This window comes from Suncus etruscus, chromosome X (genome assembly GCF_024139225.1).
Source record: "Suncus etruscus isolate mSunEtr1 chromosome X, mSunEtr1.pri.cur, whole genome shotgun sequence".
In the NCBI taxonomy this organism is placed as follows: Eukaryota; Metazoa; Chordata; class Mammalia; order Eulipotyphla; family Soricidae; genus Suncus; species Suncus etruscus.
In genome coordinates, this window is record NC_064868.1 from 73,142,128 (window position 1) to 73,214,216 (window position 72,089).

At 39.2% G+C, this 72,089-nt stretch overlaps 2 non-coding genes and 3 pseudogenes across 2 annotated transcripts; all 5 read left to right on the forward strand.

Moving 5' to 3' along the window:
* Window positions 1-1,655: 1,655 nt before the first annotated feature.
* LOC125999679 (small nucleolar RNA SNORA70) lies at window positions 1,656-1,788 on the forward strand. The gene has a single exon (XR_007492162.1). It is a non-coding gene; the product is annotated as a small nucleolar RNA SNORA70 (small nucleolar RNA).
* A 5,572-nt stretch (window positions 1,789-7,360) lies between these two features.
* LOC125999660 (uncharacterized) lies at window positions 7,361-7,490 on the forward strand (annotated as a pseudogene).
* A 6,100-nt stretch (window positions 7,491-13,590) lies between these two features.
* On the forward strand, window positions 13,591-13,723 carry LOC125999665 (small nucleolar RNA SNORA70). Its single transcript, XR_007492159.1, has one exon. It is a non-coding gene; the product is annotated as a small nucleolar RNA SNORA70 (small nucleolar RNA).
* A 27,868-nt stretch (window positions 13,724-41,591) lies between these two features.
* Window positions 41,592-41,721, forward strand: LOC125999678 (uncharacterized; annotated as a pseudogene).
* Window positions 41,722-47,169: 5,448 nt separating this feature from the next.
* LOC125999682 (uncharacterized) lies at window positions 47,170-47,299 on the forward strand (annotated as a pseudogene).
* The last annotated feature ends 24,790 nt before the right edge of the window (window positions 47,300-72,089 follow it).

A 72,089-nucleotide genomic window follows, 5' to 3' on the forward strand; every position in this document is an offset into this window, starting at 1 on the left:
TGTTGAAAACTATAGAACTATGCATACAGAGTAATTCCAAGTTCACAGATTGGAATTATTAATGTTATTTAGATGTCAGTTCATCCCAATGTAATCTATAGACTTGACTCAGTCCCAACTGAAATTTAAAAAATGCCTACCTGAAAAAATTTGCACTCCAAAATATTGCCCAGGACATTACTCAGTAGTTTTCTAAGCAACCCTCCTGTACTGAGCCACAAGTAGTTCCTAAGCACTGGTGACTGTGTCCCCCTCCTACCAAAATTACCTATAGTTCCAGAATGTTACTTTATACAGATCACCAAACTGATTCTTTTATTATAAGGGAGGGAATGTCAGAACATAATCTCAAGCATCACATTTGTCAAGCAACACAATTGCCAAGCATCCACTCTACCACTTTTCTATTGGGGAAAGATGGAAAACTATATTATGATGCATTAGTCATGGTGTCTCAAATACACATTTTTATTATTATTTTTTTTAGTTTTTATTGTTTTGTCAAATAAACTTTTAAACTTTTTTTAAAATTGCAAATGGTAGCCAGATATATAAACACACACAGAGGAGAGGAACAGGAAGATGCTTCAAAGGGCTAAAACTTTTGCTTTTTAATTGTTATAATTCTTTGTTCTTTTTTATACATTTAAATACAATAATTTATATACTATTAATGATGGAATTTCATGAATACAATTTTAGGATATCACATGTCCTAAAATTGGGGCCAGAGAGATAGCATGGAGGTAAGGCATTTACCTTGCATTCAAAAGGTAGGTGGTTCAAATCCCGGAATCCCATGTTTTTGTGTTTCTAGGTTATTTCCTAGGAGTGAGCTTTGAGCTAGATATATACCCTGAACAGGGCTGAGTATGCTACCCAAAGACTTTACTTAATGAGGTGAGTGAACATGATTATCAATGGCAAAATGAGTCACTATTGCCAAAGGGGTATGTGCGAAAGGTATCTGTTTTATATATATATATATATATATATATATATATATACATACATATATATATACATACATATATATAGTATTCAAGGTTTTATAACTGGATCAATACTGTTGGTATATCAAATGATAGCTTAATTTTTGCATCAAGAAACCTGGAGTACAATGAGTGTCTGGTTGCAATAATAACTAATGCAAGACATAGAAAACTGAAACAATAGGCTAGAGTCATACTACACTAGGGAAGCCATTTACCTGGCAAAATGCTGACCCAGTTTTTTCCTTAGCATCCCATATAGCTCCCTGAGAACGACCGTAGAAATTCTTGAGCTAAATGCCAGGAGTAATTTCTAAGAATTGCTGGGTGTGACCAAAATCCAAACCAAAAATAAAATAAAATAAAACCTGGAGAATGTAATATACTTGAGGGCCAGGATGGGGGTTAAATCACTTTTGTTTGGAACTCGCACCATTCATCTCACAAACCACAAGTGGTGCCAAAGTACCATCCTAGCCATTATGCTGTCACTTTGACCTGGGGGCACCTTTTTCTTGTTTGGCGTCTATGATCAGGGGGTACTCATGGCTCAGCATTCAGGAATAGCTCCTGCTGGACTTGGGAGAACATATGGGCTGTCAGGGATCAAACCCACTTTTCTATATCTACAGATCTTCACGGACATATATTAGTGATAGAGAAGTGCAGCCTTAAGGCAAGGCATATCTCTGTTCATGAGTTACTGTGTACAGAGGCTGCAAACAGCAAATGGACTCCAAGTAGTACCAGAAGCCCATTTCTGGTATGGGTCATTTCAAATAACTTGGAGACAGTCCTCAGCAATCGACGTTCATAACTGCCTAATGTTCTTCCTGTGTGAGGTTTTAAACTGGCATTAAAGTGCCTTTGGAAACAGGTTTGCATTGGCCAAGTCATCATGACCAAGGAAAGGACAGTTCAAGACCATATTATTAAGGCTCTGAGCTATCCGGACCATGTTCAATTTTCCTGGCCCCCAGAAATTATAGGTATCTAAGAAATGTGGTTATTATAGATGCATTTAAATACCTTATGACTGAAATGCTTCTCATGACAGATGACTGTGAGTTTAAATACAAAAATAATCCTGGATTCTGGGTAAGATTTAGGTACCACACTCAGGAGAGCCTTAAGGTGCTTCTCTCCAGCAATATTCTCCACCAACATAAGGCTGAGTCAACCTTCACACCATGTTTCCTTCTTGTCCACAGTGATAAATCTGCTAACTATTTTATTCTAGTGGTTCATATTTAGACAGGGGCTGTGATTCAATCATACTCCAATAGGAGTCCAGGAAGATAGCACAGAGGCGTTTGCCTTGCAAGCAGCCAATCCAGGATCTAAGGTGGTTGGTTTGAATCCCGGTGTTTCATATGGTCCCCTGTGTCTGCCAAGAGCTATATCTGAGCAAATAGCCAGGAGTAACCCCTGAGCACTGCTGGGTGTGGCCCAAAAACAAAAACAAAGAAAGGGGCCGGTGAGGTGGCGCTAGAGGTAAGGTGTCTGCCTTGCAAGCGCTAGCCAAGGAAGGACAGCAGTTTGATCTCCTGGTGTCCCATATGGTCTTCCCAAGCCAGGGGCAATTTCTGAGCGCTTAGCCAGGAGTAACCCTTGAGCATCAAACGGTGTAGCCAAAAAAAAAAAAAGTAACATTCTTAGAAGCTGATGAAATGAGTGTCAGTACTATGATTCTACCTTCTTTCAAATTGGCGTAGTAATCTATGTTAACTCCTCAAACTACATACTCCAATAGATAGTTTTTGTGTAGCTGTTTAGAAAAAACTATAACTGAACATTTGAAAAAATATCTCATCTCTCCTCATAGTATACCAAGCAGAATCACTTCTCAAAAGCATTGGAGATGTTTTAGAATGAACTCATTCTATTATGACCCCCTCATTTTGAAATCCAATGACTGAAAACTCACTTATGTTTCCAGCAAGATTTCAGTAACCTGAATACTACCCCTAGATAGTAAGACATCCTATTCATAGATAATTGGTTCTGTTTCCCCTCTAAAATTATACTTCATGATTCACACTTAGAAAAACTATTTTTCTCTAGGTCTAAATTAATAACACTAATGGAATAAGAAGTTGAAACTTCCAGCTGATCACTTTAGTTTCACCATCATTCTCAAACAGCTGGCAAAGAAAGTCTGTATAAAAGGGCACTGAGTGGGCACTTGGCTTGTTGTGACTGACTTATGTCTCTGGTACCATATACTCACCCAAGCCTCCCAGAAGTGATCTTTATTTGAGGGAGGGGGAGGATTATGGCATGCTGGAGATAGCATCTGGATCAGCTGCATTCAAAGCAAACACACACTTTTCTGTGTTATCACTCCAGCCCTGACTCTTAAGTTGATTTTTACAAATTTTATGAGTCAGAAATGTGGCTCAGTGTTAAAAGCACATGTCCAGCATCTGAAATACCCTGGATTCCATCCCCAGAACAGTAGGGGGAAATATAAACATAAAAATGTTTGTACTTGGGTTTTGGTCATGGAATGTGACTCCACCCTGGATTTAGGTGTATCTACCTGAGACCTGCCCATTCCTGGGAGGGGTCTTGGGAAGTGGATATTGCCTGTATCTTTACCTGCAAGACCCCGCCCATTCCTGGGAGTGGTCTTGGGAAGGTTAGATAAGGCCTTTGGGCCAAGGGATTAGGGTCTTTTTGGTCTTTGGTCAGGATGGAGAGGAATTGGCATTTACCTGGATGGAGAGCTATGGCTGAGGGAGAAGGGAGAATGCAGGGTTGAATGCTTAAATGGTTAGCAGCCACATCTGTTGGCTAGGGTTAAATAAACATGTTATCTCTATGGAAGCCTGCCTGTGAGTGAGTTCAATACTCGTTGCTTTCCTAGACCCAGACCCGCTGGTTAATGGGGGATGGAGCCACGTGGCCGTAGCCTAAGGACAAAGTCCTCCATCCACCATCCAAGCCCATCCTAAGGGCTGTAAGACTACAATCGAATATACAGCCCCATTCATCAGAGTAACTTTTTCCTTCCACAGTGTTCTCTGTTTTTCTCCTCCCACAGGCCCAGCCTGTCTTCCAGACAGACATTCTGTTTCTTACTAACATTGTCATGGTAGTTATCAGTGCAGTTATTTTGCTAACTCTTCTCACCAATTTTTGCTTCAAGCTTCATGTCATGGAATGGTCCTTCCAACCTTCATCTCTATTGTCCTTTTGTTACCATACTGTAAGTATTGTCCTTACCGTACTGTCTTTTATTTTCTTAAATCTCACAAATTAGTGAGATTATTCTGTGTATAACTAACTCTATTCCTCTGCTAATTTCACTCAGCATGATAATCTTCATATCCATCCACAAAAGTAAATTTAATGACTTCTTTTTTCCTAATTGCTGCATATTATTCCATTGTGTATATGTAGCACCATTTCATTATCCACCCCTCTGTTGTGCGCCTCTGGGTTGCTTCCAGATTCTGGCTACTGAAATAGTGCTACAATGAAAATAAGATTGCAGAGGTCACTTTTGTCTTGTGTTTTTGTATTTCTAGGTCATTTTCCTAAGAGTGAGTTTGAGCTAGCTATAAATCCTGAACACTGCTGAGTATGCTCGCCAAAGACTTTACTGAGTGAAATGAGTGAACATGATCATCAGTGGCAGAATGAGTCACTACTGGCAAATGAGTCTGGGGAAAGATATCTCTTATATCTCTAGTACTCCAGGTTTATATTTGGGTCAATAGTGTTGGTATATCAAATGAGTATGTGGTGCATTTTAAGTAGCTTAATTTATGTATCAAGAAAGCTGCAGTAAGGAAAGAATAGTTGCAATAATAAACTAATACAAGACATAGAAAACTGAAGCATTGTTCTGGAGTCATATTACAGTGGTGAAGGCATTTGCCTGGCAAAAATGCTGGCCCAGTTGCTTCCTAAGCTTCCCATATGGTTCCCTGAGAACAGCAATAACAATTCTTGAGCCAACCACCAGGAGTAATTTCTAAGAATTACTTGGTGTGTTCCATAATCCAAACCAAAAAAATTTTTTTTAAAAACTGGAGATTGAAAGATATTTAAGGCCGTATGGGAGTTAAGACACATTTGCATGGAACTAGTTTCATTCCATCTCGCAAACCACAAGTGGTACCCAAGTACTATCCTACCAACTATGCTATCACTTTGACCTGGAGGTACTGTTTTGTTGTTTGGCGTCTATGCTAGGGGGTACTCGTGGCTCTGCATTCAGGAATTAGCTTCTGCTGGGTTTAGGAAAACATATGGGCTTTCTGAGATAAAACCCACTCTTCTATATCAACAGCCCTTCAGGGACATATATAAGTGATAGATAAGTGAATCCTTAAGGAGGGCCTAACTCTGTCTATGAGTTATGGTGTACAGAGGCTGCAAATAGCAAACGGACTCCAAGTATAACCAGTTGTCCATTTCTGGAATGGGTTATTTCAGATAAGTTGGAGACATTCATATCTGCCTAATGCTCTTCCTGTCTGAAGTTTCAAAATGGCATTAAGCTGCCTTTGGAAACAGGTTTGCATTGATATTTCAACCAAAGGACCGAATCAAGAGCATGTGATTAAGACTCTGGGCAAGCCAGGACCAAGTTCAAGTTCCCTGACCCCCAGAAATATAGATCTCTTAGAGGTGGGGTTAATATATGCATTTGAAAACTTGAGGACTTCCAAGATGTTCATGCCAGAGGACTGGGGAGAAATACAACCTCAATCTTGGGTCTCTGGGCAAGTTGTGATTAGCACACTAGAGATGCCTCAGAGCTGCTACTCTACATCCCTATTCTCCACCCAGGTTAGGCTCTGAGTCAACCTTCCACCACGTTTCCTTCTTGTCTTTTTATCCAGCATGTGGCACCTGGTAGCATCCTAAGAAAGAATTCCCTTCATTATAAGTACCAGGAAATGAGGCCAGGGCAGGGATTAAGTCACCTTTCTAGCTTGAAACTTGCTCCATCCCATCCCTGATATCAAAAGTGGTACTACCAGTACCAAAAGGAGTTATTCATGAGCACAGAGCTAGGAATAATCCCTGAGCACTCCTAGGTATGGACCCAAAACAAAAGGAATAAAAATTTTAGTCCTCCCTCTCATCCAAGAATCATGAACAGCTGAGTTGATGGATGAGGACAAAAGTAGCAAAGGAAAGAAGTTATTATCGGGATTACAGGAATATTTATTCAGAAATCATAGTAAATGCTATTTTTATTTCCTTTTATAGGTATAGAAGTTGACAATAAATGTCTATTAAAATTATGAAACGAATGTAATGGAGATGAACAAGATATGGCAAAATACCTATGTAATAACTGCTCTAGTCGATCAATTTCTTTCTCATGAAAGTAGAGCAACACTAACCTTACTTTCTGGGATGCAATGATTTGTGGATATGGGCAGCAGATGAGGGAACCAGGATTCTACGTGTAAAAGTAGGAGTTTACATATAAGTAGAGAAGTTCATTATGTGCATGTAGACTGAGCATCAGCATGCGTTTTAGTCAGTGGAGCTGTGACATATGTAAAGAAGAGGGTGAGGGGCCAGGAGATCGTGTAGTGGTTAGGACGAATACCCAGCATATACTGTGGTCAGGCTTCTTCAATGACACCACCTCGTCTCCTGACCACATACATGTGTGGCCCTGGAGCCCCCTGAGCACAATAAGTGGATCCTTGGAGCTCCTTGATTTTCACAAAGGTGATTCTGGGTAGTTCCCAGAAATTCTGGGAGGATCACATGAACAGAGTGTGCACAGCCTGCAACACTGTCAGCCCCAAAACACAAAAATGGAAAAGGAAATTAAAAATTATCTATGTGTAAATACACAGCTTACCACACAAATATATATCCTGCACTGTCAGCTGAAAGGGCCCTGAGGCAAAAAAAGCAAACCTACTGCCCAGAGTGCGATATTGAGGACTCTTCTTCAGTAAACTAACAAGCAAACAAAAAAGTTATGGGCCAGAAAGGCTGTAAGGTTAAAATGAAGGCAATGGAAATATGAACTGGAGTTACACCCACATCTATAATTACATAGTACATAATAAATTACATAGATCATAATAAATAAAATTAGAGCATGAATGGTATTTGAGGGTGGGGCTAATCACTTATCTGGTGTGGAATTAGCGCCAGTTCATCCCTAACACTACAATTGGTACCCTAGTACCATCCTACCCACTGTGTTATCACTTTGGCCTGGGACATATTTTTCATGTTTGGGAGCTATGCTGAGGGCTTATTCCTGACTCTACAGTCAGGAATTGCACGCGGCAGGTTTGGGAGAACATATGGACTGTTAGGGATCAAACCCACTATTCTATATCTACAGCCCCACAGGGACATATATTAGATATAGAGAAGTGCAGGCTTAAGGCCTACCTCTGTCCCTTGAGGTACTGTATGCAGAGGCTGCCAACAGCAAACATACTCCAAGTAGTATGAGAAGCCCATTGCTGGTGTGGGTCATTCTAAGTAACTTTGCAGACAGTCCTTAGCAATAGACATTCATATCTGCCTAATGCTCTTGTTTAGTTCTCTCTCTCATCCAAGAATCATGAAGAGCTTAGGTGCTGGATGAGGTCGTTCAATGTAGTAAAGAAAGAAGTTATTGTCAGGATCATAAGCATATTTAGCTGGAAATCATAGTAACTGTTACTTATTTTTTATTTTGTTTTATAGGCCTATCCATTGGTACTCAGAGATTATTCCTGTCTCTGCACTCAGGAATTATGAGGGACTTGGGGAACCATATGTACTGCCAAGGATTCAACCTGGATCAGCTGCATGCAAGGTAAATGCCTTACACACTGTTCTCAGACCCCTCTGAGCTGTTAAACTTCCACTTTTATTTATTTACTTATTTATTTATTGGTTTGGGGGGCAACACCCGAAGATGCTCAGGGGTTAGTCCTGGCTATGCACTCAGAAATCTCTCCTGGCTTGGGAGACTATACAAGATGTCGGGCGATAGAACCATGGTCTGTCCTAGGTTAGCAAGTGCAAGGCAAACGTCCTACCACTTGTGCCACCACTCTACCCCTAAGCTGTTGATTTTAATAAAGACATGCCTATTCTGATGAATTCCAAAATAAGTCAGTGTTTGGAACAATTCATTTTCGTCATTAATCAGTTTAATAGCCAAAAGAAATGAGCACATAATTTTTTCAGTAGATTCAAAAACTATTTTTGACAAAATTTCAGATCCATTCCAGAGTTTGAAAAAAATAATAACATGGAGAAGGATACAAGGTTACTATATTAAAGTTGATTACTTTCTTAAGTATTATTAAGTATTACTCAATGGAATTTGATATGTAATTAACAATGCCAATTTACAATAGTACACAAATATTAAACACACATAATTTTAATAATATTCTTATTTAAACACTGTGGTTACAAATATTATTGTAGTAGTTGGGTTTCAGTCATAAAAGGAACACCCCTTCTTCACCAGTGCAACCTTCCCATCATTGCAGCACTATTTACAATAGCCAGACTCTGGAAATAAGCATGACGGCTTTCAACAGATGAATGGCATTTAAATGTTTTTTCATCTTTTAGACATCTATTTTTATTTTGTTGTTGTTGTTGTTTTGTTTTTTTATATTAACATAATTTTTATTTTTATCATAGTGGGTTACATATTGTTGACAATAATATTTTAGGTACATATTTACATAAAATCAGGGGGGATTCCCATCACCGGTTTGTCCTCGGGCATTTAAATTTTTTAAAGAATTTATTTGTATAAGCAGGTGGGTACAAAAGTGTTTGGACTTGGGTTTCAGTCATTGAATGTACACCACCCTTCACCAGAGTAGCTTTTTCCCTCCACCAATGTTCTCTCATTCTCTCCTCCCACACGCCCAGCCTATCTTTTGGACATTGTTTCTCTCTTAGTAACATTGTCATGGTAGTTCTCAGAGCAGTTATTTCTGCTCTCACCAATATAGCTGTGCTCATCAATTTTTGCATCAAGCTTCATGTCATGGAATGATCCTTCTAGCCCTCATCTCTATTTTCCTGTCCTTACCATACTGTAAGTATTGTCCTTACCATAGTATCTTTTATTTTTCTTAAATCGCACAGATGAGCGAGATTATTCTGTGCCTATCACTCTCCTTCTGACTTATTTCACTCAGCATGATAGTCTTAAGGTCAATCCACCAATAGACAAATTTCATGACTACATTTTTCTTAATAGCTGGATAATATTTCATTGGGTAGATGTAGTACCATTTTTTTATCCACTCCTCTGTTGTCATGACTCTGGGTTGTTTCCAGATTCTGGCTAAAGTAAATAGTGCTACATTGAAAATAAGAATGCAGAGGTCAGTTTTGTCTTGTGTTTTTGTGTTTCTAGGTGATATTTCTAGGAGTGAGCTATGAGCTAGATATAAACCCTGAACAATGCTGAGTATGCTCCCCGAAGACTTTATTTAGTGAGGTGAGTGAACGTGATTATCAATGGCAGAATGTGTCACTATTGCCAAATGTGTCTGGGGGAATCGTAATTGTTATATCTATAGAACTCCCGGGTTTTATATTTCCATCAATAGTGTTGGTATATCAAATGAATATGTGGTACATTTTAAGTAGCTTAATTTTTGCATCAAGAAAGCTGGAGTACAAGGAATGACTAGCTGCAATAATATATTAATGCAATACATAGAAAACTGAAGCTATTTTCTGGAGTCATGTTACAGAGGTAAAGGCTTTTGCCTGTCAAAATGTGACTCAGTTTGCTCCTTACCATTCCATATGGTTTCCTGAGAACTACAGGAATAATTCCTGAGCTCAGAGCCAGGAGTAATTTCTAAGAATTGCTGGGTGTGGCCCAAAGTACAAACTAAAATTAAAGTTTAAAAAACCCTTGTAGAGTGAAAGATATTTGAGGACCAGGATGGGGTTTAAGTCACATGGTGGAACTCATTCCATTTCATCTCACAAACCACAAGTGTTACCCAAGTACCATCCTAGCCACTATGCTATCACTTTGACCTCGGGACACCTTTTTGTTCTTTGGGGTCTATGCTCAGAGGGTACTCATGGCTTTGCATTCAGAAATAGCTCCTGCTGAGCTTGGAATAACTTATGGGCTCTCAGGAATCAAACCCACTATTCTATGTCTACAGCCCTTCAAGGACATATATAGTGATAGAGAAGTGCAGCCTTAAGGCAAGGCCTAGTTCTGTCCATGAGTTAGGGTGTATAGAGGCTGCAAAGAGCAAAGGGACTCCAAGTAGAACCAGAAGCACATTGCTGGTATGGGTAATTTTAAATAACTTGAAGACAGTCCTTAGCAATCGACTTTCATATCTGCCTAATGTTCTTCCTGTCTGAAGTTTGAAACTGGCATTAAGGTGCCTTTGGAAACAGGTTCGCATTGGTCAAGTAATCATGTCCAAAAAAAGTATAGAATCAAGACCATGTGATTGGGGCCAGAGAGATATCATGGAGGTAGAATGTTTACCTTGCATGCAGAAGGATGGTGGTTCAAATCCTGGCATCCCATATGGTCCCCCGTGCCTGCCAGGGGCAATTTCTGAGCTTAGAGCCAGGAATAACCCCTAAGCACTGCCGGGTGTGACCCTCCCCCCCCAAAAAAAAGCCTATATGATTAAGAATCTGAGATAGCCAAGGCCATGTTCAAGTTTTCTGGTACACAGAAATTGTGGGTGTCCAAGGAGTGTGGTTATTATAGATGCATTTAAAAATGTGATGACTGAAATGTTTCTCATGCAAGAAGAATATGGGTTGAAATACAAACATAATCCTAGATTCTGGGCAAATTGTAGGTAGCACACTCAGGAGAGCCTTAGAGGTGTTTCTCTCCAGCAAAGTTCTCCATTCAGGTAAGTGTGTGAATCAACCTTCACACCAAGTTTCCTTCTTTTCTAGAGTGATAAATCTTCTAATTAGGTGATTCCATTGGTTCACATTTAGACAGGGGCTGTGCTTCAATCATACACTTATAAATAGGTTTTGTGTAGCTGTTTAGAAAACAACTATTACTGCACTTTTGAAAAAATACCTCATCTCTCCTCTTGGTATACTAAGCAAAATCACTTCTCAACAGCATTGGAGATGTTCCTAGAATGAACTGATTCTGTTATCATCCCCTCATTTTGAAAGCCAATGACTTTGAAAACTCACTTATGTTTCCAGGTAGATGCCATTTACTTGAAGACTACCCCCAGATACTAAGAGATTTTATTCATAAAAATTGGTGCTTCCCTCCTAATAATATACTTCATTAATCAGACCTAGAAAAATTATTTTTCACTAAGGGTACATTAATGACACTAATGAAATATGAAGTTGAAACTTCCAATTGATCACTTTGTTTTCCACATCATTCTCAATCAGCTGGCAAAAAAGTCTGTATAAAAGGGCACTGAAGTGGGCACTTGGCTTGCCTGTGACTGACATGTTTCTGGTACCATATAGTAACCAATATCTCCCAGGAGTGATCTTTTTTAAGGGGTGGTGTTGCAAGTCAGCCCCTGAAGAGGTTGACTGATGGAGGGATGAGGATGAGGTCTTTCTCCTCCAGCGTGGAGCACACGTCTGCCACCCTGTTCAGCAGGTGGTTCTGAGGTGAAGTAAACAGCTCGCAGACAGTCAGGCTTGTGGAAATATTAGCTTTATTCAGTGGACAAGACTAAAGTCCAAAGTCTCAGCATCAGTTCCAGCCAAAAGCCCCTCGCCTTCCACAGACCCTTGTTTTTATCCCCCAGAATCAGGTACCACCCAATGGTGGGATCAGATACCACCCAATGGTGGAAGCAGAATCAGGTACCACCCTAGGGTGGGGGGCAGAATGCCAGGTCACACCCTAGGGTAGGGCACAATCACCGATCAGGAAAGGGTCAGTAACATAATAATCCCATAAAACGTTTACATACACAACAGGGTGGGTTATGGGATACTGGAGATAGAAACTGGATCAGCTGCATTCAAGAAAAACATCCTCCCTTCTGTGTTATCACTCCAGCCCCGTCTCAAAAGTTGATTTTTACAAACTTTAGATAAGAGTCAGGAATGTGGCTCAGTATTAAAACACATGTCCTGCATGTGAGATACCCTGGATTCCATCCCCAGAACAGTGGGGGGAAATATGTATCTCGAGTAGATAGCCTTTGAATTTTTAAAGACTTTATTTATGTAAGCAAGTGGGTATAAAAGTGTTTGTACTTGGGTTACAGTCATCAAATGTAAATAACCTTCACCAGAGTAACTTTTTCCCTCCACCAATGTTCTTTGATTCTCTCCTCCCACAGGCCCCGCATATCATTTGGACAGACATTGTTTCTCTCTTAGTAACATTGTCATGGTAGTTCTCACTGCAGTTATTTCTCTAACCGCGCTCACCAATTTTTCATCAAGCTTCATTTCATGGAATGATCCTTCTAGCCCTCATCTCTATTGTCGTCTCCTTACAATATTGTAAGTATTGTCCTTACCATACTGTTTTTTTATTTTTCTTAAATCTCACAGATGAGGGAGATTATTGTGTGTATCTCTCTCCCTCTAACTCATTTCATTCAGCATGATAGTCTTTATGTCCTGCCACGAAAAGCAAATATCATGACTTCATTTTTCCTAATTGCTGCATATTGTTTCCTTGTGTATATGTACTACTGTTTCTTTATCCAGTCCTCTGTTGTCATGCCTCTGGATTTTTTCTAGATTTTGCCTATTGTATATAGTGCCACAATGAAAATAGGAATGCAGATTCAGTTTTGTCTTGTGTTTTTTTTTTTTTGTGTGTGTTTCTAGGTTATATTCCAAGGAGTGAGCTATAAACCCTGAGCAATGCTGAGTATACTCTCCAAAGACTTTATTGAGTGACGTGAGTGAACGTGATTATCATGGTAGAATGTGTCACTACTGTGAAAGTGGTCTGGGGGAAAGATATCTGTTATATCTGTAGTACTCTCAGGTTTATATGTGGATCAAAAGTGTTGCTATGTCAAATAAATATGTGGTGCATTTTAAGAAGCTTAATTTATCCATCAAGAAAGCTGGAGTACAATGACTGACTAGTTGCAATAATATACTAATGCCGGACATAGAAAACTGAAGCATTGGGCTGGAGTCATATTACAGTGGGGAAGGCATTTGCCTGGCAAAACACTGACTCAGTTTCTTCCTTAGCATTCCATATGGTTCCTGAGAACGAAAGGAATAAATCCTGAGCTCAGAGCCAGGAGTAATTTCTAAGATTTGCTGTGTGTGACCCAAAATCCAAACAAAAATAAAATAAAATAAAATAAAGCAAAACAAAATATTGGAGAAGGAAAGATTTTTTTCAGGGCCAGAATGGGGGTTAAAGTCACTTTTGCATGGAACTAGCTCCATTCCATCTCACAAACCACAAGGGGTTCCCAAGTACCATCCTAGCCACTATGACTTTGACCTGGCGACACCTTTTTGTTCTTTGGGGTCTATGCTCAGAGGGGACTCATGGCTCTGCATTCAGGAATAGCTTATCCTGGGCTTGGGAGAATATATGGGCTCTCAGAGATCAAACCCACTATATTATATCTATAGCACTTCAGGGACATATATTAGTTTTAGGGAAGTGCAGCCTTAAGGAAAGACCTATCTCTGTCCATGAGTTATGGTGTACAGAGGCTGCAAACAGCAAATGCACTCCAAGTAGAACCAGAAGCCCATTGCTGGTATGGGTTATTTTAAGAAACTTGGAGACAGTTCTTAGCAATTGATGTTCATATCTGCCTAATGTTGTTCCTGTCTGGGTTTCAAACTGGCATTAGGTGCCTTTAGTAACTGGTTCTCATTGAAATTTCAACCAAAGGACCAAATCAATAGAATGTGATTAAGGCTCTGAGCTAGTCAGGGCCAATTTCAACATCCCTGGCACTTAGAATTTCTAGGTGTCCAAGAAGTGGGGTTCATATAGATGTATTTAAAAACCTGGCGACTGAAAAGCGACTCATGCCAAATGAATGTAGGGTGAAATACAAACTTAATCCTGGATCTTTGGGCATGCTGTGGGTCTGACTCACGGGAAAGCGTCAGAGGTGCTTCTCTACATATCTGTTCTCCCCCCAGGTAAGGAAGTGAGTCAAGCTTCACACTATGTTTCCGGACTGTCTTTGTAGCCAGCTTCTGGCCCCTGGTAGCATCATACATATATGAATTCACTCATTTCTATTAAGAGGAACTTTGTGGGCCCAGAGAGATAGCACAGCGGCGTTTGCCTTGCAAGCAGCCGAGCCAGGACCAAAGGTGGTTGGTTCAAATCCCGGTGTCCCATATGGTCCCCCGTGCCTGCCAGGAGCTATTTCTGAGCAGACAGCCAGGAGTAATCCCTGAGCACTGCCGGATGTGGCCCAAAAACCAAAAAAAAAAAAAAAAAAAAGAGGAACTTTGTTTATGGTACATAGTCTCCACCATTGGATGTAAGGAGTTCCTCTTGACTCTGCACTCTTGAATCAATCCTGGTAGTGCAAAGGGGACAAATAGGAGAAGGAAGGTGTCAAATGCATTTTGGAAAGGTGCATGTATGTGCTCTGCCCACTGTACCATACTTATTTTACCTAATAAGGATTTCATTTATTCCAAGTGACATGAAATGCGGTGCAGGGTGGGGTTATGTCACTTGCCTTGCTTTGGAAGTATCTCCATTCCTCTCTGACACCACAAGTGGTACCACAAGTACCAAACAGAGTTACTCATGAGCACAGAGCTAGCAGTAAGCCCTGAACACCCTAGGTATGGACCCAAAACTAAAGGAAATAAAAAAGTTCAGTCCTCCCTCTTATCAAAGTATCATGAAGAGCTGAGGTGCTGGGTGAGGTCTTTGTAGTATAGAAAGAAGTTTTTGTCAGGATCTTAAGAATATTTAACCAGAAATTGTAATAGTTGTCATTTTTTAATTTTGTTTTATAGGGCGATACATTGGGACTCAGGAATTATCCCTGCTTCTGCATACAGGAATCATTCCTATAAGGGACTTGGAGGATCATATGTACTGCCAAAGGATTGAACCTGGATCAGCTGCATGCAAGGTAATGCTCTCAGATCCCTCATTTAGTCTAAACTGTTAATTGTCTTGTTTTGGTTTGGCTTTTTTTTTTTGGCCACACAGGGATGGTTAAGGGTTACACCTGGCTATGTGTTCAGAAATCGCTCCTGTCTTGGGAGACCATATGGGACACCAGAGGATCCAGCTGCGGTCTATAATCTGTTAGCACTTGCAAGGCAAATGCCCTACTGTTTGCTCATCTGCTGCAGCTCCTAAGCTATTGTTCTTAATGAAGATTGCCTAATCTGATGAATTTCAAAACAAATCAGTGTTTGAAACCTTTCATTTTCATCATTCATCACTTTAATAGGCAAAAGAAAAGGGCATATATTTTTCAGTAGATACAAAAATATATTTGACAAAATTTCAGATCTATTCCAGAGTTTGAAAAAAAATAATGGAGTAGGACACAAGATTACTATATTAAAGTTGATTACGTTCTTAAATATGAGTATTCAATGGAATTTGAAATGTAATTGACAATGCCAATTTAAATAATACTCATATATTAAAAAATTAGCATAATTTTAATAATATTTTTATTTAAACACTGTGATTACAACCATGATTGTAGTAGTTGGGCTTCAGTCATAAAAAGAACACCCCCTTCACCAGTGCAACCTTCCCATCACCAATGCCCCCATCTCCATGCTCCTTCAGTCACAATCACTGACATTGTTGAGATAGTTCTCAGCTTAGTTGTTTCTTTAACTGCACTCACCACACTTTGTGGTGAGCTTCATATCTTGAGCCGGTCCTTCTGGCCCTCATCTCTGGGAATTATTTCAATGTGGTTACAAAAGTGTTTGTAGTTGGGTTTCAGTTATCACCTTTCACCAGAGGAGCTTTTTCTCTCCACCATTGTTCTCTGTTTTCCCCCTTCGACATGCCCAGCCTGTCTTCAGGACAAACATTCTATTTCTCTCTCACTAACTTTTAATAGTAGTTTTTAATAGTATTTCTATAACTGCATCATTCAAATTTTGGGGAAAGTTTCATGTCGTGGAATGGTCGTTCCAGCCCTCATTTATATTTTCCTGTGTGTTATTATCATACTGTCTTTTATTTTTCTTAGATATCACAGATGAGTGAGATTATTCTGTGTATATCTCTCTCCCTCTGAGTCATTTCACTCATCATGTTAGTCTCCATATCTATCCATGAATCAGCAAAATTCATGACTTCATTTTTCCTTATAACTGCACAATATTCCATTTGTAGATGTACCACCATTCCTTTTTAATTAATATTTTTATTTAAGCACTTGATTACAAACGATATTGTGGTTGAGATTCAGTCATATAAAAACAACCCCCTTCACCAGTGCAACATTTTCATCACCGATGTTCCAAATCGCCTTCCTCCCCACCCCTCCCCCGCCTGTACTCTAGGCAGGATTTCTACTTCCCTCATTCATTCACATTGTTATGATAGTTCTCAATGTAGTTATTTCTCTAACTGCAATCACCACTCTTCGTGGTGAGCTTCATGTAGTGAGCTGGAATTCAAGTCCTCCTCTCTTTTGTCTCTGAAAATTATTGCAAGAATGTCTTTTATTTTTCTTAAAACCCATAGATGAGTGACACTATTCTGTGTCTGTTTCTCTTGCTTTGACTTATTTCACTCACCATAGTAGATTCCAAGTATATCCATGTATTGGAAAATTTCATGACTTCATCTCTCCTGATGAAGTCTCTTTATCTTTGTATAAAGACCTTAGTGTATTAAAGACAGGTGGACAGCCTTTGCTGAAGTTCATCCTGAGGAACTTGTCCAAACACTCTTTAAACTTCTCACCGGACAGAAAGTTTAAGGGGAGCCTCCTGAGCACCAGTCCCCTGGGATACTTCTTCCAAGCCTCTTCGTAAATTTTTAGTCGTTCTAACATGTTGGCTGGTTTCATTGCTTTTTCCAAGCCTTTATAATAGGCCCAGTTTTCAGTATTTCTCTCTTGTAATCCTCTATAAACATAATATTCCATTGTGTATATGTACCACAGTTTCTTTAGCCATTCATCTGTTGAAGGGCATCTTGGTTGTTTCCAGAGTCTGGATATTGTAAATAGTGCTGCAATTAATATAGGTGTGAGGAAGGAATTTTTGTATTGTATTTTTGTATTCCTAGGGTATATTCCTAGGAGTGATAAAACTGGATCATATGGGAGCTTAATTTCCAGTTTTTGGAGGAATCTCCATATCGCTTTCCATAAAGGTTGGACAATACAGCATTCCCACCAGCAGAGGATAAGAGTTTCTTTCTCTCCACATCCCAACCAGAACTGCTTGTTCTTATTCTTTGTGGTGTGTGCCAATCTCTGAGGTGTGAGATGGTACCTCATAGTTGTTTTGATTTGCATCTCCCTGATGACTAGTGATAGGGAGCATTTTTATATGTGCCTTTTGGGCATTTGTATTTCTTCTTTATCAAAGTGTCTTCCATTACTTCTATTTTTTGATGGGATTAGATTTTTTTCTTTTAAAGTTCTGTCAGTGTCTTGTATATTTTGAATATTAGCCCCTTATCTGATGGGTATTGGGTGAATAGTTTCTCCCACTCAGTGGGTGGCTCTTGTATTCTGGGCACTATTTCCTTAGAGGTGCAAAAGCTTCTCAGTTTAATATTCCCATCTATTTATTTCTGCTTCCACTTGTTTGGAGAGTGCTGTTTTCCCATTAAAGATGCCTTTAGTCTCAATGTCATGGAATTCTATATACATTATTGTATCAGATCTGATATCAAAGTCTTTAATACATTTGGATTTTACCTTCATACATGATGTTAGCTGGGGGTTTAAGTTCACTTATTCGCAAGTGGCTAACCAGTTGTGCCAACACCACTTGTTGAAGAGGCTTTCCCTGCTCCATTTAGGATTTCTTGCTCCTTTATAAAAAATCAGGTGGTTGTATATCTGGGGAACATTATCTGAGAAATCAAGCCTATTCCACTGATGTGAAGGTCTGTCTTTATTCCAATATCGTACAGTTTTGATAAATATTGCTTCGTAATACAGCTTAAAATTGGGGAAAGTAATGCCTCCCATATTCCTTTTCACGAGGAGTGATTTAGCTATTCGAGGGTGTTTATTGTTCCAAATAAATTTCAGAAGTGTTTGATCCACTTCTTCGAAGAATGTCATGGGTAACTTTAGAGGAATCGTGTTAAATTTGTACAATGCTTTTGGGAGTATTGCCATTTTAATTATGTTGATCCTGCCAATCCATGAGCAGGGTACGTGTTTCCATTTCCAAATGGTTTCTCTTATTTCTTGGAGCAGGGTTTTATAGTTTTCTTTGTATAGGTCCTTCACGTCTTTGGTCAAGTTGACTCCAAGATATTTGAGTTTGTGTGGCACTAACATGAATGGTGTTTTTTCCTTTATTTCAACATCTTGATTACATATATGATTGTGATTAGGTTTCAGTCATGTAAAGAACACCCCCTTGACCAGTGCAACATTCCTACCACCAATGTCCCAAATCTCCCTCCATCCCACCCCACACCCACCTGTACTCCATGTTGTGTATGTAAACATTTTAGGGAATTATTATGTTACTGACCCTAACCTGATTGGTGATTGTGCCCTACCCTAGGGTGTGACCTGGCATTCTGCCCCCACTCTAGGGCAGTACCTGATTCTGCTTCCACCATTGGTTGGTATCTGATCCCACCATTGGTTGGTGCCTGATTCTGGGGGATAAAAACTAGGATCTGTGGAAAGTGAGGAGGTTTTTTGCTGGAACTGAGGCTGAGTCTTTGGACTTCAGTCTTGTCCACCGAATAAAGCTAATATTTCCACAAGCCTGACTATCTGTGAGCTGTTTACCCACCGTTTCACCTCTGAACCGTCGACTAGACAGGGTGGCAGACGCGTGCTCCGAGCTGGAAGAGAAAGGCCTCATCCTCCATCCCTCCATCAGTCAACCTCTTCAGGGGCTGACTTGCAACATAATGGTGCCCGAACAGGGACCTGAGCCCTGGACCCTCAGATTCAGGGGCTGACTTGCAACACTCCAGACAGGCTTTACAGTTCCCTCATTCATTCACATTATTATGGTATTTCTCTGTGTAGTTATTTGTATAAATGCACTCACCACTCTTTGTGGTGAGCTTCATGAAGTGAGCTAAAGTTCCAGCCCTCCTCTCATTGTCTCTGAGGATTGTTGCAAAAATGACTTTTATTTTTCTTAAAACCCATAGATGAGTGAGACTAATCTGCGTCTCTCTCTCTCTCTCCCTCTGACTTATTTCCCTCAGCATGATAGATTCCATGTACATCCATGTATAGGAAAATTTCATGACTTCATCTCTCCTGACGGCTGCATAATATTCCATTGTGTATATGTACCACAGTTTCTTTAGCCATTCGTCTATTGAAGGGCATCTTGGTTGTTTCCAGAGCCTGGCTATTGTGAGTAGTGCTGCAATAAATATAGGTGAGGAAGGGGTTTTTGTATTGTATTCTTGTGTTCTTAGTGTATATCCCTAGGAGTGGAATAGCTGGGTCGAATGGGAGCTCAATTTCCAGATTTTGGAGGAATCTCCATATCGCTTTCATAGAGTTTGGACTAGACGGCATTCCCACCAGTAGTGGATAAGAGTTCCTTTCTCTCCACATCCCCACCAACACTGTTTATTCTCATTCTTTGTGATGTGTGTCAATCTCTGTGGTGTGAGATGGTATCTCATCATTGTTTTGATTTGCATCTCTCTGATGATTAGTGACGAGGAGCATTTTTTCATGTGCCTTTTGGCCATTTGTATTTCTTTTTCATCAAAGCGTCTATTAATTTCTTCTCCCAATTTTTGATGGGATTAGATTTTTTTCTTGTAAATTCTGTAACTGCCCTGTATATTTTGTATATTAGCCCCTTATCTGATGAGTGTTGGGTGAATAGTTTCTCCCACATAGTAAATGGCTCTTGTATTCTGGTTACTATTTCTCTTGAGGTGCAGAAGCTTCTCAGCTTAATGTATTCCCATCTGTTGATCTCTGCTTTATCTTGTTTGGAAAGTGCAGTTTCCTCCTTTAAGATGCTTTTAGTCTCAATGTCATGGAGTGTTTTATCAACGTGTTGTTCTATATACCTTATGGTATCAGGTCTGATATTAAGGTCTTTAATCCATTTGGATTTTACCTTCCTACATGATGTTAACTGGGGGTCTATGTTCACTTTTTTGCAAGTGGCTAACCAGTTCTGCCAGCACCACTTGTTGAAGAGGTTTTCCCTGCTTCACTTAGGATTTCTTGCTCCTTTGTCAAAAATTAGGTAATTGTATGTCTCGGGAACATTGTCTGAGAACTCAAGTCTATTCCAGTGATCTGAGGGTCTGTCTTTATTCCAATACTATGCTGTTTTGATAACTATTGCTTTATAGTACGGTTTAAAATTGGGAAAGTAATGCCTCCCATTTTCCTTTTCCCTGGGAGTTCTGTAGCTATTTGAGGGTGTTTATTGTTCCAGATGAACTTCATAGTGTTTGATCCACTTCTTTGAAGAATGTCATGGGTATTTTTAAGGGGATCACATTAAATCTGTATAATGCTTTGGGGAGTATTGCCATTTTAATGATGTTAATCCTGCCAATCCATGAGCAGGGTATGTGTTTCCATTTCCGTGTGCCCTCTCTTACTTCTTGGAGCAGGGCTTTATAGTTTTCTTTGTATAGGTCCTTCACGTCTTCGGTCAAGTTGACCCCAAGATATTTGAGTTTATGTGGCACTAATGTGAATGGGATTGCCTTCTTGACTTCCTTCTCTTCCCTATCATTATTGATGTATAAAAAGGACATTGATTTCTGTGTGTTAATTTTGTAGCCTGCCACATTGCTATATAAATTTTTTGCTTCTAGAAGCTTTTTGGTAGAGTCTTTAGGGTTTTCTAAGTAGAGTATCATGTCATCTGCAAACAGTGAGAGCTTGACTTCTTCCTTTTCTATCTGGATTCCCTTGATATCTTTTACTTGTCTAATCGCTATAGCAAGTACTTAGAGTACTATGTTGAATAGGAGTGGTAAGAGAGGACAACCTTGTCTTGTGCCACAATTTAGAGGGAAGGCTTTTAGTTTTTCTCCATTAAGGATAATATTTGCCATTGGCTTGTGGTAGATGGCCTTAACTATATTGATAAAGGTTCCTTTCATTCCCATCTTGCTGAGAGTTTTGATCAAGAATGGGTGTTAAACCTTATCAAATGCTTTTTCTGTGTCTATTGATATGATCATGTGATTTTTATTTTTCTTGCTGTTGATGTTGAATATTATGTTGATATATTTATGGATGTTAAACCATCCTTACATTCCTGGGATGAAACCTACTTGATCATAGTGAATGATCTTCTTGATGAGGTATTGGACCCTATTTGCTAGGATTTTGTTGAGGATCTTTGCATCTGAGTTTATCAGGGATATTGGTCTGTAATTTTCTATCTTGGCAGCACCTTTGTCTGGTTTTGGTATCAAGGTGATGTTGCCTTCATCAAAGCTCTTTGGAAGTGTTCCCGTTTTTTTAATTTCATGAAAGAGCCTGGCTAGGATTAGAAGTAGTTCCTCTTGAAAGGTTTTAAATAATTCATTAGTAAATCCATCTGTGCCTGGGCTTTTGTTTTAGGGCACACATTTGATTATCATTGTGATTTCCTCAATACAATAGTCATGGGGATGATTATATATGCAACATCCTCCTTACTCAACTGTGGAAGGTTATAAGAGTTTAAGAATTTATTCATTTCTACTACGTTCTCATGTTTAATGGCATAGAACTTCTCAAAGTAGTCTCTGATTACCCTTTGGATCTCTGCAATATCTGTAGTGATCTCCCCCGTTTTCATTTCTAATACAAGTTATCAAGTTTCTCTCTCTCTTTGTGAGTTTTGTCAATGGTCTATCGATCTTGTATATTTTTTTTTAAAAAAATCAACTTCTACTTTCGTTGATCTTTTGGATTTTTTTTTTTGATTTCCACTTCATTGATTTCTTTTTTTTTTTTTTTTTTTTTTTTTTTTTTTGTTTTTGGGCCACACCCGGTAACGCTCAGGGGTTACTCCTGGCTATGCGCTCAGAAGTCGCTCCTGGCTTGGGGGACCATATGGGACGCCGGGGGATCGAACCGCGGTCCGTCTCCTAGGCTAGCGCAGGTAAGGCAGGCACCTTACCTCCAGCGCCACCGCCCGGCCCCTCACTTCATTGATTTCTGCTCTTAACTTGTTATTTCTTCTCTCTTCCTATTTTTGGTTTCTTTTGTTGATCATTTTCTAATTTTATAAGCTGCATCATTAAGCTGTTCAGGTATGCCCCTTCTTCCTTCCTGATGTGTGTTTGCAAAGCTATAAATTTTTCTCTCAGGACCACTTTTGCTGTGTCCCATAGATTCTGATAGTTTGTGTCTTCGTTGTCATTTGTTTCTGGGAAAGTTTTGATTTCTTTTTTTATTTCATCTCAGACCCACTGATTGTTCAGTAGCAGGCTGTTTAATTTCCAGTTGTTGAAGTATTTCTTCTGTGTTTCTTTTGTAGTTCACATCTAATTTCAGAGCCTTGTGGTCAGTGAAGGTAGCCTGAAAAATTTCTATCCTTTTGATTTTATGGAGGTATATTTTATGTGACAGCATGTGGTCTATTCTGGAGAATGACCCATGTACATTGGAGAAGAATGCATATCCAGGTTTTGGGGGATGGAGTGTCCTATATATATCTACTAGGCCTCTTTCTTCCATTTATCTTTTAGGGCTAGTATATTTTTGTTGGGTTTCAGTCTGGTTGACCTATCAAGTGTTGACAGGGCAGTGTTGAGGTCTCCCACGATTATTGTGTTATTATTGGTGTTTTCTTTCAAATTTGTCAACAATTGTATTAGATAATTTGCTGGTCTCTCATTGGGTGCTTATATGTTTAGTAGTGTGATTTCTACTTGTTGCACATATCCCTTGATTAGTACGAAGTGTCCATCTTTGTCCATTACAACTTTTCTGAGTCTAAAGTTTGTGTTGTCTGATAATAATATGGCCACCCCAGCTTTTTAAATAAATTTTATTGTGGCCAAAGTGCATTACAAATCTTTCACATAATTATTTATGGTACATAGTGACAATGAATGAGGGGCATTCCCACCACCTGTGTTGTCCTCCCTCCATCCCTGTTCCCAGCATGTATCCCATATCTCCCTCCTTTACCCCTCAGAATACTAGTGTATCTGGTCTCCACTTTACAGCTTGTAGTAGATTGGATATCTATTCTGTTGTCGTTGGAGATAAAAAAGGATAAGAAAAAGGGAAGAAAAAATTGGTAGCAACTACCAAAATATAAAGAGAAAAAAAAGAAAAGAGTAAGAAAAAGTAAGAAAAAATGCACCTGGCAAAGAAAAAAAATCTCCAAATAGGAAACATAAGAGTGAAAAAGAAAGAAAAAAGTGGAAGTAAAATAAAGTAAAAAACTAACAAATCAAAACAAAACAAGAAAAAGAAGGGGTGCTGGAGTGGCAGGGTTTGGCTTTCCCCCCACTTTTTTGCATAGACACAGTAAGCATTGGGGAATCTGTGGTCTTTGGGAAAGTGTTCATCTTCTTCTTTCCCCTTTATGGTTTTGTGTTACTAAGTTTTGTGTTTTATATATCTTGAATTGTGTGAAAACATTTTCTTCCATTCAACAGAATGTATTCTATTAAAGCCTGAGTTCTTTCACTGAAAAGAAGAAACATTTTAATTTATTATGCTCCATTTTGTTTGTTGTTGTTGGCTTTGCCACTGTAGTCATCTCATTAAAGACAACTCAGCATTAAATTTCCTGGAGTGCGGATATCTTCTTCAATATAGTATATGGTATATGGTCTAATCTCAAGATCTTCAATCCACTTTTAGTTATATTTCTTTGAATGATCTGAAATATCGTTCTCATTTCATTTTTAACATGTACTTATCCAGTTTTTCCAACATTTGTTGACTTCATTTGCTTCACTTCATATATTTAGCTCCTTTATCATAAATTAGCTTGCCATACATCTGGGTCTTAACTCAGGGCTCTCATTTCTGTTTCATTGATCTAACAGTCTTCTTTAATTTATTTTTATATAATTACTTTACTTTAAGCACTGTGGTTATAAAACCTAGTTTGTGAAACTAGGGAAACCCTAGTTTCCCTCCCACCCACCCTTCCCCTTTTGCCTCCTGCAAGGCATTTTACTTTTCTCTCTTCTCTTTTTTGATATTGATATCACTATTGCTAATGAACAGGTACAATCATTTTATCCCATTTCAGGACCCAGTTCTCATCAACAATCCTTTTTATAGTGGACATTTCACTACCCTAGCTTCATTGACCACTATTTGTGACAAACTTCTGAAACCAGAATTGTGGCTAAAGAAGCTGTGGTACATCTGACACAATGGAACACTACACAGCCTTTAGGAAAGTTGAAGTTATGTAATCCGCTTATACCTGGATGGATATGGAGATTATAATGCTGAGTGAAATGAGTCAGACAGAGAGGAATTGACATAGAATAATATCACTTATTTGTGGGAAATAAGAAAAATAAAGTTAGTATGGTAATAATATCCATAGTTAATAGAAATGAGGATAAAGTGATGTAATGGTCTATTTTTATTCCAGTGTCATACAGCTTTGATTATTACAGCTCTGTAGAATAGTTCAGAGTTGGAAATTGAAAAGCCTCCTATCTTATTTTCTTTTCTTAGATTTTCATTGTCTATTCTGAGAGCATGCTGATTCCATACAAATTATAGTAGAGTTTTCCCCATGACTTTGAAAAAGGCCATTGGAATTTTAGTGGGTAGTGAATCTGTATAGTACTTTAGGTAGAAGTTTATTTTAACTACGTTCATTCTTCAAGTACATGAACAGAAAATGACCTTTCATGTACTGGTATCTCTTTTATTTCTTTTAGTAGTGATTTATATTTTAACTGTTTAAATATTTTACTTCCACAGCTAATTCATAGGTATTTGATGTTTAATGGCATGGTTTAGCAGGGGGCAATTTTTATATTTTTCTTCGGAATAATAATTTTAACTGTATAAATATTTTACCTCACTTGTTAATTCCTCTATATTTGATGTTTTAGGATACTTTTTGCAGTGGATAATCTTTTATATTTTTCTTTTTCTTTACTGGTTTGTATAATAATGCCACTGTTTGGGGTTATTAATGTTATAACCTGCTACATTACCGTATTTGTTTATTATTTATGTGAGTTTTGGTGTCTTTAAAATATGGATCCTTATCACATCTTATTTTCAATCTGATTGCTGTGGTGAGGACTTACAAAAACTATGTTGAATAGGGGCCGGTGAGATAGCATGGAGGTAAGGTGTTTGCCTTTCGTGAAGAGGGTCATTGATTTGAATCCCTGCATCCCATATGGTCCCCCAAGCCTGAGAGGAGCCAGGAGTAAGCCCTGAGCACTGCTGGGTGTGACCCAAAAAAAAAAACAAAAAATATGTTGAATAAAGATGATAGTGTAGAAACCCTTGTCTTGTGCCTTATCTCAGGAGAAAGGCTTTCAGATATTTAGCGTTGAGTATTATATTGGCTGTGGATTTGTTCTAGATGGTCATTATTCTATTGAAGTATGCTCCTTTTAGTCCTATTTGGAGAGATTTATAATTACCTTTTCATAATTATTTGTAATTACCTTTCCATGATTGTAGGCCATTCTTATATTTTCTTTGTAGAAGTGTATACATGTCTTTTTTGGCATATTTGATGGGATTGTTGAGTTTTTTGTTGATGCTGAGCTTTGTGAATGCTCTATTGAATTTGAATGCTCATCCTTTTATCTGAAATACTGTGTTTTGCAAATATCTTCTCTAATATTAGTTAGATGTATTTTATCTTAGCCCAGGTTTCTTTGGCATACAGAAAATTTTAAACTGATTATTTTCCCATTTTCATACCTTTTAATATTTTATTATCTTTCCAATATTATCAGGTCACTGAAAATCCCTGAGATGCCCAGATCCTGGAGAGTTTTGTGTTTTTCTCTATTTATTTTATGTTTTTTGGTTCAATCTCTAATTTTTGGTCCACTTTAAAATAAAAACTGGGTATGACTAAGACGTGGATTGTTGGAGACTGTTTGGCATAACTAAAAGCCCTTTATACTAAAATCAAAATGGAGTCTCTGAAAGTCTGAGCAAAAGTGCCTACGTGACAATTAGCAGGAGCTGCCAGCCTGAGCAGCTAGCAAAATGTGGCCTTTGCCCTTGGACCTAAAGAAAAGGGAGTCATTGCATACCTCAGAGCTAGGGGAGTCGACCACAGGCACCAAGATGTTCCCATAAAGATAGAGGCTGGTGGGCCTAGGCAGAGATTAGATCTTATACTTTGTTGCTCTAACAACTTGGGCCTCATGATTGATGAATGCCAGCCTCATGATGTGCAACCTTGTTAATTTTGAAAAAACAAGATGTGCCTATGGAAAGTTACAGCTATTCCAAGAATGCCTTGCCCCTTTCTCTTTGTTTGGCCTGACTATAAAATGCTAGCCTCCTCCCAGAATAAACAGACTCTTGATCGGAACTTTTCGCCTTGAGTCTCCTTGTCTTCCCAATCCCTCTTTTCTTTCAGGCTGGAATCCTCTTCGTGACTCGGGAATAACTGTTGTGGTCCCCAGCCTGGACGAGGTCTCTGGGGGGCCTCAGTGGATCACTTGATTCTTCAGACATAGTTATCCAGGTTTCTCAGTAACATTTGTTCAAGAGGCTTACAATATGAAGCTCACAACAAAGAGTGATGAATGCTGTTAGGGAAATAACTACAATAACAACTAGCATGACAATGTTAAAGAAATGAAAAAAGTAGAATGCCTGTCTCGAATACAGGCAAAGGTGGGGTAGGAGGGAGGAGTCATTGGTGGTGGGAATGTTGCACTGGTGAATGGGGTGTTCTGTTTATGACTGAAACCCACTGCAATCATGCTAGTATTATGGTGCTTACATAAAGATTTCATTAAAAAGGAAATAAATCAATAAATATATTGGAAATATTGATTTGCTTTATGTTGCAGAGAATTTTATTCTCAAGGGAAAACAGTAAAATTCTAAACATCCCTTGCTAAGGGAGAAAGCATTAGCTTAATTTCCCACATATTTTGGATGTTTCTGACTGACATTCTGCCTGACTTACAGAGTCAAATTTCAATTAATCATTAAACTAACTGTATCCCAAACATCCTACATATTATTTAAGTGGCTTTCTTCAGTATCATAGAAAGAAAACACAACTCAGTTCAAAATACAAACATTTCAGTTGCAGAAACTTCCAAAGAGGTTATAGAATGTGTAAATATTATAGTAGTTACATTAAAGTGATTGTTTCTCAGGAGAGATAATTTTCAACCTAAAAAGCAATGGAACAAAGAAAACATTGACTAGGAGTCTGCTTTAGTACTCGCATAAGAATTTTAAATGTCAGACCTTTAATCATTGTGCTCATGAATTCTCCATGTTTTATTTCATGAGAATGATTGCCACTTTGTCAGTACCATGTCCAACATAAAATAAAAAGATTACATTTCAGGTTAAGGTTTAATTCTAATACTCAAGTGAACTAAATAAAATATATTTTTTCAGGCAAAAAATAAGTTAATTGTCCATATGTCTGACGATTATAATTGGGAACCTCAATTTTAATCCACTAATCTCAGCTTGTCATCATTCCAGTACCATGTTGTTTTTATTATAATGGCTATATATTATAAAATCTAGGAGTGTTAGGCCTCTCAATGTTTTTTTCCAGGAAGACTTTAGGAATTTCTGCTTTTTATTTCCATTCATAATTAGTAATTAGTGTTCATTCTAATTCCCTGAAAGATGCCTTTGATGGGGATTGCATAAGTCTACATAATGCTTTGGGTGGGACAGACATTTTGGCAATATACATTTTTCAATCCATAAACCAGGAATGCTTTCCATTCCCTATATATTTCTATCATAAGTGACTTAGACTTTATTGCATGGGACTTATAGAACCTTTGCTTAGTTTATTCCTTAAGTATTTTATTTCTGGGCACTTTTTAGAAATGGAATAGATTTTAGTAATCTCCATTACTTCTACTTTATTGTTTTCATATAGAAGGGTATTGAATTTGTGACTTGTTATTTTCTGTTGTTTCTAATAGTTTTAGTGGAACTTTTATGGTATATAATCATGCCATCTGCACCTGGACTTTTTTCCCATTTAAATCTTTTTAATTTATTTTTTATCTAGTTGCAGTAGAGACTTCCAATAATATGTTAAATACTAGTGGTAAAAAGAAATATCCCTGTCTTACACCTAACTTCAAGGAAGTATTTCAGCTTTTTTTGTCATTGATTATGTGTTTGTTGTATAAGGTCATGTCTATCTTGAGGAACATACATCAACCCAATTTTAATGAAGGCATTTATCATCAATAGATGTGATCTGTGCATCACTACTCTCTTAAACTTTGTTTAAACATTTAAAATTTTATTTAGGACATATTTAGAGCTGTAGTGCCATTCCTGGCAGTTCTTTGGGGTTCCTTCTGTTCAGTATGCAGAGATTACTTCTACCAGACCCAGCAAAATGTATGTAGTGCTAGGGAATCTAACCCAGGCCAGTCACATGCAAAGCGACATCCTACTCACTGTGCTATCACTTTGATCTGGGGACATTTTTTTCTTGTTTGGGGACTATGCTCAGGGGTTACACATGGTTCTGCATGCAGGAATTTCTCCTGGTGGGCTTGGGAGAACACATAAGCTGTCAGAGTTCAAACCCACCATTCAATATCTACAGCACCTCAGAGATATATTTTAGAGATAGAGAAATGCAGCCTTAAAGCCTATCTCTGTCCCGTGAGGTACGGTGTGCAGGGGCTGCAAACAGCAAATGAACTCCAAGTAGAACCAGAAACCCATTGCTGGTAATGGTCATTTCACTTAACATTGGAGACAGTCCTTAGCAATACATATTTATATCTGCCTAATGATTGTCCTGTCGGAGGTTCCAAACTGGTATGAAAGTGTCTTTGGAAATAGGTTCACCTTGGCCAAGTCATCATGTCCAACCAAAGGACAGAATCAAGAGCATGTGATTAAGGCTCTGAGATAGCCAGGGCCAAGTGCACCCAGAAGTTCTAGGCCTCCAAAAAGTGGGGTTAATATATGAATTTGAAAACCTGGTGACTGACAAGCTGCTCATGCCAGATGACTGTGAGGTGAAATGCAATCTTAATCCTTGATATCTGGGTTAGTTGTGGGTACCATCCACGGGAGAGCCTCAGAAGATCTCCTCTGTCCCTGTTCTACACCCAGGTCAGGCTGTGTGTAAAGTCCACAACATGTTTCCTTCTCGTCTTGGTAGCCAGCTTCTGGGCCCTTTGTAGCATCTTACGAAATGGATTCCATTCATTCCAAGTAATAGGAACTTTGTTTTTGGTACCAGGTTTCCACCGTCGGATGCTAAGGAGTTCCTCTGGTTCTGCTGCATTCATGAATCAGTTCTGGTAGTGCTCAGGGAACAAAAACGAGATGGAAGGGATTGGACCCATTTTGGCCAGGTGCAAGGCAAGTGCCCTACCCAATGTACTGTACCTATATTTCCATAAAAAAGGAACTTTTAGTATTATATATCATCACTTAAGTGGGCTTGTACAGAAACATGCAGTAAATCACCCATTTAATTTCTCTGGTTTTAAGAATTTGTCTAAAGAGTTGGTCCAGTGAAACCAAGTCTAATACATTCTATTAATTTATTCCTAATGTTCTGAAACTCACCTTTATTTGGATTGCATTGGAAGGTTTATTTGGGGGAGCATTGGGTCACACCAGCAGCACTCAGGGGATAGTCCTGGCTCACCCTTCAGAAATTGCTCCTGGGAGGTACTTGGATGCCTATATGGGGTGCCGGGAATAGAATTCGGGTCCATCCAGAGTTGGCCACGTGCAAGTCAAATGCCCTAACGCTGTCCTATTGCTCTGGCCCCACATTGGAAGATTCTAATGATACTGCTTCTGTGGGAAATAGGCACTATAAGACCACAGCAGCAAGTGGCAAAATAATTCCTCATATTTATATCTTTAAATACATGTCATTGAATAGTATTAAGCACAAATCTCTTGAGTTCGAGATCGGTTAGTCATTTATTTGTCTTCACACATCTGACCTTGATTTGATTCCTAGCTAGCACTACAGGAATGACTTTTGAGCACAAAGTCAGGCAGAGCTCAAAAGGTGTATTCCCCACTATGAGGAAAAGAAATGAAAGTATGTACTGGAGCCAAGGATTTGACTCAGTGGGAACATTGCATGCTAAAGGTCTTGGGTTCACTCCTTGGTACTGCACGGTAGGTACTAAAAATACTGCCTGGATGAGGCAGCCCCACATCTACTATAGGGTATGAGCATGGTGACCCTAGTTTCATCAAGCATCAAATAGTTTGACTCCCCAAATTATCAACAAAGAATTAAAAGGTCTGGAGAGATAATATAGCAGATGAGGTGCTTGCTGGCTTATTGCTGAACTAGTTTGATCCTTACCATAGCATATGGTTCCCTGATGACCACCAGGAGGTATCTGTAGAAACAAACAGAATAAACAAAAACAAAGCCAAGAATGGGCTGGAGTGGTGGAGTAGCAGGTTGGGCATTTGCCTTGCATTAACTGACAGAGGTTCAATCTCTGGCATTCCAAATGGTTCCCTGAGCACACCAGGAATGACTAATGAGCACAGAACCGGAAGTAACCATTGAGTACTGCCCAGTAATGCAGGGAAAAAGCCAACAATGAAGGAAAGGAGGGAGGGAGGGACAGAGGAACGGAGGAAGCAAAGGAAGGAAGGGAAAGGAAGGAAAGAAGTAAGGAAGGAAGGGAGGAAGAAAGTAGGGAAGAAGGAAGAAAGGGAATAAGTGTGGGAAGATTAACCAAACAATTGTAATTCACGTTGATCACAATAAAAATAAAAAAAGAAAAAATTAGTCTATGTCTCTCTGTCATCCTGGTGTTTTCTAGAAGGTGATTGAATCGACAGGAAATTTTTGTAATAAAGTAATATACATGGGACTGAACTCTTCAATTTTTGTTTTGTAGATCACAGCTAGAGATGCTTGGGGATTGTAGCTGGAGTGACCTGGGCATGCTTGAGGACTATGTTTGCTGTACCACAGATCAAAGTTGGATATTCTGTATGTACAACCTTTCAGCCTGTTAAGCTGCCTCTCCTGGATTTTATTTTATTTTATTTTATTTTATTTTATTATTTTTTTTTTTTGGTTTTTGGGCCACACCCGGTAACGCTCAGGGGTTACTCCTGGCTATGTGCTCAGAAGTTGCTCCTGGCTTGGGGGACCATATGGGACACCGGGGGCTGGATTTTATTTTTAATGCCTGTCACTTAGCTTCCAAAGTTCTAAAAACATGGATTCCAGCGTTTAGAAAACTGTTGAAAACGCTTTTGTGACTTACAGTCCAGGAAAGATAATCAGTGGTCCTCAAACTATCGCCCGCGGGCCACATGTTGTATTTGTATCTGTTTTGTTTCTTCATTTCAAAATAAGATATATGCAGTGTGCATAAAAATTCGTTCATAAGTTTTATTTTTACTATATCAGACCCTCCAATGGTCTGAGGGACAGTAAACTGGCCCTCTGTTTAAAAAGTTTGAGGACCCCTGGTAGATGGTAAGATTCTTGCTTTGCACATGGCTGATCCAGGTTCAATCCCTGCCATCTTGTATGGCCCCGTGAGCCTGAAGTCTTAAGAATATCTGGGTATAGGGGCCGGAGAGATAGCATGGAGGTAAGGCATTTGCCTTTCATGCAGGAGGTCATCGGTCTGAATCCCAGCGCCCCATATGGTCCCCCGTGCCTGCCAGGAGCAATTTCTGAGCCTGGAGCCAGGAATAACCCCTGAGCACTGCTGGGTGTGACCCAAAAACCACACACACAAAAAAAAGAATATCTAGGTATGACCCTCCCAAAAATCCTAAAACAAAACTTTTGCAATTTTTTATTCTGTGCACCACAGATCCATTCGATAATCTATCTAGAATGCTCAAATATAAGCCCCTCAAATAATAACAAATACTTGTTCCTAGAAACTCTTGTCACTGGGATGTTTATTGTGGCTACTACTTCCCTAGTACAATGGCTGAGCAGAAGCTGCTAGGGTCCATGAACTCTATACAAGCTTGTTAGATGAAGAAGCCAGTGTTGTTAAGCAAAGTTGCTTATTTTTATTTTTTGTGTGTTCAATCATCAGGATACACAGTTGAATATCAAGGTTTAAAAACTGCTTTATGGTTTCATGCAAAGCAGTTTTAGAAAACATACCCAATAGAGTGACTATATTTTAGTATATCTGATTCAACATAAAATTTTTGTTTTAATTGGGAGTTTGCATATGAGAAATAATTGTTAATAGGTAAGTGAAAATCATCTTTTGCATCTTTTAGATGGGGACATAGTGCAGGAGGTCAGGCTCTTCAAGCCCTATCTGCAAAATAATCGTTTATAGGTAAGGGAGAGCAAAATTCATTTTTGCATCTTTTAGGTCAGGAGATAGATCGTACATCTGATATGGTCCCTTGAGAAATGCCAGGAATAATTCCTGAGCTGAGAACCAAGAATAATTTTGTAAAAATTGCTGGGTGTGGCCCTAAATCCAAGCCAAAAGTAAAATGAAATAAAGCTGCAGCATGAAAGATATTTGAGGGCATGGGTGGTGGTGAAGTGACTTGTCTGGCTTGGAACTTGCTCGATTTTCATCTGTGATACCAAAAGTGATACCCCTTTACCATCTTACCCACAGTGCTATCACTTTGGCATTGGGATATTTTTTACTTGTTCGGTGGCTATACTCAGGGATTACTCCTCATTCTAAATTCTGGAATTGCCCCTGCCAGGCTTGGGAGAATATATGGGCTATCAGGGATGAAAACCACTATTCTATATCTACAGCCCCGCAGGACATACTTTAGCAATAGAGAAGTGCAGCCTTAAGGCCTATTTATGTTCATGAGGTGTGGGTCATTCTAAATAACTTTGGAGACAGTCCCTAGAAAAAGTAAAATACACTGGCAAGGACTGAGAAATAGTTAAATGATAGTGTATCTGTCTCACATAATTGAGATCCACGGTTTTACTTTATTTTTTAATACCAACTAAAATGGAAAAGAAATTGAAAAAATAATGACAAAGATACATGTGACAGATTGCTTAAACAGGATTTGTCATTAGGGAACTTCAAATTATAGATCAAAGAACATGGCTCAAGGATTAGAGTTGAAACAGTGAGTAACATAGCTTTCGTTATAAACAACTTTGTAAGTCATGGTGCCTAATTTTTTAATTTTATTCTTTTTTGTTTGTTGTTGGGTCACACCCAGAGTCACTCAGGGTTTAGTCTAGGTTCTGTGCACTTAAATCTCTCCATCAGGTTCGAGAAGCATATGGATGCCTAGGATTATAGACAGGTCTTTCTGGCATTGGCCAACTGCTGTGTTAACTCTCCAGCCTCTGGCGCATTATTTAAGCTGTCAAAGCACATGCCTGGTATGTAAGAGACCCTGGGTTTGATTCTTATACCTCCTGGACCCCCCATAGAATCAGCAGGTAAGACTCCTGACAAAAATAACAATTGAAGAGGCTAACTTAAATGTATAATATTTATTGGCCACTCTCAAATATCAAATTGTTTTAAGACATGACTGCTTTATATTAGAAATGCTTGTATTAAATACTGAAATGAAATGTAAATGATTAAGATTGTTATTATAGTTTCAATAATAGTGTATGGTAGTGTCCTGAGTTGATGACACTGATGTACAAATGTACTGCTGTCCACCAATGCCAAAGGGCCCATAGCTCTATGTCATTTCTAGTGTGACCATCCTTCTCCCTGATGCATCATCTATTTACTAATTGAGAATTATGGTTTTGTTGCATACTAATACCTGTCTCAGCACCAAAACACGTTCTCCAGATCTGCCACCTATGTTTCCCTGTTGACTTCCAGTCAACTTCTTCATTTCTTCCCCACATTGCTGCAAACCGGCACTCTCAATCTGGTTTTTAGTATTCAAGGTTTATATTCGATTGATATTGTCTGTCCATATCCTTGATTTGTTTATCTATATGACAAAAAGGGTGGAAGAATCCTGTATTTGTGGCTATGACTTATTTTTCTCAGCATGATATACAGACTCCATCTTTATCTAAGTTGCCATGAACTAAATGGCTTTGTTTTTCTTCTTTAACTACACAGTATTCTGTTGTATAAAAATAACATAGCTTCATGATTCAGTCATCTGTTTTTGGACATTTTGGTTGTTTCCCTATCCTGTCTATTGTTCTAAGAGTTTAAATGAATATATGTGTGCAGGTATCTTTGCATGTTAGTGTTTTTGTGTTTGTTGGGTATATACCTAGAAGTGAACTAACTTATGTTTTTGAAAATATTTCATATAGTTTTCCACAGAGGATAGATCAAGGAACAGTCTCAACAACAATAAATGAGGGATCCCTTTTTGCCACACTAGTGTCAACACTTCCTGATTTAAATTATTTAAGATACGTCTTTTACTCTGGTGTGAATTGATACCTCTTTGCAGTTTGGATTTGTGTTTCTCTGAAGCCAAATGGTAATAATATCTTTAAAGATTTTCTTGATTGGGGCCGGAGAGATAGCACAGCAATAAGGCTTTTGCCTTGCATGCAGAAGGACAGTAGTTCGAATCCCAGCATGCCATATGGTCCCCCAAGCCTGCCAGGAGCGATTTCTGAGCATAGAGCCAGGAGTAAACCTTGAGCGCTGCCAGGTGTGAATATAATAAAAGAATTTATTGATTAGGTTTCTGTCCTTTACAATGACTACAAAAATAATTTGTGATTCACATAACTCCAGAAAAACACCCATCACCACTGTGGCCCCCTTCTTCACCCAAGGATCCCAAGAATAGTTTTCTTGACCCCTCAACTCAGCTGGGCAAATCAGTTTCTCCCTTTGAACCTTTGTGGCTGCCATGCTGTTTATTTTTAAATATACATAAGGGAGAGATCATTTACTATCTTTCCCTTTCCTTCTGACTTCACTCAGCCTAATATCATTTAGTTCCATCTATGATGCTATAAATTGCATGATTTTGTTCTATTGTAGATCTGCATAGTATTCTATTGGATATGTAAATCACAGCATCTTGAACAATAGTTTGTATTTGGGTATTTGGGTTTCTATAACTTGACTATTGTATTAAGTGTGGCAATGAACAAAGTTGTCTACATACCCTTTCAAATTATATTTTGTGTTTTAGGGGAATAGATTCCAGGAATTGATATGTCTGGGTTGTACGGTAATTCTATTCTATTTGTTGATAGATGCCCATTTTTCTTTCCATAAGTGTTTAATTTTCAACACCAGAGAATAAGGGTTTCTTTCTCACTAGAACCCTGGGAGCACTTGTTTTCAGACTTTTGATATGCTTCATTCTTACAGAGGAGATTTGATAGTTCATTGCTGTTTAGATTTGTAGTTCACTAATTATGATAGGTAATGACCATTTTTCTTATGGTCAACTATTTGTCATCTTTGGGGCAGTGTTTTTTCATCTTCTCTCCCCTTTATGGATGACTCATTAGGTTTTGTGTTACTGAGTTTTCTGAGAGTTTATATATCTTGAGAGTGTGAAAACATTTTCTCCCATTCAACAGTGTGTTTTATTAAAGCCAGAAATTATTTCACTGTGCAAATGAAGCACTTTAATTTATTATAGTCCCTTTTTGTTGTTGGCTTTACCACTGTGGTCGTCCCATTAGAGACTCCTCAGCATTCAATTTCCTAGAATTCTGATGTTTCCTTCAATATAGTATATATATGGCATATGGTCTAATCGCAAGATCTTCAATCCACTTTTGGTTTACTTCTGTGAATGGTCTGAAGTATGTTCTAATTTCATTTTTAACATGTGCCTATCCACTTCTCTCAACAACACTTGTTGAAGATATTTCCTTTGCTTTACTTCATATATTTACCTCCTTTATCAGAAATTAGCTTGTCATAAATCTGGGTCTTAACTCAGGACTCTCAATTCTGTTTCACTGATCTAACAGTTTACCTTTATTTTTATATAATTTATTTTTATAAGCACTGTGGTTACAAAATTGTTCACTGTTGAATTTCAGTCATAAAATTACACTACCCAGTGCATACTTTCTGACACCAATGTCCCCAGTTTCCCTTCCACCAACATTCCCCACCTGCCTCTAGAGAGGCATTTTACCTCTCTATATATATGTTTCTCTTTTCTTCTTTGACACTAATATGGACTATTGCTAATGAAGGGGTACCATTTATATCATTTTATTACATTTCAGCACCCAATTTTCATCCAGAGTGATCATTTCCAACTATCATCGTCAGAGTCAACCATTTACTATCCCAACATCATTTTCCACTCATTGTGCCAAGCTTCCTAAAACAGGTGAGTGGCTATAGAAGCTGTGGCACATCTACACAATGAAACACTACACAGCTTTTAGGAAAAATGAAGTCATATTTGCTTATACTTGGATGAATATGGAAATTACAAAGCTGAGTGAAATGAGTCATAGAGAGAGGGTTAGACATAGAATAATATCACTCATTTGTGGGATATAAGATAAATAATAGGTAGTATGGTAATACTATGCAGAGACAATAGAGATGAGGATCAGGAGGTCTACTGATCTATTTTTATTTCAGTACCAAACAGCTTTGATTATTATAGCTCTGTAGAATAGTTCAGAGATGGAAATTGAAATGCTTCCTATCTTCTTTTCTTTTCTTAGAAGTGCATTGTCTATTCTGAGAATATGATGGTTCCATACAAATTTTAGTAGAGTATTTTCATATGTCTCTAAAAAAAGTCATTAGAATTTTAGTGTGTAATGAATCTGTATAGTCCTTTAGTTAGAAGTTCATTTAAACAATGTTGATTCTTCAGTACATGAACAGAAAATGACTTTTGATGTACTGGTATCTCTCCTATTTCTTTTAGTAGTGATTTTTATTTTCCATTGTTTAAATCTTATACCTCCATAGGTATTTCATAGGTATTTGTAGTTTAGAGGCACTATTTTGAAGGGTCAATTATTTTATTTTTTCTTCTGACACATCATTTTCACTGTATAAATATTTTATTTCACTTGTTAATCCCTAGATATTCAATGTTTTAGGATACTGTTTTTCAGTGGATAGTCTAATTTTTTTTTTGGTTTTTTGGCCCCACAACCAATAATAGTTCCTCAGCGGTTACTCCTGGTTCTGTGCTCAGAAACCACTCCTGTAACAGGGACCATATGGGATGCTAGGGATAGAACCTGGATCCACACCAGATTGTCTGCTTGCAAGGTAAAAGCCCTATATCTGTGTTATCACCCCAGCCCAACAGTCTCTTATTAATAAATTTTATTGTGATCAAAGTGAATTACAAGTCTTCCACAATAATATTTAAGGTACATAGTAACAATGAATTAGGGCTATTCCTACTACAGTGTTGTCCTCCCTCCACCCTTGTTCCCAGCATGCATCCCATACCTCTCCCCCGCTTTGCCACTTCAAACTGCTAATATAAGAGGTTTCCTTTTTGGAGCTGGGCGGTGGCGCTAGAGGTAAGGTGCCTGCCTTGCCTGCGCTAGCCTTGGACTGACCGCGGTTCAATCCCCCGGCGTCCCATATGGTCCCCCAAGCCAGGAGCAACTTCTGAGCGCGTAGCCAGAAGTAACCCCTGAGCGTGACTGGGTGTGCCCCCCCCCAAAAAAGAGGTCTCCTTTGTGTATAGCTTGTTGTAAAGTGGGTATAGATTCTGGTGTCATTGACTTCGGGTTTTGGTGCTTAAGTCTGATCATTTTTTATTTCCACTCAATGTTCATACTATTGGTTGTTCCTGGTACCATCCATTTTCCAGTCAAGTTATGAGGAGGAACAAGATTATTCAAGTTCTGTTGGAAAAAGAAAAGAAAGAAAATAAAGATAAAAAAATCTGGGGGATCCATCTAGAGGGTATAAATATCAGCTCAGAGGAACAGTAAAAAAATAAAAGGAAAAGCAAAAATAAATAATAAACAAAATAAAAAAAGCAATGACAAAAAACACAGCAGCAGCAATAAAAATAGTCACTAAAATCACAACCACAACTATGAAAAGAAAAAAAAAGAAGGTCCTACTCATTCTAGCCTCTGTGGGTGAGGTTGGAGGACATGGGAGGCAGGATGGGAATGGAGGTGGAGGGAGGACAATTCAGTGATGAGAATTCCCCTGATTCAATGTTAATATGTACCTAAAATATTACTGTGAACGTTACATAACCCACTAAGATTCAAATAAAAATTATATTTAAAAAAGAAATAAAAGAAGACCTTTGTGGCAAGGCTTTGTGTTTTGTTTTGTTGCATACACAAAATAAGTATGGGGAATTTAGAGGGAATTTCCTTTGCCTAGAAGGTACAGTTTCTCCACCCTTGAAGCATACTGTCATGGGAGTAACTATTGGCTTTATACATGAGCATTCTCAAGTCTCAAGATCTTTTTTATGGTGCCAGAAAACTTTCTGCTCAATTGTAGATGACGAAATCAGTCCTCAGTAGCTAGAGATCTTGGTATTTCAACAGGTCCAGGACAATATCTAGTATAGGGTCTTTCGTTATGGTTCTAGAAGAGCTCTTCAGTCAGATTTGTTGTAGTCAGTCTTCTGTCATTAGTGATCTTGGTTTTTTCACAGATTCTGGGTTGAAGTCTAGGATAAAGTCTTTCTTTATGGCACCAGAAATTCTGCTCTGTCATGATTGTCGAAGTCAGAATTCTGGGATTAGAGATGTTGGTTTTTGTACATATCCTAAGCCTAAGCATAAGCCAAGATCTTTCTTATTCGTCCCAGGAAAACTTCTAGCCAGTTGTGGTCATCATAGTCCATCTTCTGTAATTAATGATATTGGTTTTTGGACATATCAAAGGATGTCATGTCTTCTGATTTTATCTTACCATTAGGTGATGAGATAAGGCAACCTGCTCTTGGATCAAGTTTTTGCTGTTTCCTCATAGTTAGGTTGTTGTATCAAGCTGTTGCAAGTTGGTGCCAGAGTGATAATAGGGATTTGCCAGGGGGAGTTTGGTTCCTAGTGCTGTTGTAGGGAGCTGTATCAGGTCTTTCTTTGGGATCTGGGGTTTGGGATTGGACAGCCACTGTCCATTCATATGGAGTTGGATCCTCATGCCACATATTCAGGGTAGGAAGTGCTCCTGTATTATAAAATGTAAGGGCTCTTATCCCTAGTAGATAAGAGTTTGTTTTATACGTAAGATTTCTCTTTTTATTATGCCTATGCAAAGGGGAACAGTGCCAATTTTCATTGCTGATGCATTTGGGTGTAAGAATGTTAGGCTTTGTCCTGTTTTTGACCTGGACTTTTATTCCAAGCAGAACTTTTTCTTCTAGAATTTCTTACCAAGCAGAACCAAAACAAGTGAAATTAACAAATACATATATGAGGAAAAGGTAAAAAAATAGTAATTAATAAATATAGTTGGAGGAGGCTACCTATTTCTTTAAAAATAAACACACTAAATTGTATAACTATTCAGGTATTGACAAAGAAAATATACACATCCCCATTAAGTCTTCTGAGATTCTTGCAGAGGGAAGATCCAGGGCACTTTTTTATCCCTCACAGTAGTCTTCTTAAGTTTGTGAAGTGGTTTGCAGCAGTAAGGGATCAAGTAGTGTCCTTGGAATGGGAGTCCTTCTGTAGCTGAATATGGTAGCATGCAAGAGTCCACATTAGGGGACAGTGAGAAGAAGGGCCACATAAAATGAATCAGCAGGAGTATTGGTTTTAGCTTCTTGCCAGGACATGAGAATTGGGACAGAGAAGGTGTTCTTTAACTATGAGGGCTGGGTGGTGGCTTATTGAGGCAGGAGGCCGGACTCAGTCTACCTAATGCTCTTAATGTCTGCAGTTCCAAACTGGCATGAAAGTGCATTTAGAAACAGGTTAATGTTGGCCAAGTCATCAGGTCCAACCAAAGGACAGAATCAAGAGCATGTGATTAAGGTTCTGAAATAGCTAGGGCCAAGTTCAAGTTCCCTGGCACCAAGAAGATCTAGGCCTCCAAGAAGTGGGGTTAAACTTGGTGACTGACAAGCTACTCATGCCAGATGACTGGGGTGAAATAAAACCTCAATCATAGGTCTCTGGGCAAGTTTTGGTTAGCAGACTAGAGGAGTTTCAGATCCTCTAGATCCCTGTTCTCCACCCAGGTTAGGCTGTGAGTCAACCTTCCACCACGTTTGCTTCTTGTCTTTGTAGCTAGCTTCTGGCACCTGGTAGCATCCTAACAAACAGATTCCATTGCTTCCAAGTACCAGGAAATGAGGGGCAGGGCAGGGATTAAGTCGCTTTTCTAGCTTGGAACTAGCTCCATCCCATACCTGATCTATAAGGGGTTCCCCAAGTACTAAAAAGGAGTTATTCATGAGAACAGAGCTAGGAGTAATTCCTGTGCACTCCAAAATATGGAATCACAACAAAAGGAATAAAAAATTTAGTCCATCCAAGAGTCATGAACAGCTGAGTTAATGTATGATGACAACGGTAGTAAAGGAAAGAACTTATTATTAGGATTGTGAGAATATCTATCCAGAAATCAGAGAAAATGTTATTTATTTTTATTAAGTTCTATATGTATCAAAGGTGACAATAAATGCCTATTAAAATTATGAAACAAATGTAATGGAGATGAACACTCCTTGCATTTTTTTTTTGGTTTTTTGGGCCACACCCGGCGGTGCTCAGGAGTTACTCCTGGCTGTCTGCTCAGAAATAGCTCCTGGCAGGCACGGGGGACCATATGGGACACCGGAATTCGAAACAACCACCTTTGGTCCTGGATCAGCTGCTTGCAAGGCAAAAGCCACTGTGCTATCTCTCTGGGCCCACTCCTTGCATTTTAAGTAGCTTAAATTATGCATCAACAAAGTTCGAGTGCAATGAATGACTACTTGAAATAACAAACTAATGCAAGACATGTAAAAATGAAGCATTGGGCTGGAGTCATAATTTAGTGCGGAGACTGCCTCGATTGTGCTGACCCAGTTTGATCTCTGAGAACTGCCGGGAATAATTCCTGAGCTGAGAACCAGGAGGAATTTCTAAGTATTACTGGGTATGGGCCAAAATCCAAACCAAAAATAAAATAAAATAAAATAAAATAAAATAAAATAAAATAAAATAAAATAAAACTAGTGCATGAAAGACATTTGAGTGCATGGGTGGGGGTGTAGTGACTTGTCTGACTTGTCCATCCCTGACACCACAAGTGGTTGCTCAATACAATCCTACCCACTGTGCTATCACTTTGGCTTGGGGATATTTTTTACTTGTTTCAGGTCTATACTCAGAGGTTATTCCTGCTTCTGCATTCAAGAATTGCTCCTGCCAGGCTTGGGATAACATATAAGCTCTCAGGTATCAAACCCACTATTCTATATCTACTGCCCAGCCTGAATGTATTTTAGAGCTAGAGAAGTGCAGCCTTAAAGCCTACCTCTGTCCCGTGAGGTACAGTGTGAAGAGGCTGCCAACAGCAAACAGACTCCGAGTTGGATGAGAAGCCCATTACTGGTGTGGGTCATTCTAAGTGCCTTAGGAGACAGTCCTTAGCAATAGACGTTCATATATGCCTAATGATCTTCCTGTCTGAGGTTCCAAACTGGCATAAAATTTCCTTTGAAAAAAGGTTCACATTGGCTAAGTCCTCATGTCCAACCAAAGGACAGAATCAAGAGCATGGAATTGATTAAGTAAGGCTCTGAGTTAGCCAGGGCCAAGTTCAAGTACTCTGGCATCCAGAACTTCTAGCCCTCCAAGATTTGGGGTTAATATATTCATTTGAATACTTGGTGACTGACAAGCTGCTCATGCCAGATGACTGGGATGAAATACAACCTCAATCTTGGGTCTCTGGGCATGTGTGGTTAGCGCTCTGGAGGAACCTCAGAGATGCTCCTCTCCATCCCTTTTCTCCACCCAGGTTAGGCTGTGAGTCAACCTTCCACCACTTTTTTTCTTTGTTGCCAGCTTCTGGCACCTATTTGCATCTAAGATGTGGATTACGTTCATTTCAAGTACCAGGAAATGAGGGCCAGGGCAGGGGTTAAGTCACTTTTCTAGCTTGGAACTAGCTCCATTCCATCCTTGATACCACAAGTGATACCGCAGTTACCAAAAGGAAGTTATTCATGAGCACAGAGCTAGGCTCAATCCCTGCGCACTCCTAAGTATGGACGGAAAATAAAAGGATTAAAAAATTTAGTCCTTCCTCTCATCCAAGTATCATGAACAGCTGAGTTGGTGGATGAAAACAAAGGTAGTAAAGGAAAGAAATTATTATCAGGAATGCAAGAATATTTAGCTGGAAATCATAGTAAATATTTATTTTTATTCTGTTATATAGGCATAGAAGGTGACAACATATCTCTATTTAAAATTTATGAAACGAATGTAATGGAGATGAACAAGGTACTGGAATTAGAGTCTCTAAAACCAATGGCAAAATACCTATGTGATAACTGCTCTGGTCCATCAACTTCTATTCTGTGGAAGTACACAACACTATCCTTATTTTCTGGGGTACAATGATTCATGGCCATGAGCAGCAGATGGAGGAAACCAGGTTTCTTTGTGTAAAAGTGGGAGTTTATACCTAAGTAAGGAAGATCGTAATGTGCAGGTGGACTAAGCCATCAGCATGCGTTTTAGTCAAAGGAGATGTTATATATGTAAAGCAGAGGGTGACGAGTCAGGAGAACATGCAGTGGTTAGGACGAATACCCAGCATATACTGTGGTGAGGCTTCATTCCTGGCACCACCTGGTCTCCTGATCACATCCAGGTGTGGCCCTGGAGCCCCATGAACACTACAAATGGACCCTTGGAGCTCCTTGATTTTCACAAAGGTGGTTCTGGGTAGTTCTCAGAACTTCCGGGAGGAGCACCTGAGCACAGAGCTGTGCAGAGCCCCCCAACACTGTCAGCCCCAAAACACGAAAAAGGAAAAGCAAATAAAAATGTATTTATGTGTGAACACACAGCTTAATTCAACAAAATATATCCTGCATGTCAGCTGAAAGGGCCCTGAGACAATAAAACTCCAGGAATAGCAAATTTACTGCCCTAGAGAGTGATATTGACTACTATTATTCAGTAAACTAACAAAAAATCTTAAGGAAAAAAGCTAGGGTCCAGAAAGGCTGTAGGGTAAAAATGAAGGCAATGGATATATGAAAAGGAGTTACAAACACATCTATAATTACATAGCACATAATAAATAAATTACATAGAACATAATAAATTAAATAAATTTGGAGCATTTGGAGTATAAAGTTTGGAGTATTTGAGGGCATTTGAGGGTGGGGGTTAATCACTTATAGTGTGGAACTAGCTCCATACCAGCCCTGCCACCACATGTGGTACCCCAGTACCTTCCTACACATTGTGCTATCACTTTGGCCTGGGGACAAATGTTTAGTGTTTGGGGCTATGCTCAGGAGTTACCCCTGGCTCTACATTCAGGAATTGCTCCTGCCAGGCTTGGGAGAACAGATGGGCTCTCCAGGTCTAACCCAATATTCTATAACTACAGCCCCAATGGGGACATATATTAGAGATAGAGAAGAACAGCCTTAAAGCCTACCTCTGTCCCGAGAGGTACAGTGTGCAGAGGCTGCAAATAGCAAATGGACTCCAAGTAAAACCAGATGCCCATTGCTGGTATGGGTAATTTCGCTTAACTTTGGAGACGGTCTTTAGCAATAGACATTCATATCTGCCTAATGCCCTTCCTGTCTGAGGATGCAAACTGACATAAAGGTGACTTTGGAAACAAGTTCTCATTGGCCAAGTCATCATGGGCAACCAAAGGACAGAATCAAGAGCATGTGATTAAGGCTCTGAGCTAGCCAGGGCCAATTTCAATATGCTTGGAACTCTAGAAATTCTAGGTCTCCAATAAGTAGGGTTAATATAGATATTTGAAAACCTGGTGACTGAAAAGCTGCTCATGCCAAATGACTGGGGTGAACTACAAACTTAATCCTGGGTCTTTGGGTATGATTTGGGTCCTGACCACAGTAGAGACTCAGAAGTGCTACTCTACATCCCTGTTCTCCCCAGGTAAAGAAGGCTGTGAGTCAACCTTCACACCATGTTTCCGGACTGTCTTTTTAGCCAGCTTCTGGCCCCTGGTAGAATCCTATTAAACTGATTTCATTCATTTCAATTAACAGGAACTTTGTTTTTGGCACAAGTTCTCCAACATGGGATGGTAAGGAGTTCCTCTTGGCTCTTCACTCAGGAATCAATCTTGCAAGTGCTCAGGGGACCAATACGAGATGGAAGGTGTTGAATGCATTTTGGCAAGGTGCAAGTAAGTGCCCTACCCGCTGTACCATACTTATATTCCCTAATAATTATCCCGCTCATTCCAAGTAACAGGAATTGTGGGCCAGGGCAGGTATTAAGTCATTTGTCTTGCTTGTAACTATCTCCATTCCTCATTGACACCACAAGTGGTACCACAATTACCATCAGGAGTTACTCATGAGCACGGAGCTAGATATAAGCCCTGAGCACTCCTAGGTGTGGACCCAAAACAAAAGGAATAAAAAGTTTAGTCCTCCATGTTATCCAAGAATCATGAAGAGTTATGGTACTGGATGAAGTCCAAGTTAGTAAAGAAATAAGTTATTGTCAGGATCATAAGAATATTGATCCAGAAGTTGTAGTAACTGTTATTTATATTTATATTTTGTTTTATAGGCCAATTCATTGATACCAAGGGATTATTCCTGAATTCAGAAAAAATTCCTATAGGGACTTGGGAGACCATATGTAGTGCCAAGAATTGAACCTGGATCAGCTGCATGCAACGTAAGTGAACACACTGTTCTCTGGCCCCTCTAACTATTAATCTTCTCCTCCTTTTTTTATGTTTTGGGCCACAACGGTGATGCTCAGGGGTTACTCATGGCTATGTACTCTGAAATCTCTCCTAGCTTGGGGATCCTATGGGACACTGGAGGATCGAAGTACCGTCGTTCTATGTTAATGCATGCAAGGAAAATGTCCTACCACTTGTGCCACCGCTTCGGCCCCCAAGCTGTTGATCTTATGATTACTTGCCTAATCTGATTAATTCAATGTTTGAAACAATTCATTTTCATCACTAGTCGGTATAATAGACAAAAAAAGGGGCATATAATTTTTTCAGTAAGTACAAAACTATATTTGAAAAAATTCAGATCCATTTCAGAGTTTGAAAAAAATAATAACATGGAGAAGGGCACAAGGTTACTATATTAATGCTGTTTACTTTATTAAATATCAGTATTCAATGGAATTTGAAATGCAATTAACAATGCCAATTTACAATAGTACCCAAATATTAAAACACGCATAATTCTAATATTATATTTATTTAAACACCATGATTACAAACATGGTTGTAGTAGTTGGATTTCAGTCATCCCCTTCACCAGTGCAACCTTCCCATCACCAATGCCCCCATCTCCTCCATCACCCTCCCTCCACCGGTATTCATGCCAGGTATTCTCTATCCTCACTCACTGGCATTGTTATGATAGTCTCAGTATAGTTATTTGTCTAACTGCCCTCACCACTCTTTATGGTGAGCTTCATATCTTAAGCCAATCCTTTTGGCCCTGTCTCTGGGAATTTTATCAGGGTGGTTACAAAAGTGTTTGTAGTTGGGTTTCTGGCACCGAATGCACACCACCCCCATCCTTCACCAGAGTAACTTTATCCCTCCACCAATGTTCTCTCTTTCCCTCCTCCCACATGCCCAGTCTATCTTCGGGACAAACATTCTATTTCTCTCTCACTAACACTGTCATGGTAGATCTCAGTGAAGTTATTTCTCGAATTGTACTCATGAATCTTTGTGGAAAGCTTCATATTGCGGAATGGTCCTTCCAGCCCTCATCTCTCTTGTCCTGGGTGTTACTACAATACTGTCTTTTATTTTTCTTAAATATCACAGATGGGTGAGATGATCCTGTGTCTCTCTCTCTCTGACTCATTTTACTCAGCATGACAGTCTCCATGTCTATCCATGAATAGGCAAATTTTCTTACTTCTTTTTTCCTCACAGCTGCATAATATTCTGTTGTGTAGATGTACCACAGTTTCTTTATCCACTCATCTATTGTCGTGCCTCTGGGTTGTTTCCAGATTCTGCCTAATGTAAACAGAGCCGGAATGAATATAGGTGTGCAGAGGGCCGTTTTGTATTGTGTTTTTGTGTTTCTAGGTTATATTCCTAGGATTGAGGTTTGAGCTAGCTTTAAACCATGAACAATGCTGAGTATGCTCCCCCAAAGACTTTACTGAGTGAGGTGAGTGAAGGTGATTATCAATGGCAGAATGAGTCACTACTGCCAAAGGGGTTTGGGGGAAAGTTATCTGCTATATCTATATTACTCGCAGGTTTTAAATTTGGATCAGTACTGTCGGTATATCAAATGATCACTTCTTGCATTTTAAGTAGCTTAAATTATGCATCAACAAAGCTCAAGTGCAATGAATGACTACTTGAAATAACAAACTAATGCAAGACATGTAAAAATGAAGCATTGGGCTGGAGTCATAATTTAGTGCGGAGACTGCCTCAATTGTGGCTGACCCAGTTTGATCTCTGAGAACTGCCAGGAATAATTCCTGAGTGAGAACCAGGAGGAATTTCTAAGTATTACTGGGTGTGGGCCAAAATCCAAACCAAAAATAAAATAAAATAAAATAAAGCTAGTGCATGAAAGACATTTGAGTGCATGGGTGGGGGTGTAGTGACTTGTCTGACTTGCCCATCCCTGACACCACAAGTGGTTGCTCAATACAATCCTACCCACTGTGCTATCACTTTGGCTTGGGGATATTTTTTACTTGTTTCAGGTCTATACTCAGAGGTTATTCCTGCTTCTGCATTCAAGAATTGTTCCTGCCAGGCTTGGGATAACATATAAGCTCTCAGGTATCAAACCCACTATTCTATATCTACTGCCCAGCCTGAATGTATTTTAGAGCTAGAGAAGTGCAGCCTTAAAGCCTACCTCTGTCCCGTGAGGTACAGTGTGAAGAGGCTGCCAACAGCAAACAGACTCCAAGTTGGATGAGAAGCCCATTGCTGGTATGGGTCATTCTTAGTGCCTTAGGAGACAGTCCTTAGCAATAGACGTTCATATATGCCTAATGATCTTCCTGTCTGAGGTTCCAAACTGGCATAAAATTTCCTTTGAAAAAAGGTTCACATTGGCTAAGTCCTCATGTCCAACCAAAGGACAGAATCAAGAGCATGGAATTGATTAAGTAAGGCTCTGAGTTAGCCAGGGCCAAGTTCAAGTACCCTGGCATCCAGAACTTCTAGGCCTCCAAGATGTGGGGTTAATATATTCATTTGAGTACTTGGTGACTGACAAGCTGCTCATGCCAGATGACTGGGATGAAATAAAACCTCAATCTTGGGTCTCTGGGCATGTTGTGGTTAGCGCTCTGGAGGAACCTCAGAGATGCTCCTCTCCATCCCTGTTCTCCACCCAGGTTAGGCTGTGAGTCAACCTTCCACCACTCTTTTTCTTTGTTGCCAGCTTCTGGCACCTATTTGCATCTAAGATGTGGATTACGTTCATTTCAAGTACCAGGAAATGAGGGCCAGGGCAGGGGTTAAGTCACTTTTCTAGCTTGGAACTAGCTCCATTCCATCCTTGATACCACAAGTGGTACCGCAGTTACCAAAAGAAAGTTATTCATGAGCACAGAGCTAGGCTCAATCCCTGAGTACTCCTAGGTATGGACCCAAAATAAAAAGAATAAAAAATTTAGTCCTTCCTCTCATCCAAGTATCATGAACAGCTGAGTTGGTGGATGAAAACAAAGGTAGTAAAGGAAAGAAATTATTATCAGGGATGCAAGAATATTTAGCTGGAATTCATAGTAAATATTTATTTTTATTCTGTTTCATAGGCATAGAAGGTGACAACAAATCTCTATTTAAAATTTATGAAACGAATGTAATGGAGATGAACAAGGTACTGGAATTAGAGTCTCTAAAACCAATGGCAAAATACCTATGTGATAACTGCTCTGGTCCATCAACTTCTTTCCTGTGGAGGTAAAGCAACATTATCCTTACTTTCTGGGATACAATGATTCATGGACATGAGCAGCAGATGGAGGAAACCAGGTTTCTTTGTGTAAAAGTGGGAGTTTACACCTAATTAGGGAAGATCATAATGTGAAGGTGGACTAAGCCATCAGCATGCGTTTTAGTCAAAGGAGATGTTACTTATGTAAAGCAGAGGGTGAGGGGCCAGGAAATCATGCAGTGGTTAGGACGAATACCCAGCATATACTGTGGTGAGGCTTCATTCCTGGCACCACCTGGTCTCCTAATCACATCCAGGTGTGGCCCTGGAGCCCCATGAACACTATAAGTGGACCCTTGGAGCTCCTTGATTTTCAAAAATGTGGTTCTGGGTAGTTCTCAGAACTTCCGGAGGAGCACCTGAGCACAGAGCTGTGCAGAGCCCCCCAACACTGTCAGACCCAAAACACAAAAAAGGAAAAGCAAATAAAAATGTATCTATGTGTCAACAAACAACTTAACTCACCAATATATATCTTGCAATTTCAGTTGAAAGGTGACGGAGGGCCCAGGAGAAATAGCACAGCGGCGTTTGCCTTGCAAGCAGCCAATCCAGGACCAAAGGTGGTTGGTTCGAATCCCGGTGTCCTATATGGTCCCCTGTGCCTGTCAGGAGCTATTTCTGAGCTGACAGCCAGGAGTAACCCCTGAGCACAGCCAGGTGTGACCCAAACCCCCCCCCAAAAAAAAAGAAAAGAAAAGAAAGGTGACGGAGGCAATAAAACTCCAGGAATAGCAAATCTACTGCCCCAGAGAGCGATATCGAGTACTGTTCTTCAGTAAACTATCAAACAAGCAAACAAACAAACAAAATGCTATAGTCCATAAAGGTGGTAGGGTAAAATTAAAGGCAATGGAAATATGAACTGAGAGTTACACTTGCATCTATAATTACATAGTACATAATAAATAAATTACATAGTACATAATAAATAAAATAAATTTGGAGCATGAAAGGTAATTGAGGGCATTTGAGGGTGGGGGTTAAGTCACATGTCTAGTGTGGAACTTGTTGCATTCTATCCCTGACACCACAAGTGATTCCCCAGTACCTTTCTACACACTGTGCTATCACTTTGGCCTGGGGACATATTTTTATTGTTTGTGGGTTATGCTCAGGGGTTACCCCCTAGATCTACATTCAGGAGTTGCTCCTGCCAAACTTGGGAGAACATATGTGCTCTGTGGGATCAAACCCACTATTCTATATCTAAAGCTCCCCGGGGACATATATTCAAGCTACAAAAGAGCAGCCTTAAAGCCTATCTCTGTACTGTGAGGTACGGTGTGTAGAGGCTGCAAATAGCAAATAGATTCCAAGTACCCTCAGAAGCCCATTGCTGGTATGGGTCATTCTATACAACTTTGGAGACAGTCCTTAGCAGTAGACCTTCATATCTGCCTAATTCTTCTCCTGTCTGAGATTTCAAACTGGCATGAAGGTGCCTTTGGAAACAGGCTCACATGGCCAAGTCCTCATGTCCAACCAAAGGGCAGAACCAAGAGTATGTGGTTAAGGCTCTGAGCTACCCAGGACCACGTTCAAGTTCCCTGGCACCCAAAACTTCTAGGTCCTCAATGTGTAGGGTTAATATATCTATTTGAAAACCTGGTGACTGAAAAGCTGCTCATGCCAGATGACTGGGGTGAAATATAACCTTCCTCCTACCTGTCTGGGCAAGGTGTGAGTACCACACTCAGGAGAGCGTCAGAGGTGATCCTCTACAACCCTGTTCTCCGCCCAAGTCAGACTATGAGTCAACCTTCCACTACGTTTCCTTCTTGTCTTTGTAGTAGGTTTCAGGCCCCTGGTAGCATCCTAATGATCTGATTCCATTCATTCCAATTAACAGAAACTTTGTTTTTGGTACATGGTCTCCACCATCTGATGGTAAGCACTTCCTCTTGGTTCTGAACTCCTGAATCACTCCTGGTAGTGCTCAGGGTACCAATGCGAGACGGAAGGGATTGAACCCATTTTGTCTTTGTGCAAGGCACTTGCCCTACCCACAGTGTATTCCTATTTTTCCTAATACACGGAATCCATTCAGTCCAAGTAACAGGAAATATGGGCCAGAACGGGGGTTTAGTCACTTTGCTGATGTGGAACTAGCTCCATTCCATCTCTGACACCACAAATGGTACCACAAGTATTCATTCATGAATACTTTTTTTGTCTTCATTCATGAAGACAAAGCTAGGAATAAGGCATTAGCACTCCTACTTATGGACCTAAAACAAAAAGAATAAAAATTTAGTCCTCTTCTCCAAGAATCCAAGAATCATGAATTCTGAGGTGCTGATAAGGACAAATGTTAAGGTAAGAAATTATTATTAGTATTGTAAGAATATTTAGCAGGAAATCCTAGTAGCTGTTATTAATTTTTATTTCATTTTATAGGTCAATACATTGGTACCCAGGGATTACTCCTGCCTCTGCATTCAAGAAACATTTCCATAGGGACTTGGGAGACCATATATAGTGCCAAGAATTGAACGTGGTTCAGCTATATGCAAGGTAAGTGTCTTACACACTGTTCTCAGGCCTCTGTAAATTGTTAATCTTAAAGAAGGCTTGCCTAAACTGATGAATTTCCAGATAAGTCAGTGTTTGAAACATTTTATTTTCATCATTTAACATGCAAAATATAAGAGTATATAGTTAATTAAGTAGATAACAAAATATATTTGACAAAATATCAGATCCATTCCAGAGTTTGAAGAAATAATAACATGGAGAGGACACAAGGTTAATATATTAAAGTATATATTGTTTCCTTTTTTAATATATAGTTCGGTTTTAGTCATATAAAGAACACCCACTTTCACCGGTGCAGCCTTCCCATTACCAATGTCCCAAATCTCCCTCCTCCCCACTCCCCACCTGTATTTGAGACAGACTTTCTTCCCTCATTCATTCACATTGTTATGATAGTTGTCAGTGTCGTTATTTCTCTAACTGCACTCACCACTCTTTGTGGTGAGCTTCATATCATGAGCTGGTCCTTCCAGCCCTCATCTCTTTTGTCTCTGAAAATTATTGCAAAAATGTTTTTTATTTTTCTTAAAACCCATAGATGAATGAGACTATTCTGTGTCTACCTCTCTCCCTCTGACTTATTTTACTCAGCATAATAGATTTAATATACATCATGTACAGGAAAATTTCATGATTCATCTCTCCTGACAGATGCATAATATTGCGTTGTGTATATGTACCACATTTCTTTAGCCATTCATCTGTTGAAGGGCATCTTGGTTGTTTCCAGAATCTGGCTATTGTAAATAGCACTGCAATGAATACAGGTGTGAGGACAGGATTTTTGTATTGTATTCTTGTGTTCTTGGGGTATATCCCTAGGAGTGGTATAGCTGGATCATATGGGAGCTCAATTTCCAGTTTTTGGATTAATCTCCATATCGCTTCCCATAAAGATTGGACTAGATGGCATTCCCACCAGCAGTGAATAAGAGTACCTTTCTCTCCACATCCTTGCCAGCACTGCTTGTTTTCTTTTTTTTTTTTTTTCGGTTTTTGGTTTTTGGTTTTTGGGTCACACCCCGTGATGCTCAGGAGTTACTCCTGGCTATGCGCTCAGAAGTCGCTCCTGGCTTGGGGGACCATATGGGACACCAGGGGATATAACCGCAGTCCGTCCTAGGCTAGCACTAGCAAGGCTACCTTGCCTCTAGCGCCACCGCACTGGCTCCTTGTTTTCATTCTTTGTGATAAGCACCAATCTCTGTGGCATGAGATGGTACCTCATAGTTGTTTTGATTTGCATCTCCCTGAAGATTAGTGATGTGGAGCATTTTTCATGTGTCTTTTGGCCATTTGTATTTCTTTTTTGGCAAAGTGTCTATTCATTTCTTCTTCTGATTTTTGATGGAATTAGATCTTTTTTGTAAAGTTCTGCCAGTTTCCTGTATATTTTGGATATTATTCCCTTATCTGATGGGTATTGGGTGAATAATTTCTCCCATTCAGTGGGTGGCTCTTGTATCCTGGGCACTATTTCCTTAGAAGTGCAGAAGCTTCTCAGCTTAATATAATCCCATTTATCTCTTCTTCCAATTATTTGGAGCAGGGGTCCTCAAACTTTTTAAACAGGGGGCCAGTTCACTGTCCCTCAGACCATTGGAGGGTATGACTATAGTAAAAACAAAACTTATGAATGAATTCTTTTTTTATTTATTTTTTATTTTTTTCCTGTTATTTTTCTTTTTTTTTCTTTTTTTTTATAATTTTTATTTTGATCATAGTGGCTTACATATTGTTGACAATAATATTTTAGGTACATATTTACATAAAATCAGGGGGGATTCCCATCGTCAAATTGTCCTCCCTACACCTCCGTTTGTGTCCTACCTCCCATTTCCTTTTCCCTCACCCCAGGGCGGCTAGAATATGTGGTCTCCTCTGTATCTAACCCACTACTTAGTAGTCTTGCACCTGTTTGGTCTTGATGCCTCCCTCATTTCCCCCTCTAACTGGAGGCAGGACTAGCTAGTTCAAGTTGCGTGGTTTTGTTTGAAAAAGAGAAAAGTAATAAACTGGGGTAAGAGTCTAATACCCCGAAAATGGGCGGAGTCCTTCTAAATGCTCTCATCATCAATTTGGGAGATGGAGAAAAAGAAGGTGAAACACTCCACTAGTACCAAAAGAAGTGTCAAATATCCAGTGAGGGCTCCAGCTATATCGATAAGCACCACAAAGAACAGACAAAAACAAACAAACAAACAAAAATAAACAGACAAACAAAAATCACACCATGGTCTTGAAATGAGAAACAAAAGCATAGCACATAACGAAAGAAAAGAAAGGAAGAGAAAAAATATAAGTATAATTGGGGACAACACTTTCAATAATCACACCCAAACAGAGAAATCGACCAAAATAGATAGGTAAATCAAAAATAATAATAACAATAATAAATGGAGGTAATATAAATATTTATATAAAAAATAACCAAGGTTTTGTGCTTTTTGTATTTTTGTTTTTTCCCTCCTGCCCTGGCACAGTAAATATTGGGGTCATTTGAAAAGGAATTCACTTGGCCTAAGAGATATGGGGTTTCTCCGTCCTTGGAGCATACTGTCATGGGATCAACTCTAGACTTTGCTCAGGATCCTTTACTCTCCCGGTGGTGTTTTTTTTTTCTTTTTTTGGTGTTTGGAAGACTTCTGTTCTGTGTTTAGAGGTCTCAGTATCTGCACAGATCCTGAGGTGGGACTTATGATGAAGTCAGTCTTTGTGGTTCTAGAGGTTCTGTTACCTCATTATCATTTTAATCCATCTTATGTGGTTGGTGATCTTGGTCTTTGCACTGAACCTAGGGTGGCACCTAGGATAGCATCTTTTTTTGTGCTTCCAAAAGCCCCATTTCATTACAATTGTCTCTGCCAGACCTTTGGGACTGGGGATCATGATTATTGTGCAGGTCATAGTTCAAACCCTAAACTAGGGCTTTTTTATTGGTCCCAAGATGTATACAGTCTGGTCGTGGTTCTAGCAGCCAGTCATCTGTAAATCCCGATCTTGGCTTTTGGACCTACCAAAGGGTGCCAAGACTTCTGGTTTTGTCTTGTCGTTAGTTGGTAAGGTAGGCTAATCTGCTCTAAGGTCAAATTGTTCGCATTTTCCTAGTTGTCAGGATATCATGTTAGAGCTGGGCCTTGTTGTTGGTATTAAGGCTGTCCCGGATGGAGTTTGGTTCCTGCAGCTGTTGTGAAGAGCTGTGCCGTTTCTATGTCGGGGATCAAGGGTTCAAGGCTGGATGAATGGTATCTAATCACCTGAGGTCTAAGTTGATTCCACATGACATATTTATTTATTTTTTTATTTAAACACCTTGATTACATACATGATTGTGTTTGGGTTTCAGTCATGTAAAGAACACCACCCATCACCATTGCAACATTCCCATCACCAATGTCCCAAGTCATGAATGAATTCTTATGCACACTGCATATATCTTATTTTGCAATGAAGAAACAAAACAGATACAAATACAATATGTGGCCCGCAGGCCATAGTTTGAGGACCACTGGTTTGGAGAATGCTGCTTCCTTCTTGAAAATGCCTGTAGTCTGAATATCACAGAGTGTTTACCTAAGTGTTGTTCTATATACCTTATGGTTTCAGGTCTGATATCAAGGTCTTTAATCCATTTAGAATTTATTTTCGTCCACATCACTAATCATCAGGGAGATGCAAATCAAAACAACGATGAGATACCACCTCACACCACAGAGAATGGCACACATCACAAAGAATGAGAACAAACAGTGTTGGCGGGGATGTGGAGAGAAAGGAACTCTTATCCACTGCTGGTGGGAATGCCGTATAGTTCAACCTTTATGGAAAGCGATATGGAGATTCCTTCAAAAACTGGAAATCGAGCTCCCATATGATCCAGCTATACCACTCCTAGGAATATACCCTAGGAACACAAAAATACAGTACAAAAACCCCTTCCTTACACCTATATTCATTGCAGCACTATTTACCATAGCAAGACTCTGGAAACAACCAAGATGCCCTTCAACAGATGAATGGCTAAAGAAACTGTGGTACATATACACAATGGAATATTATGCAGCTGTCAGGAGAGATGAAGTCATGAAATTTTCCTATACATGGATGTATACGGAATCTATTATGCTGAGTGAAATAAGTCAGAGAGAGAGAGAAAAACGCAGAATGGTCTCACTCATCTATGGGTTTTAAGAGAAATGAAAGACATTCTTGCAATAATAATTTCCAGACACAAAAGTGAAAAGAGCTGGATGTTCCAGCTCACCATAGGAAGCTCACCACAAAGAGTGATGAGTTTAGTTAGAGAAATAACTACATTTTGAATTTTCCTTATAATGAGAATGTATGAGGGAAATGGAGAGCCTGTTTAGAGTACAGGCGGGGGTGGGGTGGGTAGGAGGGATACTTGGACATTGGTGATGGGAATGTTGCACTGGTGATGGGTGGTGTTCTTTACATGACTGAAACCCAAAAACAATCATGTATGTAATCAAGGTGTTTAAATAAAAAAATAAAAATTAAAAAAAAAAAAAAAGAATTTATTTTCGTACATAGTGTTAGCTAGGGGTCTGAAATTGCTTTTTTTTTGCAAGTTGTGCCAACACCACTTGTTGAAGAAGCTTTTCTTGCTCCATTTAGGATTTCTTGCTGCTTTATCAAAAATTAGGTGAGTGTAAGTTTGGGGAGTACTAAGGCCTATTCCACTGATCTGAGGATCTGTCTTTATTCCAATATCAGGCTGTTTTGCTAAATATTGCTTTGTAATATAGTTTAAAATTAGGGAAAGAAATGCCTCCCATATTCCTTTTACCAAGGATTGCTTTAGCTATTCGTGGGTGTTTATTGTTCCAAATGATTTTAAGAAGTGTTTGATCTAGTTACTTGAAGAATGTCATGGTTATCTTTAGAGGGATCACATTAAATCTGTACAATGCAATGGTAGATTATGAGGAAAGCCAGCATAGGTAAATAAAGTTTTATGGGCCCGGAGAGATAGCACAGCGGTGTTTGCCTTGCAAGAAGCCGATCCAGGACCAAAGGTGGTTGGTTCGAATCCCGGTGTCCCATATGGTGTCCCTGTGCCTGCCAGGAGCTATTTCTGAGCAGACAGCCAGGAGTAACCCCTGAGCACTGTCGGGTGTGGCCCAAAAACCAATAAATAAATAAATAAAAATAAAGTTTTATTTATTTATTTTTGTTCAATCAGTATACACAATTGAATAACAAGTTTTAAAAACAGGGTTACAGTTTCATGCAAAACAATTTTCAATGATACCCAATACAGTGACTGTATTCTAGTATATCTGATCACATTAAAAATTTGCTTTAATTGGAGGTAGTATCTTCCAAATAATTGTTAATAGATAAGAGAATGAAAATTGTTTTTGTATCTATTAGATCGTGACATAATACAGGACTTAAGGTTCTTCAAGCCCTATCTGCCAAACAATCATTAACAGATAAGGGAGAGCTTACATGTATTTTTGCATCTTTTAGATCAGGAGATAGTGCATTTGGTATGCCTCTTTCTTTGCATGCAGCTGACTGTTATTCATTCCACAGCACTGTGAATGGTCCTCTGAGCACTGTCAGCAGTGGTCTCTGAGCAGAAGGTTGGAAGTAAGTCCTGAGCAACTTCATTGATGGCCCTCCAAACTAAAATTAATCAATTACAACATTTTGTTGTTGTTTGTGGTTATCAAACCCAAGTGTGTACAGTTCTGCTCTTAGAGCATTGCTTCAGGGCTGCCCCTGCCAATGCTTGGGAGACTTTGTAGTGTCAAGGATTTATCCCTGGTCTTCCTCATGCAAAGCATTTACTCCAGATCTTTGAGCTGTCTCCACAATATCTAAATTGCATCATTTAGTCAATTTGGAACTTTGTATGCTTGTTTACTTTCCAAACTAATCTTAAGTGCAACAAACAATAAATTTGTCTTAGCAGGGGCAGGGGCAGTAGTATAGCAGGTAAGGTGCTGGCCATCCCAGGCTTCCGTATGGTCCTATGAGCCAACCAGGAATAATTGCTGAATGTAGCAAGCTGAGCTGAGACAAAGGAGTAATTTCTAAGCAATGTTGGGTGTGGCCCAAAATCCAAACCAAAAATAAAATGAAATTAGATAAAGTTGGAGCATAAAAGATATTTGAGGGCCAGGGTGGGGAGTAAGTCACTATCTGGAGTGGAACTAGCTCCATTCCATCCTTTATACCACAGCTGGTACCCCAACTACCATCCTACCCATTGTGCTATAACTTTGACCTGGAGACACCCTTTTCTTGTTTCTGGGGTTGATGCTCAGGAGTTACTCCTGGCTCTGCATTCAGGTATAAATTCTGGCCAGCTTGGGAGAACATATGAGCAGTGATGAATGGAATCCACTATTCTACATTTACAGCCACGCACAGAAATATTTTAGAGATAGAGAAGTGCAGCCTTCAGGCCTACCTCTGTCCATGAGTTACGGTGTACAGAGGCTGCAAACAGTAAACGGACTCCAAGTAGAACCAGAAGCCCATTGCTAGTATGGGTCATTTCAAATTGCTTGGATACAGTCCTTAACAATAGAGGTTCATATCTGCCTAATGTTCTTCCTGTGTGAGGTTTCAAACTGGCATTGAGGTGCCTTTGGAAATAGGTTCACATTGGCCAAATCATCATGTCCAACCAAAGGACAGAATCACGAGCATGTGATTAAGGCTCTGAGCTAGCCAGGGCCAGTTCAAGTTCCCTGGCACACAGAAATTCTAGGCCTCCAAGAAGTGGTGCTAATATAGGTGCATTTGAAAACCTGATGACTGAAACACTTCTAATGCCAGGTGACTGTGTGATGAAATACAACCTTAATCCTGGGTCTCTGGGCAAGTTGTGGCTACCACACTAGACGAGCCTCAGAGGTGCTCCTCTTCATCCCTGTTCGACAACCAGGTCAGGCTATGAGTCAACTTTCCTTCTTGTTATTTTTTGTAGCCATCTATTGGCCCTTGGTAGCATCCTAAGAAACTGATTCCATTCATTCCAAGTAACAGGAAATGAGGGGCGGGTCACAGCTTAAGTCACTTGTCTGCCTTGGAACTAGCTCCATTCCATCCCTGACACCACCAGTGGTGCCCCATGTACCAAAAGGGATTATTCCTGAGCACAGATCTAGGAGTAAGCCCTAAGCACTCCTATGTATGGATCCAAAACAAAAAGAATAAAAAGTTTTGTCCTCCCTCTCAACAAAGAATTATGAACATCTAATGTGCTGGGTGAGAACAAAGGTAGTATAGGAAAGAAGTTATTATCAGGATTGTAAGAATATTTAGACAGAACTTATAGTAACAGTTAATTTTTTATTTCTATTTATAGGCCATATCCATTGGTACTCGGGGATTATTTCTGCCTCACTATTCAGGGATCATTCCTAGAAGGACTTGGGGGAACCTCTGTAATGCCAAGGATTGAACTTGGATTGGCTGCATGCGAGGTAAGTACCTTACACACTATTCTCAGGCCCCTCTAATTGTTATTCATAGTGATGACTTGCAGATAATCTGATAAATTTCAAAATAAGTAAATGTTTGAAACATTTTTTCATCATTCTTCATTGTAATTTTCTTTTTTATTTGAAACTTTTTTCTTTATTTAAACATCTTGATTACATATATGATTGTGATTAGGTTTCAGTCATGTAAAGAACACCCCCTTCACAGTGCAACATTCCCACCACCAATGTCCCAAATCTCCCTCCATCACACCCCACCCCCACCTGTACTCTAGACAGGTTTTCCAGTTCCCTCACTCATTCACATGATTATGGTAGTTCTCTGTGTAGTTATTTCTATAACTGTGCTCACCACTCTTTGTGGTGAGCTTCATGAAGTGAGCTGGAAGTTCCAGCCCTCCTCTCATTGTCTCTGAGGATTGTTGCAAAAATGACTTTTATTTTTCTTAAAACCCATAGATGAGTGAGACTATGAACAGACGCTTTGATAAAAAAGAAATACAAATGGCCAAAAGGCACATGAAAAATTGCTCCTCGTCACTAATCATCAGGGAGATGCAAATCAGAACAACGATGAGATACCACCTCACACCACAGAGATTGGCACACATCACAAAGAATGAAAACAATCAGTGCTGGTGGGGATATGGAGAGAAAGGAACGCTTATCCACTGCTGGTGGGAATGCCGTCTAGTCCAACCTCTATGGAAAGCAATATGGAGATTCCTCCCAAATCTGGAAATTGAGCTCCCATTCGACCCAGCTATTCCACTCCTAGGGATATACCCTAAGAACACAAGAACACAATACAAAAACCCCTTCCTCACACCTATATTTATTGCAGCACTATTCACAATAACCAGGCTCTAGAAACAACCAAGATGCCCATCAACAGACAAATGGCTAAAGAAACTATGGTACATATACACAATGGAATATTATGCAGCCGTTAGGAGAGATGAAGTCATGAAATTATCCTATACATGTATGTACATGGAATCTATCATGCTGAGTGAAATAAGTCAGAGGGAGACGCAGAATAGTCTCACTCATCTTCATTGTAATTTTCAAAAGAAAGAAACAATTATTTCAGTAGATATCAAAAATATATTTGACAAAATTTCAGATATATTCCAGAGTTTGAAAAAAATAATAACACGGAGAAAGACATAAGGTTAATCTATTAAAGTTTATTACTTTCTATTTTTTTGGCTTTTTGGGATACAACCTTGACACTTAGGGATTACTTCTGACCATGTACTCAGAAGTCCCTTCTGGTTTGGGGAACAATATGGGACTCCGGAGATCGAACCGAGGTCTGTTCTGGGTTAGCTGCTTTCAAGGTTAACACCCAAACGCTGTGCTATTGCTCTGGACCCAATTTATTACTTTCTTAAATATCAGTATTAAAATGATTTTGAAATGTAATGAACAATATCTATTTACAATAGTACCCAAATAATAAAACACATATAATTTTAAAAGATATATTTAGGGATTGAAAAGAGGTCTCAATGGACTGAGTACATGCTTTGCATAGTGGAAGCCAAAGTTTGATTCCCAGGACCACCTCTGGTCCCTGAAAATCACTAGGAAATATTACGCCCCAAGCATGTAGCCAACACTATCCCCTGAGCTGCACTAGATGTAGCTCAAAAATAAAATGTAAAATAAATAAATAAATATATACTTATGTAGAAGACAAGTTCACAGAGTGGAAGTTCCAATATTATTTAGATGTCAATTCATTCCAATGTAACCTTATAGACTTGAATCGGTCCCAATTAAAATCCAAAAATCCCCCCTGAAAAAATTCATCCTCCTAAAATTTCCCAACATAAATCAGTTTTCCAAGCAACCCCCAGGACTGAGCCACAAGTAGTCCTAGAGGACCACTGTGTCCCCCTCCTACCGAAATAACCTAGAGTAGCAGAATGTTACTTTATTCAAATCAGCAAACTGATTATTTTAAGGGAGAGGAAGTCAGAACATGAACTCAAACATCATATTTGTCAGGTACCCACCCTACCACTTATCCATTGGAGAAAGATGGAAGACTATATTATGATGCTTTAATCATGGTGACACAAATGCACTTTTAAATTTTTTAAATTCTAAATAGAACAGAGATGTAAAAATAAAAAACATGAGAGAACCAGGAATGGCTTGAAGGGCTAGAGATCATGCTTTGTTTTTTTAATTATCTTTATTTAAACGCCATGATTACAAATATAATTGTAGTTGTATGATTACAGTCATGTAAAGAACACCCCCCTTCACCAGTGCAGGATTCCCACCATCAATTTCCCAGATCTACCTACTCCCCACCCACCCACACCTGTACTCGAGACAGGCTTTCTTTTTCCTTCATTCATTCACATTGTTATGATAGTTTTCAGTGTAGTTATTTCTCTAACTGCACTTATCACTCTATGTGGTGAGCTTCTTGTCATTAGCTGTACCTACACAGGAGGATGGGGGGAAGTAAGGGTTGGGACTGAGGCAGTAAAATATTAGAAATGAGCTTTGTAGGGCAGTATCAAGGTCCCAATACAAGATGGATATTATGGATATATAGAATATATGCACACAATAATATCAATATGAAAACAAAGAGAAAAAATTTCCACTGACTGTCCCAATATAAACCAGTGCTAGAACAGCCTACCCTCCTCCCAGAGTGCATTCCCATTAGTGTAGGGAGAGATAGGGGGAAAGCCTTTTGACCTCTATAGAGTCCACCTAGACCGGTGCCCAGGGAAAGACTGAAGTCCAGGGGAGAAAAACCCTATACCTGGCAAGAGCTGGTCTCCAGAATCAAGGACGAAATCGGAAGCCAGATGTCTGCCGGCCCTCCTCCCCATGCACCTCCCCCCTGGAGTACGGAGGGAGGGAGGAACCTGAGGACCACTGAGAGTCCACCTGAACCCACTTCTGGACATCTGAGCTGGCACCCAGGGAAGGCCTGGAGTCAGGGGAAAAAGACAAGAACGGCTGGGGGCCTGCCAAGCCACCCAGCACTCCCCAGGCTAGGGAGAAAAGCTCTGGTATGGGGCTTCCCCAAACCCCATACCTGGCAAGAGCTGGTCTCCAGAATCAAAGAGGAAACCGTAAGCCAGATGTCTGCCTGCCCTCCTCCCAACAGCTCATTTTGACCATGCTTTGTAATTGTTCATGATAGTTCATTTTTCATTTTTTAATTGAAGCAGCATAATTTCTAGTACTGTTAATGAAGGATTTTCACAAACACAATGTTCAAACATCACATCCTCCACGACTATCTGCTTCCCTCCAACTATGTCTCAGTGTCCCCTCCAAACCCTTTTGCCTCTCCATGCCAACCTTTGATAAGCACAGTTGAGTGAACCAGTTTTCTTGTTTTTGGCCACTTCTTATTCCCATTTTATGTATTTTTATATCCCATACGTGAAATAGAAAGTTCCATATCTGTCCTTCTGACTTCACTCAGCACAATACCCTCCAGTTCCATCTACATAAACTCATTGTTTGCATATGAAGAGCCCCAAGCTTAATTTATGGAACCAGAAACACCCCTTAGAACTGTGCCAGGATTATCTCCTCAGCACCACTGAGTATGGTTCAAAAACTAAAGGAAAAAAAGAAAGAGAAAATGGGGGAATATTTAAGCAACTATGGGTTAGTATATAAGCTCTTAAATTCAATATTTAGCATGATCCATAAAAGAGAAAATTGATAACTTGGAATTTACTTAAAATATAAATCTTTTGGGGCCGGAGAGATAGCATGGAGGTAAAGTGTTTGCCTTGCATGCAGAAGGTCAGTGGTTCAAATCCCAGCATCCCATATGGTCCCCTGAGCCTGCCAGGAGCGATTTCTAAGCATAGAGCCAGGAGTAACCCCTGAGCGCTGCCGGGTGTGACCCAAAAACCTACGTGTGTATATATATATATATATATATATATATATATATATATATATATATATATATATATATATATATAAATCTTTTCTTAATATAGACATTATTCTAAGAATGACAACATAAACACAGAACAGAAGAGGAGAAAATACTTGCATAACAGAGATCAATGAAGATTTTGTATTCAAAATGCACAAAGACATTTTTTAAGCAATGACACTAGCTTTCGTAGACATGTTGAGTCACAAAAACAAATCATTTTGTACTCCTAGGTAATTTAGGAGTTGAATAAACAAGCAAGCATCAGTCAAATTAGTAAGTTAAAAGGGAAGGTGAGATTTATTAATATACCTCCTGTACGCATGGGAGACACCCATAAAAGAACCTATAAGCCATTATTTGATCAATTTTATTGGAGTAAAGGATACTGGGAAGAAGACAAAGAACAGGGCAGTTAGCAAAGAAAAATGAGGGAGGGTTGGATAATACAAATAAGGTATTTGCCTTGCAAGAGACTGACCCAAGTTCAATGTCTGGCATCTTATATAATGCCTAAGCACCACCACCATGTATACAGAGTCAGGAGTCACAACTGAGCATCTCTGGTTGTGCTCCCTCAAAAAAAAACTGAGAGAAAGAAATTACTTTTGTGGACACAGCCAGGAGTAAGCCCTGAGCATCACTAGGCATCGCTTCCGAAATAAAAAGACAAAAAGAGGGAAAAAATAAACAGCTCATTTTGAAAACAGGCAAAAAAAATTAAATTAAAAGAATAGATCCTTCACCAAAAATAAAATACAGTGGCAGGAACTGAGAAATAGCTAACTGATAGTATTTCTGTCTCTCATTTGTCATATCCATGGTTTAACTTTGATATTTTTTAATACCAACTAAAATAGAAAAGCAATAGAAAAGAAAAATAAATGACAAACATTAAATAGCATTTGTCACTAGGTAACTGCAAATTATAAATCTGAGAACATGGCTCAAGGATTAGAGTTGAAACAGTGAGTAATTTAGACTCCATTATCAACAATTTTGCAAATCATGGTACCTAATATTTTGTGGGGTTTTTTTTTTTTGGTTTGGGGGCCACACCCGGTGATACTCAGGAATAACTCCTGGCTATGGCTTAGATTGCTCCTGGCTTGAGGACCATATGAGATGTCAGAGGATTGAACCATGAACCATCCTATATCAGCACATGCAAGGCAAATGCACTAATGCTTGCACCACCACTCTGGCCCCTAAATTTTTTATTTTGTTTTTTGTTTGTTTGTTTTTGGGCCAACTCAGAGGCATTCACATGTTACTCCCTTTTATGTGCTCAGATATTGCTCCTGGAAGGCTTGGGGACCATATGTGATGCCGGGATAGAAGCCAGGTCTTTTCTGGATCTGGCCAGTGCAAGGCAAATGCCCTACCACTGTGCTTTATCTCCAGCCCCTGCCTAACTTTTGAAAAGGTCAAAGCTCATGCCTTGTATGTAAAAGACCCTGAGTTTGATCCTTGGTACCTCCTGGACTTCCAAAAGAACCAGCAGCTAAGACCCATAACAAAAATAAAAATTATGGTGCTGGGAAAATTTCCGCTCAGTTGTGGATGATAAAATACTACTGTGAATGATTTGTAATCCAGTTTGGTCAAAATAAAAATTATTAATAAAAATAATCAGCCTCTGCAACTAGAGATCTTGTTATTTGCACAGGTCATAGAACGAAGTTTAGGATAGTCTTTCTTTACGGTTCTAGAAGTTCTGTTCCGTCACTGTTGTTGTAATCAGTCTTCTGTAATTAATGGTCTTGGTTTCTGCATAAATCCTAGGACGAAGCCTATGATAGAGTCTTTCATTATGGTCCCAGAAGTTCTACTCAGTCAAGTTGTCAAAGTCAGACAGCTGGAATTAGAGGTCTTGGTTATTGTACAAATCCTAGGCTGAAGTCTAGGTTAGGGACTTTCTTATTGATCCTAGGATAAGTTCTGCCCAGTTAGGGTTGTCAAAGTCAGTCTTCTTTAGTTAGTGATCTAGGGTTTTGCACAGATCAAAGGTCGACCTGTCTTTTGATTTCATCTTACAGTTAGATGATGAGATAAGATAACCTGCTCTTAAATCAAGTTGTTGCTGCTTCCTCGTTGTCAGTATCTCATATCAGAACTGGCACATGTTGGTGCCAGAGCAATATAAGGAATTTTCCATGGGGAGTTTGTTTCCTGGTGCTTTTCCTAGGAACTGTGTTGGATCTATATCTGCGATCTAGGGTTCAGGATTGGATGGTTGCTGTCTGATCACATGGAGTCTAAGTTGGGTTCAATGATACATATATAGGGTGGGAGGCACCCCTGTATTATTAAATGTATGAGTTCTTATCCCTAATAGATAAGAGCTTGTTTCTTTACATAAAATTTTGTCCTTTGTAGTATGGCTTTGCAAAAAAGGAAAGGTGCCATATTATATTGCTGGTGCACTTGGGGGTAAGAATGACAGGAGGCATAATCTCTGTGCCCTGGTTTTTACCCAAGCTTTTATCCCAGGCAAGACTTTTTCTCCTAGGTTTTTGTACTAAGCAAAACCAAATCAGGTAAAGTTGAGGAAAAAATAGACAAAATAAATTTTAAAAAATGATTAAAGAAGAAAAAGTGCTCTAAGAGGCTATCTTATGTTTAGGAATAAACAGACTAAGATGTTATTATACAGGTATTAAACATATAAAGGAAATAAAGGCTTCCCCTTTAATTCTTTTGAGATATTCTTGTGGGGGTGAAATCCAGGGTACATTTTCATCACACACCGTAGTCTTGTTGAGTTTGAGATATGATTTGCAGCAGTAAGGAAGGGATCAGGTAGTGTCCTTGAGCTGCAGTCCTGCTGGAGCAAAATCTGGTAACATGAAACAGTCCACATTTGGAGGGGTGAGAAGAAGGGCAGAAAGCAGGAATGTTGGTTGTAGTTTCTTGCTGGGGCACCAGATTTGGGGCTGAGAGAGTGTCCCTTTAGTTTGGGAGCTGGGTGGTGGTTTATTGGGGCAGGAGGTCGGTCTCGGTACCTAATGAGTTAAGAACTGCGTGTAAAGAAGGTTAAAAAAGGAGGGATAGTGGAGCAGGATTGGAGAATGAAAATATAGGATTTCTGAAGTGGGGGGAGGGATAATATATAAGAGAGGCTATATACACTGTAGGCATGAATTGTTTACATTTTAGGTTTGGCAACCATAGAGGAGTCCACTGACTATAAACTCATGCCCACATAAAGACAGATATTAGTGATCTATTCTTAAGTAGTTTTTGGAGGCCTGACCCTTATAGGATGGGTCTGAGCTCTTAAGAAATCATTGAGTTAAGAAATGATAAATAATTAGATTATATAGATTAGGAGATAAAGAAAGGGAAAAAACAAAAATAGAGAAATGAAAAGAAAAATAAGTAAATACAGCAAAAATAAGCTTAAAAATTAGGCTGGTGTGTACAAATTGGAAGATTTTCCAATTTCTAGGCACTTCATTATTGATGGGGTGGACTTCGATAAAGTTGAATTTTGTGTGGGGTGTGAAGTATGGATCTATCTTTAATTTCTTACAGTGGTTATCCAGTTGTTCCAACACCATTTGTTGAAGAGACTGTCTTTGTTCCATTTCAAATTCTTGGCTCCTTAGTAAAATATTAGTTGACTGTATAATTGGGGGCATATCCCTGGTATTCTATTCTAAACCACTGGTCTGCAACTCTGTCTTTGTTTCAGTACCATGTTGTTTTTTTTGATCACTATAGCTTTATGGTAAAGCTTCAGATTAGGTAAAGAGATGCCACCCATATTCTTGTTTTTCAGTATGGATTTGGCTAAACTGGGTTTTTGTGGTTTCGTATGAATTTTATAATTGATTGTTCTAAGTCCATAAAAATGATGTCTGAATTTTTTTTGTGGTTTTTGGGTCACACCCGGCAGTGCTCAGGGGTTTTTCCTGGCTCCGAAATTGCTCCTGGCATGCACGGGGGACCATATGGGATGCCGGGATTCGAACCGATGACCTTCTGCATGAAAGGTAAATGCCTTACCTCCATGCTATCTCTCCGGCCCCATGACGTCTGAATTTGGATAGGGATTGCATTGAATCTATGTAGAAGTTTAGGTAAGATAGTCATTTTGATGATGATAATTCTACCTACCCATGAGTATAGGATGTTCTTCCATTTCCTTAGGCCCTCTTCAATTTCTTACTGAAATGTTTTGATGTTTTCATGGTACAGGTTTTTCACTTCCCTTGTAAGGTTGATTCCTAGATATTTGATATTTTTGAATACTATTTTAAATGGGATTTACTCCTTAATCTCTTTCTCCTCTTCTTCGTTATTTGTGTAGAGGCAAGCTACTGTCTTTTGTGTATTGACTTTGTAGCTGGATACTTTGTTGTATTGTTTAATTGTTTCTAGGAGTTTTACTGTGGACTCTTTAGGGTTTTTGTTGTATTTCATCATATCATCTGCAAAAAGGGAGAATTTGACTTCCTCTTTCCCTATTTGGATTTCTTTGATTCCCTTCTCTTATCTTATTGCTATTGTGACGATTTCTAAAACTATGTTGAATAAAAGTGGAGCGTGTGGACAGCCTTGCCTAGTTCCTGACCTTAGTGGAAATGCTTTCAGTTTTTCACCATTAAGGATAATATTGGCTGTGGGCTTTTTGTAGATATCTGTAACTATCTTGAGGAAGATTCTTTACAGCCCGAATTTGCTGAGTGTTCCCATCATGAATGGGTATTGGTTATTGTGAATTCCTTCTCTGCATCGATTGATATAATCATGTGATTTTGTCTTTTTTTTTGAGGGGTCACACCCGGCAGCACTCAGGGGTTACATCTGGCTCTATGCTCAGAAATCGCTCCTGGCAGGCTCTGGGGACCATATGGGGTGCCGAAATTTGAACCACTGACCTTCTGCATGAAAGGCAAACACCTTATCTCCATGCTATCTCTCCGGCCCCGATTTTGTCTTTCTTGTTGTTGATGTGGTGTATGATATTGAGTGATCTGTGTATGTGAAACCAACCTTACATCTCTGAATAAAACTCACTTGGTCATGGTTTATGATCTTTTTGATGTATTGGTAGATTTGGTTTGCTAAGATTTTGTTGAGGATTTTTGCATCTATGTTCATTATTGAGATTGGTCTATAGTTTTCTTTCTTGGCAGTGTCTGCCATCTCTGGGAATGAGTGTGATATTAGCCTCATAAAAGGAGTTAGAAAGAATTGCTGTCTTTTCAATGTTTTGGAAGAGCCTGAGGATCAATTGTAGTAGTTCTTCTCGGAATGTTTGATAGAATTTACCTTTAAAACCATCTGGTCCTTTAACTCTCTAACCCCTTCTCAAACATCACTAACCTAGTTTACTCTTTTTAACTTCAGTAGTGTAGAATCGTAATCACAGTCCAAAGCTCTGCATTGTGTGTGACAACCCCAAACTGTTTCAAGATACATAAAATGGACACGTATTTCTTTAGAATATTTTGTGTTTTTTCTCTGACAGCTATAATTCTTACTAAATGTTGTCTTATACAGTGATGATTCTAACCACTTTTTATCTTCTCTTTTTGAGCTGTTTAACAAGGAATTTTGGTGGAAGAGTCCCCCAGTTTAATGCTTATGATTGAATCATGTCAATGGAATCAGTGTAATTGTTCTTATGGCCCCCATATGTGCCAATAACACCATGTGGCATTGCTTCTTATTTGCATAGGCACATTAAAATGGGAAAATAGTATAAATACAAATAAGATCCTATCTAATAGAGATTGGAACACACAAACCTTGTAATGCAAAGGGACCTTACACCCTGAACATTGACATAACGACCTGGCACAGACCTCAGAAGAAAGGGCATATTCCATTCTCCCCTGAACCAGGAAAGCCATCCACGAAACATCCAGGCTGGTCTATAACATCACCTGGAAGCAATCCTCTACCACGGAAGACCTACACTGCTCAGACTTCGACCTGCTCAAAAGAGACTTCCCTTAACACTGAGAAGACTTAACAACAACAACGACCTGCTTACAGGACAGGGCTCCCTGCATTGCCCTTTGATTGTGAGGTGAAAGGAGAGGATGCTCCACGTCCTGACTTCAATGTAAGATAGGCAGATTCCAGGATCTTTAATACAGAAACATGATACCAACAACAGAGACTGTGTGAAAAATAAAAGTGTGTTGGCACTACAGACAATGTATTGGATTGGACGATCTAGCTTGCTTGGAGCCTAGACTTGGTCTTGTGCCAGGAAACTTCAGGGGTCTGGTCTCTTTGTACTTAGGCCAAGGTTATTTCTTTCCATATCCCTCATATTTTGGTGGGCCTATGCAAACAACAATTGCCACTCTAACACCATTCTTACTGTGCTCCTTTGACTCTAATCCTTAAAAAGAACTCACTTAAAATTTGAGGTTAACTTAAGCTAATATGCATGTATATGGAAATGTAAGAAAATACTATGCCTGTAATGTTTAAGGAGTTACGTAAGTTTTATGGCTTTAGATTGCCTTGTGTACTGTTAAGAAATATTATAATGTGTTACAATCTGGGGACTTGAGGGACAAAGTAATTGTACATGGATTCTGTCTTATTTATCTTAATGTTCTTTGGCTGAAATTTCAAAGTTAATATATCAGCAAGGGGACTTCTGAGAATTATGTTATGGGTGATTGTCCTTCCACTGTAAATTTACCTTATCCTCTTACTTTGCAACCTTGTTCTCATAATTAAAAAAAAATTAAAAAAAAAAACCATCTGGTCCTGGACTTTTTTTCCTGGGCAGTTTCTTAATTACTGTTTCAATTTCTTTAGATGTGATTGGCCTGTTTAGGCTTTCTACATCCTCCTTATCAAGTTTCAGAAGATGATTTTTTTCTAGAAATCAGTCGGTTTCTTTTGGGTTCTCTAACTTAACTGAGTACAGTTGTTCATAATAAGCCCTCATGATGTCTTGAATTTCTTGGGGTTCTGTTGTAATCTCTCCCCTTTCATTTATGATCCTATTTATTTGGGTGTTCCCCCTACACACACATTTTTGGTGAGTCTTGCCAGTGGTTTGTCTATGTACTCTCATTGATTTTTTGTATTGTTTTCTTTGTTTCTATGTTTTTTATTTCTGCTCTGGTTTTTATTATTTCTTGTCTTTTGGCTGTGTTTGGGTTTCTTTGCTGTTGTTTTTTCAGATCCATAAGGTGTCACTTTAAATTGTTGATTTGTCATTTTCCTTTTTCCTGACATAGGCCTGTATTGCTATGAGTTTCCCCCTAATTACTGCTTTTGCTGTGTCCCACAGATTTTGTCTCTTCATTATCATTCATCTCAGGGAATCTTTTTATTTCTTCCTTGATCCTTGATTCCTTGATTCCTTGATTTCTTCCCTTTGATCCAGCTGTTGTTGAATAGCATGTTGTTTAATCTCCAGGAGTAGTTCTCCACAGCTTAATTTTACAGTCAATCTTGATCACTTTTGTATAGTGATCTGATAGGGTACTTCTAATAATCCTTATATTTGTATGTGCAAGTTAGATTTATATACTAAGGCATGGTCTATTCTAGAGAAAGTTCCATGTGCACTTCAGAAGAATATGTATTCTGCTTTTTGGGGATGGAGGGCCTTGCATAAGTTCAGTAGTCCTAGTTTTTCTAGTTTTTCATTTAGGGCTCTTATGTCTTTGCTAGTTTTCTGCCTAGTGTATCTCTCTAGTGGTGATAGTGGTGTGTTGATGTCTCCTACTATTATTACATTTTCTTCCATATGTTTCTACACATTTGCAAGCAACTGCCTTACCTATTTTGTTGGCTCTGCATTTGGTGCATAAATGTTGGCCAGAGTTAATACGTCTTGATCTACTGTTTTCCTGATTAGTAAGTAGTGACCCTCTTTGTCTCTAAGAACTTCCTTGAGCTTGAATGCAATTTGGTCTGATATAAGAAAGACTATCCCGGGGCCGGAGAGATAGCATGGAGGTAGGGCATTTGCCTTTCATGCAGAAGGTCATCGGTTCGAATCCCGGCGTCCCATATGGTCCCCCGTGCCTGCCAGGAGCAATTTCTGAGCATGGAGCCAGGAGTAACCCCTGAGCACTGCCGGGTGTGACCCAAAAACCACAAAAAAAAAAAAAGAATGACTATCCCTCCTATTTTGTTTTCTTTTGGCTTGAATAATTGATTTCCATATTTTCACTCTCAGCCTATATCTCTAGTGTACTTTTAGGTGAGTTTGTTGCAGGCAACAGAAATCCGGTTTTGTTTTCTGATCCAACCCTCTACTATGTGTCTTTTAATTGGAGAGTTTAGTCCACTGACATTTAAGGAGATTATTGGCAGAGAGGGCTGTTGTGCAATTGTATTGTGTAGGGTGGATGTTGTTACAATTGTTTGTTTGGATTTTTTTCATCTCTGTGTAGTTCATTTAGAGTCATTTTTGTTTGTTTGTTTTGGTTTTGTTTTTTGGGCCACACCCGGTGGTGCTCAGGGATTACTCCTGGCTATCTGCTCAGAAATAGCTCCTGGCAGGCACAGAGGACCATATGGGACTCCGGGATTCGAACCAACCACCTTAGGTCCTGGGTCAGCTGCTTGCAAGTCAAACACCGCTGTGCTATCTCTCCGGCCCCATAGAGTCATTTTAATTAGAACAAATAGTACAATTTTTTTGTCTGAGAAAGTTGTAGTCCTCCCTTTTATATGAATGAGAATTTTGCCAGGTAGAGGGCTGTAGGTTGGAAGTTTCAGTAGTTTAAATATGTCATTCCACTGTCTTCTGGCTTGAATGGTTTCAAATTGAAGATCTGGTTTGATTCTTAAGTTCCTTCCTTTGTACTTGAGATTTTTTCCTCCCTTATTGCTTTAAGGAATTCATTTTCCTGTTCATTTTTTGTCATTTGGATTACTATATGTCTTGGTGTTGGTTTATTAGAATCTATTTTATTAGGGACTCTTTTTGCCTATTGAATTTGTACCTATGCCTCTTTCCAGAAGGTGGAAATTTTTTCTGCTATTATTTCTATCATTACTTGTTCTTTCTCTTTCCCTATTTCCTCCACTCTTGGTATTCCTACAATTTATAGATTATTTCTTTTGTCTTTGATCACTAAATACCTAACATTTTCTTTCGATGCTTTCCCTCTTATTTCCTTAATGACTTCTTTGTCGTTTTTTATTTGTAATTTTTCTTCAAGTTCTTCTATGCAATTCTCTAACTGTGCAAATCTGTTATTATGGCTTGCTAAGATGTTTTTTATTTCCCTTAATTCCATTTTTATGGAATCTCTCATCTTCTGTAAGAGTTTTTTGAGTTGGTTGAATTGACCATCTATGGATTTCTTAATCTTGCTTGCTAGTGATTCCTTGATTTCTATTGGTATGTCATTCATTGCCACTTTTAGGTCCTCATCTATTAAGCTTCTGCATTTTGGTGGACTTGGAAAGTTGCTATGATTTCTCTTTATATCCCCAGCTGCTAGTTTCTTCCCTAGTTTACCCATATTTCTTTACATTTGGTGGGTTAGGGTGTTGAAGTTTCAGGTGGATTAATAAAGTGATCTGTTGAACTTACAGTGTTACAAGTCATTAGCGGTATATATGATTTTTAGTTTATTTTACCTAGTTTAGTGAGCTTGTCAAAGTATGGCAGAGGTATTTCAAGCTAATTTCCTGTTTTGCTGTTGTGTTTTATGGGCTGCAGATTATCTGAGTGTTAGGTCTGGTCACCTAGACCTGTACAGTATACCGACTCACAGATCTGGAGAGACAGTGCAGGGTGGGGAGAAGGTAGAGAGACATGGTGGTGACCTTGAGAGAGTTTGGTACTGCCCTCGGGTCTCAGCCCTCCTTTATCACCTGTGCATAAAGCTGGGTTCCTTCT